The sequence below is a fragment of the Grampus griseus genome (assembly GCF_964374135.1).
Source record: "Grampus griseus genome assembly, chromosome: 9".
In the NCBI taxonomy this organism is placed as follows: Eukaryota; Metazoa; Chordata; class Mammalia; order Artiodactyla; family Delphinidae; genus Grampus; species Grampus griseus.
Genome location: NC_139003.1, coordinates 18178476 through 18250564, shown reverse-complemented (window position 1 = coordinate 18250564; position 72089 = coordinate 18178476). Strand labels below are relative to the sequence as shown.

Below are 72089 nucleotides of genomic sequence, written 5' to 3'. Positions count from 1 at the left end.
AAACTAGAAGCAAATTCTAGGTCTTTAGGATTGCTGGATGTGAAGTGAAGCATTTAAACTGTTAGAAGATTTATTAACAGTATGTTCATTATTTATTTATTTGGCTGTGTTGGGTCTTCGTTGCTGCGCGTGGGCTTTCGCTAGTTGCGGCAAGCGGGGGCTACTCTTTCATTGCGGTGCGTGGGCTTCTCATTGCGGTGGCTTCTCTTGCTGCAGAGCACGGGCTCTAGGGCACGTGGGCTTCAGTAGTTATGGCTCACGGGCTGTAGAGTGCAGGCTCAGTAGTTGTGGCGCACGGGCTTAGTTGCTACATGGCATGTGGAGTCTTCCCAGACCAGGGCTCGAACCCGTGTCTCCTGAATTGGCAGGCAGATTCTTTTTTTTTTTTTTTTTTTTTTGCGGTACGCGGGCCTCTCACTGCTGTGGCCTCTCCCGTTGCGGAGCACAGGCTCCAGACACGCAGGCTCAGCGGCCATGGCTCATGGGCCCAGCCGCTCCGTGGCATGTGGGATCTTCCCGGACCGGGGCACGAACCCGTGTCCCCTGCATCAGCAGGCGGACTCTCAACCACTGCGCCACCAGGGAAGCCCGGCAGGCAGATTCTTAATCACTGCGTCACCAGGGAAGTCCCAATATGTTCATTCTAATATTATTTTATTAGTTTGCTTGATATTAAACTAGCCTAGAATAGGTTTCTCCAGAACAGACCCTGAGACTAGGATTGAGGCTAGTTTATTTGGAAGATGATCTCCAGAAGCATTGGTAGGGGAGGGGACAGTGAGCCAGGGAAGGGAAGGTAGCCTGAGGAGGATGCATTCACAAGTATGTTACTACCATGGGGAACTGGGGCTCATTTCCATTGTGCAACCCTGGGAGGTGGTGGAGAGCACACCTGAGAATTGTCCCACCCCAAGGATGAGAAAGATGGAGAATTTAGCTACTAACTCCCATCTGTCATGGGAGCTGTTCCCAAGGATGTTAACTCCCTGGCACTTCCAGTCAGCCTGGCACCCAGCATGCTCCTGTGGTCAGAGAAGCTCTCAGGCTAAGGGATGCAGGTACTGGCAATAGAAAGCTATCAGTGTACAGGAATCAGTATCCTGTACAGTACAGGAATACTGAGTGCCAAGGGGATATGAGTGGTGCCAAAAGTATCTACTTCAGAGGCATAACTGATTATAAACACATTATTTAAGCTTCCTGTTAATGGGAGGAAACCAGAAGGCCAGAGCAACCAAGGGTGGCAAGATAAGGAAAGCATAAACTGTAATCTTTGTGATAGCAGCCCTACTTTCTTCCCACACAGATCATTGCATGCCTCTCCTCAACCCCCAGGCAGTCACTGAAGGTCAGGCTAAGAGAGGCTTGAGAAAATTTCTGCTTGTCTTCATAGAAGACATTGGAAACAGGTCAGAGGAGGAGCTTTACAGAGCACAGCCAGCAAGACAATGCAGTCCCTTTCTCGTCAATGGGAACTTGGTGCCTATATTCCAAGAAAATAATATTTCTTTCTCATGCTGTAAATTTTTTTATACATCTTTACTGGAGTATAATTGCTCTACTATGTTGTGTTAGTTTTTGCTGTACAACAAAGTGAATCAGCTATATGCATACATATATCCCCATATCCCCTCTCTCCTGAGCCTCCCTCCCACCCTCCCTATCACAAAGGATATATTGGGGTATATATCCCACTCCTCTAGGTCATCACAAAGCACCAAGCTGGAGGAATCAGGCTCCCTGACTTCAGACGATACTACAAAGCTCCAGTAATCAAGACAGTATGGTACTGGCACAAAAACAGAAATATAGATGAATGGAACAGGATAGAAAGCCCAGAGATAAACCCACACACATATGGTCACCTTATTTTTGATAAAGGAGGCAAGAATAAACAATGGAGAAAAGACAGCCTCTTCAATAAGTGGTGCTGGGAAAACTGGACAGCTACATGTAAAAGAATGAAATTAGAACACTCCCTAACACCATACACAAAAATAAACTCAAAATGGATTAAAGACCTAAATGTAAGGCCAGACACTATCAAACTCTTAGAGGAAAACATAGGCAGAACACTCTATGACGTAAATCACAGCAAAATCCTTTTTGACCCACCTCCTAGAGAAATGGAAATAAAAACAAAAATAAACAAATGGGACCCAATGAAACTTAAAAGCTTTTGCACAGCAAAAGAAAACATAAGAGGAAAAGACAACCATCAGAATGGGAGAAAATATATGCAAATGAAGCAACTGACATAGGATTAATCTCCAAATTTACAAGCAGCTCATGCAGCTCAATGTCAAAAAACCGAACAACCCAATCCAAAAATGGGCAGAAGACCTAAACAGACATTTCTCCAAAGAAGATACACAGATTGCCAACAAACACATGAAGGAATGCTCAACATCACTAACCGTTAGAGAAATGCAAATCAAAACTACAATCAGGTATCACCTCACACCAGTCAGAATGGCCATCATCAAAAAATCTACAAACTATAAATGCTGGAGAGGGTGTGGAGAAAAGGGAGCCCTCTTGCACTGTTGGTGGGAATGTAAATTGATACAGCCACTATGGAGAACAGTATGGAGCTTCCTTAAAAAACTAAAAATAGAACTACCATATGATCCAGCAATCCCACTACTGGGCATATACCCTGAGTAAACCATTATTCAAAAAGAATCATGTACCACAATGTTCACTGCACCTCTATTTACAATAGCCAGGACGTGGAAGCAACCTAAGTGTCCATCGACAGATAAATGGATAAAGAAGATGTGGCACATATATACAATGGAATATTACTCAGCCATAAAAAGAAACGAAATTGAGTTATTTGTAGTGAGGTGGATGGACCTAGAGTCTGTCATACAGAGTGAAGCAAGTCAGAAAGAGAAAAACAAATACCGTATGCTAATGCATATATAGGGAATCTAAAAAAAAAAATGGTTATGGAAGGGTAAGCTGTGACAAAGTGAGAGAGTGGCATGGATATATATACACTACCAAACATAAAATAGGTAGCTAGTGGGAAGCAGCCGCATAGCACAGGGAGATCAGATCGGTGCTTTGTGACCACCTAGAGGGGTGGGATAGGGAGGGTGGGTAGGAGGGAGGGAGATGCAACAGGGAAGAGATATGGGAACATATGTATATATATAACTGATTCACTTTGTTATAAAGCAGAAACTAACCATTGTAAGGCAATTATACTCCAATAAAGATGTAAAAAAAAATGGTTATGAAGAACTTAGGGGCAGGACAGGAATAAAGATGCAGATGTAGAGAATGGACTTGAGGACACAGGGAGGGGGAAGGGTAAGCTGGGACGAAGTGAGAGAGTAGCATTGACATATATACACTACCAAATGTAAAATAGATAGCTAGTGGGAAGCAGCCGCATAGCACAGGGAGATCAGCTCGGTGCTTTGTGACCACCTAGAGGGGTGGGATAGGGAGGGTGGGAGGAAGATGCAAGAGGGAGGAGATATGGGGATATGTGTATATGTATAGCTGATTCACTTTGTTATAAAGCAGAAACTAGCACACCATTGTAAAGCAATTATACTCCAATACAGATGTTTAAAAAATATGCTTAATATATCATCATTTTCTATTTTAAAACAGATTACTGCCAATGCCATGGTTGGTTCCTAAGAGTTTACATTAAATTTCCTTCATCTCAATGCAATGCATTTGTGTGTATATGTGTAAGTGTGTGAAGTCAGGGGTTTCCGTAGACTTAGAGTGAGTTACAGATTTCTGTTTTAGGAAAAAGTTTACAGATAAGGGAGCTGAAACCAGGAGAAATGAAGTGACTTGTCCAAGGTAACAAGGTGTAAGACCACCACTCAGGGGCTTCCCTGGTGGCGCAGTGGTTGAGAATCTGCCTGCCAATGCAGGGGACACGGGTTCGAGCCCTGGTCTGGGAGGATCCCACATGCCGCGGAGCAACTGGGCCCGTGAGCCACAACTACTGAGCCTACGCGTCTGGAGCCTGTGCTCCACAACAAGAGAGGCCGCGACAGTGAGAGGTCCATGCACCACGATGAAGAGTGGCCTCCGCTTGCCACAACTAGAGAAAGCCCTTGCACAGAAACGAAGACCCAATACAGCAAAAATTAATTAATTAATAAACTCCTACCCCCAACATCTTCTTAAAAAAAAAAAAAAAAAAGGCCACCACTCAGACCTGATTTCCTCAAATTGAAGTAGACTATTTGGCAATGTGCATGGATATGAAATGCTTTCCATTAGCTACATCCATACTGAATAACTCAAAATAACTTTATCTTGGCAATTCACTGAATACTACACAAATACACAACTGTTCAAAAGGTTCCCAGTGCACTAGTAGAAATATTTTGCCCCATGGAGATTCCAATACTTTAACAGGGTGATATCTTCAAAAGATTTTGAAAAATACTGCCAATTCACCACTTGCAGATGCTTGTGGATACAGTTATTAGAGTGCATATTGAACTGCTCAAGACCCTTTCTTCTCTTTATTTTCTCTTCTTACCCATATCTTTACTTGGGTGTCACCACATGCTCTTTACACTAGTTTTTTCAAGTGGTGGGTTATAATCCGTTTAGTGGGTCATGAAATCAACTTAAATGGGACACAATCAGCATTTTAAAAAATGAAATTAATTAGATTAGAAGATATCAGCGTATAACACAGCAAGCATTATTTTATGAAATTTTTGTTTCAGTCATATACGTATGTGTGTGCACTGGGTGGCAATTTTCTAACTGTGGATTACAGTCAAAAGCACTTGAAAGTCAATGGCTCTCAGAGGGTCTCATAAGGACTTTAAAATGCTTTAACTCTGATTACCCCTTTCTCAACTCACATGTTGTGTTGGGTACTATTTTTATAGTAACACAAATAATCATTTATCACAATATACAATGCCTGGATTTACCCACGTTTGCTAATTACATCTGTGAACTTTTTTTATTACAGTAAAACTCACATAAAATTCACAGTTTTAACCATTTCACAGTGTACAATTCAGTGGCATTTAGTACATTCACAATGATGTGCAACCATCATCACTATCTGGTTCCAGAACATTTTCACTACCCCAAAAGGAAAATCCACGCCAGTTAAGCAGTTACTCTCCATTCCTTCCTCTCCCCAGCCTCTGGCAACCAGTAACCTGCTGCCTATGGATTTGCCTACTCTGGACATTTCAAATGGAATCATACAGTATGTGACCTTTTGTGTCTGCCTTCTTTCACTTAGCATGTGTTTGATTCATCCATATTGCAGCAAGCATCAGTACTTAATTCATTTTTTGTGAATAATATTTTATTGTATGGATACACCAGATCTATTTATCCATCATCCATTGATGGACATTTGGGTTGTTTTTACCTTTTGACTATTATGAATAATGTTGCTATGAACATTTGTGTCCAATTATCTGTTTGAATAGCTGTCTTCAGTTTTGGGGGTTATATACCTAGGAGTGGAATTGCTGGGTCATATGGTAATTCTTCGTTTAACTTTTTGAAGAACTACCAAACATTTTTCCACAGTGGCTGCACCATTTAAAATTTCCACCAGTAATGTACAAGGGTTCCAATGTATCCACATCCTCACCAATACCTGTTTTCTTTTTAAATTTTTATTGGAGTCTAGTTGATTTACAACGTTGTGTTAGTTTCAGGTGTACAACAAAGTGAATCAGTTATATATATACATATATCCACCCTTTTTAAGATTCTTTTCCCATATAGGTCATTACAGAGTATTAAGTAGAGTTTCCTGTGATATACAGTAGGTCCTTATTAGTTATCTATTTTATATATAGTAGTGTGTGTATGTCAATCCCAATCTCCCAATTTAACCCTCCCCGCTTTCCCCCTGATAACCATAAGTTTGTTTTCTATATCTGTGATGTTTATTTATTTATTTTTGGCTGCTTTGGGTCTTTGTTGCTGCACGCGGGCTTCTTCTAGTTGCAGCTAGCGGGGGCTACTCTTCATTGTGGTGCACGGGCTTCTAATCGCGGTGCCTTCTCTTGTTGCAGAGCACAGACTCTAGGCGTGCAGACTTCAGCAGTTGCAGCACGCGGGCTCAGTAGTTGTGGCATGTGGGTCCTAGAGTGTGCGGGCTTCAGTAGTTGCAGTGCATGGGCTCAGTAGTTGCAGCACATGGGCTCACTAGTTGCAGCACACGGGCTCACTAGTTGCAGCACACGGGCTCACTAGTTGCAGCACACGGGCTCGAGGGCTCAGTAGCTGTGGCGCATGGGCTTAGTTGCTCCGCAGCATGTAGGATCTTCCTGGACCAGGGATCACACCTGTGCCTCCTGCATTGGCAGGTGGATTCTTAACCACTGTGCCACGAGGAGAGTCCCTGTGATATTTATTTTTATTTAAAAAATAATCATAGCCATTCTACTGGGCATGAAGTGGTATCTCATTGCAGTTTTGATTTGCATTTCCCTAATGACCAATGATGCTGAATATCTTTTCATGTGCTTGTAGGCCATTTGTACATCCTCTTTAGAAAAATATCTATTCAACTCATTTGCTCACTTTTTGATTGTCTTTTTGTTGTTGAGTTGTACAAGTTCTTTATAAATTCTGGATACTAGACACATCATTTATATAATTTGCAAATAATAGCTCCCACTCTGTGGTTGCCTTTTCACTTTCTTGATAATGTCCTTTGATGCACAAAAATTTTTAATTTTGATGAAGTCCAGTATATTTTCTCTTTTGTTGCTTGTGCGCTTGGTGTCATATCTAAGAAACCATTGCCAACTCCAAGATTATGAAGATTTACCCCTATGTTTTCTTCCAAAGGTGTTATGGTTTTAACTCTCACATTTAGGTCTTTGATCCATTTTGAGTTAATTTTTGTATGTGGTGTAAGATAAGGGTCCAACTTCATTCTTTTGCATGTGGGTATCCTGAACTTGATTTTAGAATCATTTTTCTTCTTTCTAAAGTGCATTCTTTTAAAAGTTCCTTTAGGGAAGGTTTCTTGGAGGTAAATTCAATCTATGTCAGTCTGTCTTTGTTTCCCTTGTCCTTGAAAAAAGGTTTTGCTAAGCCTACAAATCTAGGTTGATGGTTATTTTCTCTTCAGAACTTTGAAGCTATCATTCTCCTGTGTTGTGGATTCCATAGCTGCTATTGAGAAACCTGATATCTACTTGTTGTCCTTTGTAAATTATCTACCTTTCTCCTCTGCCTGTTTTTAAGATCTTCTCTGTCTTTGATATTCTTTGGTTTTACTAAAATATATCTGGGTATGACTTTCTTTTTATGTATCTATTCTGTCTTGGACTCTATCTGTGGATTCATGTCCTTTCATCAGTTTTGGGAAATTCTCAGCCTTTGTGTCTACAAATATTGCCTTTTTTTTTTCTGTTTTCTCCTTCTGGAACTCCAATTAGATGTGTTATATTTTCTCATTATATCTTCCATGTAGCTGACCTCTCTTTCAAATTTACTGCCTTGTCTCTATGCATTATAGTCTGAGCATTTCCTTCAGACTTAATTCTCTCTTCACCTGCATATATTCTGCTGTTTACTTCATCCACTGAGTTATTAATTTCAATAATTATATTTTATTTATAAAGGTTCTAATTTATTTTTTTGAAATATGCCTTTTTTTGAATTTTATTTTATTTATTTTTTTATACAGCAGGTTATTAGTTATCCATTTTATACATATTAGTGTACGTGTGTCAATCCCAATCTCCCAATTCAACCCACCACCATCCCCCCTGCCCCCCGCCACTTTCCCCCGTTGGTGTCCATACATTTGTTCTCTACATCTGTGTCTCTATTTCTCCACTTTGCAGAAATCCCAAGGCTTAATTTTCTAATCCCAGTGCTGGTATTGACATTTTTGCCTCAAGGCAATCCTAGCCTTTCCATTTGTTTAAACTGCTCATCATTCCAAATTTAGTTGTTTTCATTTTCCATTTTTGGCACATGGGGATACCACTTATTTCTTGTATGTCAGTGATGTATTAAAACTATGTTTGAAATTTATCCAGGTTCTAGTCATCTCGTAGTGGGAGAGTCATTCTGTCTAGTCCATCATAATCTTAGCTGTGAAAAGCATTAGAAAAATTTTAATCTATATCAGTTGAAGGTTGTAACTTTGGAAGAAAAAAGAAGTGAGAAACAAATAATAAGCCATGTAGATGTGCTGAATAACAGGATTTGGTTTCTTGGACCATGACTGTATCATGTGTCTTTTTCTAGAAAGAGAGACAGCAGAACAGATGAAGAAAAGTTAGTTATAAATGGGGCTAAAATGGCTTGAACCAAATTCACCCTAAAGAGCAAAAAAGAAAAATGTCATCTTATAACTGACTACTTAAAATAAGTCACATTTTCATGAGATGATATTCTTCTTGAGAATAAAGACTATATTTCTCCCATACTACTCAGGGCCCCAACATAGGATACGTACTTATGTACTCTGTGGGATCCAAGACTGCTATATTAAAAAGATCTTTAAAGGTTATGTAGTTTAACATCTTAAATTTACAGACAAATAACTTGGATAACACTTTTAAGCAATTTATCCTGAGGTCACACAGCTAGTATAGCAGATCGTGGGAGTAGACCCCAAATCTCCTGACTCCAGGCCACGCGTGTGTATTACACCACACTATATCATTGAATTGAGTCAATGTGAATTGTTCAAGTGTGTGGCACTGCATACCAAAAAGAAGGGGGAAAATCCTCTCTTTGAACTAGTTGTTTTTCTTCTTTTCCTTTTACAGAACTGATGACTTCATACATAACCTTGTTTGCTGAAAGAAGCACATATTTTCTATGAATATAAACACTCTATTGTATATTTTTAAAAAACAGTTTGCACCGTAAGGGCAAATTTTTAAAAAATTTTTTTGGTAATCGTTCAACTCCTAATCTCAGTGGTTAAGGATACTGCCCAGGAGTAAGCAAGAAATAGAACTTCAGTTAGAGATCAGGAAAGAGCTGATTTGTGCATAAGAATCAAGGTGTCTCAGACAGAGACATAAATAGCAAAGAGGTGAAGAGGGAAAGAAAGAGCTGTACATGTGTGAGGCGGTCAGGCTGGGACCTAAAATTCTAAAAGATGGATATGCTTAGCAGATTTGGGGGAAGTTCTGAAGAGGTGAAGACTCAGTGTACACTGTCTTTGTCTATTTTCTACCTCCCTTCATGGTGAGGCTGAGTAGAACTGAACTGGAGTTTCCTTAGTGATTCTTTAGTAAAAGGCTGCCACATGGTCGAGGGTTTGCTTGTAGCACTATGAACTCTCATTTGACCATTAGGTACTCACTTGTTTTACACAATACTAGGAATCCAAGAGAACATGTACAGGGCATCTTAATTTCCTTCCCCAGTAACAGAAATGAGCTATGGAGGCAGGGTAGGGAGGATGTATAGGATAGATGCAGCTGGGCTGAGTAGAGCAAGGACCCATGAAGGACAGGTGTATGTATATATAGGTGAGGAGAGCTAGAGATGTAAGTAACATAATGACAACTCTGGAAGTCCAAGAATAGACATAAGACTTTCCCACAGCTCACAGCCAGGATTAGTAACAGATCATCTAGAAAGAAACTACCCCTGTTTTACTACTTAAATAGTCCCATTGGGCCACTGATGGACATAGCAGGGAATGATAAAAGATGGGGCAGATACACATAGAGAGGGTGTGGTCAGAGTGGATATGGGGGGACTAGTCAGGAGGTAACTGCAGCCAAAGTGAAATGATACCATCTTGAATAACAAAAGGGTTGTAAGTACAGTCAAAAGGATATCTGAATGTTCTAAGAGAACACTACATAAAATTTTGGTGCCGTAAACTTGAAAGAAATGTCTGATTACATAGGAAACACAAATTACAAAAACTGACTTAAGAAGAAAAAGGAAACCTTAGTAGACTGGGTTGCACCAGGGGTGAGAGGTGGGATTGAAAGGGTAAAAAGTATGTAAAAATGTCTACCCTCTAAAAAGTTCCAAGCTAGAATGATTAATCAAAAGAATGCTATCAAACACTCAGGGGACTTCCCTAGTGGTCCAGTGGCTAAGACTCTGCACTCCCAATGCAGGGGGCCCGGGTTCTATCCCTGGTCGGGGAACTAGATCCCACATGCCTTAACTAAAAGATCCCATATTCCGCAACTAAGACCCGACACAGCCAAATAAATTAATTTTTTTTAAAAAAAGAAAAAACATTCAGAGTGCAGGTAATATCTATGATATTCACATTATTCCAAAGCATCAGAAAAGAAGGCATTTTCCCAATTCATCTTACAAGGTTAGAATAACCTCAGGACCAAAATCTTCCCAAGAATCATTCAAAACTGTAGAACAGCCTCTTAAAAATTATAAACTAAAAATTATAAATAAAATATATAACAACTGATTCTAATGGCATATTTGTAAACCACAGTGTGCCCAAATATGTTTTACTTCAGAAATTAAAAGATAAATACTAGAATATCTATAAAGTGATCAACCAATGAATTTTATTAATAGAATAGAAGATTAAAAAGAGCAGAAGGTCAGGAGCCAGTCATTATAGCAGAAATCAGAGGCTGAAGAAGCAGCCAGGGGGGTCCAGTCAAAACAGGTGAAAAGGGTTATTCCAAGCAAACAACAGGGACAGTGAGAAAACTAAAGTATACGGGTTGAGTCGGTAAATTAGACATTTGGTGATCTTTCCTGTTGTTTTTTCTTTTTCCCTTAGGGGTCCTTCAACTACAACAGGAAGATCCTTCCTAGCACAAATAATTCAAGCTGTTTAGTATTCCCCATGAGGCTCCCATTGGTGTGCTACCAGTACAGCTGGAATTAAAAAAAAAATAGTAATATCTAATAAAATCACAGATTTCTTTGTGAAGTTGGCTGGTGATGAGAAGTCACATTAGCCCAGAGATTATACCCATGAGATGTTAAGATCTCCAAGGAGAACTCAGTAGATCAACAGACATTTGGGTTAGATGTCGAGAGTGGGCTTTGGCTACAGGTGGCCCCGAGGAGGAAATCTGCCCTCGTCACTCACTCGGTGACCTTGAGTCATTTACTTCAACTCTTGAGTCTATATTCCCATCTGTAAAATGGAGATAACGTGACATATCTCTCAGGGTTGTTACGAGAATTAAATGAGATAATGAAAATGAATAAGTTAGAACAAAGTCTGGCCCGTAGTAAGGCACAGTAGCCCTTATCTTACATTGATTATTATTGTATTTGTTGAAACTGAGGCCAATCACCAACCCCTTCATCACACATGCTTTCTCCTCTGACCACCGGAGAGCACATCAACATTGCCCTTCCCAAGTGAGAAATGCCCTTAAGTTCTGCAGCCTGAGACCTCAGGAATGCTCTGGTTAAGCCACTCTTCGTGAATTTTGTCAGAAGAGCAAACCAACCTTCTTGAAAGGCATAAGCAAAGTGTCTGCTTTCCTCCTGATATGTTAGTTCAGCAAGGAGTGGGCAGGATATAAGTTAGTGATTGAATATAAAATTATATATAAATATCGAGATACACTAGGTTTCTGGCATTAGGAAGCAAGGTAATTTGAGGTATTAACTTTCTTTTCCTTTTATATTTTAGAATAGTACTTCTTTGAAGTACTATTCTATACATATTTTCATTTTTTCCTGAAAATAACACTGTGAAGTACACAGGACAAAGTACATTTTACCTGTTTAACTGGTGTGAAAATTGAGGCTCTGGAAAGTTTAGTGACTCATTCAAAGCCAAAGAGATATTTGGTGTCAGAATTTGAACTGCCACCCAGATCTTAAGACATCATGTACAGGAATGCTCTTTTGTTTCTTTCTTTCCCTCCCTCCATCCTTCCCTTTTTATTTCCTTCCCTCCCTTCTTTTCTTCCTTTCTTCTTTTCTCTTCTTTCCCTTCCCCCAGCTCCTCCCCCTTTTTCTTCATCATGCAATATTTCACATATATATATGTCTGATCTAAATAAAATGAATGCCCATTAACCCACCATTCAGCTTAAAAAATATACTACCAACACTTCTGAAGCCCCATGCATTCCACCCCCTACTGTAATCACTATCCTGGATTTTGTAGTTATCGTTACCTTTTCTTTCCAGTTTTATCATGTTATCACTTATGTTTCCCTACAAATATCGATATTGCTTTATTCTGCATATTGATGAACTTTCTGTAAATGGAATCATACTGTCTGTATTCTTTTTGGCTAATATGCATCTGAGATTCAATCCTGTTGATGTGTATAACTGTAGCTCATTTTCACTGCTTTAGAATATTCCATTGTATGAATATACTGCACTTTATTCATCTGTTCTCCTACTGATGGGCGTTTGGGTTGTTTTCAGTTATGTGTTATTCTAAACAAAACTGCATACAACTCCAGTTGCACATGTGCAAGAGTTCTTCCAGTGAAATTACTGACTCATGGAATGTACCTACCTACGTTTTAGTGGCTAATGCCAAATTGTTTTCCAAACTGATTGTACCAATTCCCATAAGCATATGAATTCCAATTAGTCCCCATTTTCATCAACCTGGAATTGTGAGAAATCTTAGCCCATTTCACACCTTGTGCTCAGATCTTGGATTCTAAACACCACTCTCTAATAAAAGGAACCAGAGTTCCTTGGGGAAATAGTTGATTCCAGGGCCAAGGCAGGTAATATATAAGATGAGACTAGAACATCTTTTGCCAGAAAGTAAGAACATGCTCCAAAAACAAAACAAAACACAGGGGCAAAGTAACTCCTAAGTGCCAGAGCTGGAACAATTTGAGCAGCAAAACATATAATTATAGTATTAGATTATAATCCATAAATAAATGAGTCCACACTGATAAAAATAATAAATGAAATAAATAAATGGTAGAGATGGGACAACTCTTCCTTACGGTAGAACTTGAATTAATAAATGTAAAAGGAAAGAGAAAAATATAAAATCACCATGAAATACCACAATAATAACTGTTGTAGCCAAATTGCATCAATAGATGATAAAACTAGTGGGTAAAAGTTTGAGGAGAAATAAAGTTTCATGACTTCAAAAGATCTCCCCCAACATACTTATTAATTACAAAGGGAAAGATGTAATTTTATGGTGGAGAAACTTGGCAGAAACCACGTTAACCAAGTGATCAGGGTTAATACCACCAATAATAAAATATATCAACATCATGAACCCTGTGATATGATGCAGTGAAGAGAACACAATATTTCATGGTATTCTCACCTAAACTGCAGAACTGAGTTCAATCATGAAAAAACATTAGGCAAACTCAAATTGAGAGACATTTGGCAAAATCATCTACACTCTTCAAGAATATCAAGGTCATGAAGGACAAGGAAAGACTGAGGAGCTATTGCAGACCTCAGGGCACCAAGGATAACTAACAACTAAATGCAATGTGAGATCCTAGATAAGATGCTGGAATAGAAAAGGGACATTAGTGGGAAATTAGTGGCAAAATTTGTATAACGTCTTCAGTTTAGCTAGTAGTACTGTACCAATGTTAATTTCCTGATTCTGACGATTGTAGTATGCTTATGTCAGATGTTAACATTAGGGGAAGCTGGGTGAAGGATACATGAAACTCTGTACTATTCCAGCAACTTTTCTATCAGTCTAAATTTAGTTCGACATAAATTTTTCACCAGTCCAAAGTTGTAAAATTGGTAACTAAGTATGGAAAGAAATAGGTGTCATAAAGGTAGGAAGTAGAATATCAGCTGTATGCATGATAAAGTTGTTGGATAATGTGGCTCAAGTATGAGGCAACAATAAGCTTCTTAATACCATCCCCAGACCTAGACAGACTGACTATCCACCCAGACAGGCAGCACTAGACCCTGAGGTCTATCGGGCAAAGGCAGTGGCTTTACAAATAAGATCATTCATGCACTTTCTCTCTGAAACAAGCCAATTGCAGGAATCTGTCCACATGTGTCTGTTTCTAAAGCCAGTGTTCTTAAGAAAAAAAAAAAAAAAAACAGTTTGAGATATAATTTATATACCATAAAAGTTACCCATTTTTAGCATATAATCCAAATGAGTTTCAGCGAGTTTAATACAATTGTGCAACTATCACCACATCCAGTTTTGGATTCTTGCTGGAAGTCTACTCATTTCTTAACATTGCTCAGACTTTACCTCTTCCATTATGTATCTATAATTCTCACATCCCTGCCAACTCTTCTCACCCCCAGCCCCTAGAACTCCCCCTCCCCCATCCAACCAAAACACCCTGTGAGTCCTCAATGATTGCACTTGCACATGTATTTGTTGGACCGTGATTCATAGTTCATGAGTTGGTTTTGCTCTTACTGGGCCATGCTCCTGGAGGATAAAGATCATGTTTCATGTATCTTAATATCTCTTGCTCCTGGCACAGCTTATGGTAGGCATTAATAATATTGTTAATTCTCTTCCTTCATTCAATGAATAATTGGTTACTTTTTGGATTGATTTGCTGGTTGGGACCAGACCTGTGCATTTCTGAAGGTTTTACTTATTTTCTCCTTCTTCCTTTTCCTTTTTTTGTCCTTCTTTGTCACCCATTTTAGAGAAGGTAGAGAAGCAACAAAGCATAAAGAAATATATGTGTTTAGGCAAAGAGGAATATATATATATATAAAGCAACAGTTACCAGTTTTGGATAAAAAATGAAATATTTACCATAATATTTTGTTAAAAGTTGGTCCGTTATTAATATTTTGCCTAATATAACTGACTTTGAATCTGAGAACATAGGTTTTTTCCTAATGGTCCTAAAAATAATTTTCAACAGTAGGGAAGTTTTAGCAAGCTATAGCTGCTTGGCCTTTATATAATTGCTTAAAGTTTCGAAGGTGAAGAAATGTAGGTCATTTGGCATTGCAGTTCTCTGCTCCAGCTGTCACTGAATAATCATGGATCACAACAACCAGAGTTTCAGCCCATCATCTCTCCAAGAACCATCAAGTGTTAGAGCCTCTGCCATTACTCGTAAGTCTAATAACAGTCTACAGAACACCACGTATGAGAATAGCCTTTCTTGCTAATTTTTATATCCTGTGGCTACTGACAGGAGACTTACCTGTTCCTCTTATCTGACCTCACAGAGAGATGATGGCAGAGACTAGTTAGGAGACTCAACTGGCATAAAGAGACCAACACTCCAGTGGCCGGAAGTCACTGATGGTTATCAAACTGGTAACAAATTCTGTACTCTCATTATTCTTCACTTGAAAACTCACTAATAAGTGAAGGCAGTCAAACTATTTTCTAAATTTATTTAATAAGGATTCTGTACGGATTTAAATGGGGAATATAAAGAACTTTGTCTCATTCAAGCTGGAGTAACAGTCTACAGGTAAAGTAGCTTCTCTCTTCTAGGTACAAAATAGTACCTAGAAGTAGCTAGAAATGACAGATCTCAAAGCTACCATAGAACATTCTGGAAAAAAATTCTGGGACCTCAGGTAGCCTCCAAAATGTTTATTATACATGGAAAAGATATTTTATATGACAGGGCTTAGTTTAGAAGCTGAAAATGATTTCATCTGTAAACAGATTATCTTTTGTCCGCTATTGTGATTTTTTTATACTATTTTAGATTTCTTTAATTTATTTTTCCTTGTGTATTTTTTAAATCCCTTAGGCTTCATGTTAGCTCACTAGCATTTGTGGCCTGGCACCTGTTTTGACTACGTAATCATGTGTCTTTCCCTACATAGTGCAGACCCTGAAGCCTTATCTGCTAGGACCAGCCTTCCGCTGCCCTAGGAGGGCCTCCCAGTTGCTTGCTATATCTGTTTTTCCCCAGAAGAAAACAAGAGAAAATTAACAAAGTTGATTTTACTCTCTACATAAGAAATTATATTGGGCCCTTAATCTATTGTTGAGACTATTGTTAAAGTTAAAATTTACTGAGCTCTTTCCATGTGTTAACTTATTTAAACAATATAGCTTTATGAGGTAGATAACCTTACCATGGCCCATTATACAACAGAAGAAATAAGGCAAGGGTGTTAAAAAAAAAAATTTGCCCAAGATCATATGGTTAGTACTGGACTGGAACCCAGGCGGACTGGCCCCAAAGCCCACACTCTTAACCCCTGCGCTACTGAATTTCCTTTGAACCTCCAAATCATGTTTTCCCCCTGCTGGACAACAACTAATCCCCAGGAACACATTTACATTAGAGATTCAGCCTGGGAATTAGGAAAATTGGGTTCTTATTCTGCGCTTTAACTACCTGGAAAGGAAGAGCATTCTAGGTAGGGAAAATGTTTGTGCCAAGGTCTAATGGCCATAGGGAAGAGGAAAGAAGGCCAATACCAGGGACAGTGGGAAGCTATTGCAGTGTTTCAAGCTGGGGGAAGGAGGGGGTTAGCTGTACCATGATCACAAAGATCACCCTGCCTGGCTAAAAGAGAGCAAAAGTGGATTCAGGAAGATTTGTTAGGAAGCTACTGAGAAAATCCATGGAAGAGGTGATGGTAGTCTGGGCTAGGGTACTGGTATAGTATGGGGGGTGGGGCAGGGAGGATGGAAAAAAGGTATCTTCTTGGGACTTCCCTGGTGGTCCAGTGGTTAAGAATCTGCCTTCCAGTGTAGGGGACACGGGTTCGATCCCTGGTTGGGGAACTAAGATCCCACATGCCTGGGACAACTAACTACTGAGACTTCACGCTCTGGAGCCCCCGTGCCACAACTAGAGAGAAGCCCGTGCGCCGCAACAAAGATCCCGTGTGCTGCAACTAAGACCCAGCACAGCCAAATAAATACTAAAAAAAAAAAAAAAGAGAGCGAGAAAAGGTATCTTCTTGATTGAAACTGATTCTGATTAGATTATATATAGAGCCTTTAACAAAACATTCCAGAAATTACACTTCCAAATATGTGTTACTGCCTTAAAAGTGTCATATTGGTAGGTTATACACCCATTTTAATGATGCTGCATGGCTCTAAACAATTTTGTAAAGCCTCTTTTAGAAATTCCTTTAGAACCAGGTTATAACCAAACCAGAAAAACAGACTTATTGCTCTCTATATAGTCATACTTTATAAATCCCCAAAGCTAAGGAACTATGTGTAACATTGTTAACTTTATGCAGGCTTTATGAGAAATTCCTTTTATGAGTTTGACCTTCCAAGGCATACAGTGAGGACACTTTGGTAAGAAAACTAGCAAATGTTAGGCAGGGGTGAACAAAAGCTAAGTTGTCTGATTCTTTATCAAAGAATGAGGATATATTCTTTTGGCAAAGAGGGAGCCAACTTGGGAAATCCAGAGGCAGAAGAAATCCTTGGACAGTCAGGAGGGAATTTTTTTTTTAAGGAAGCAGATAACCAATAAATCTTAGGAGACTGACAACAAATTTCTCACAGAAAAAAAAAAAAAAGAAGAATGAAGTTATAGCCATCCGTTTTTAGAAGTAGGAAGCATGGTGGGGAGAGTTCAAATTTCAGAACCAAGTCAAACTCGGACTCTCTAAGTAGCTGTGCAGGTTTGCACAGATTGTCTCTGTGCCTTACTTTCCTCACCTGTAAATTGGAGACACATATGCCAGCAGTTTTGTGAGGTTTTATTAATTGAGCCCTGATTTCCAACCCCTCCCTCAATTTCTTTCACCTCAATACCTTTTCTTCAGGTTGAAAAGCAGGAAACTCTGGGGGGAGCAGGGGTGAAGGGGCTACCCTACAGGAGCTTTCAGGCTTCCCTGGCTTTCTTAGCTCTGCAATTCCAGGCCACAGAGAAAAGAATGCCTGGCGACTTTATCAGCCTCTCTGCAGAGAAGGCCAGCAGCCAGTACCTTTGGTTCAACAGACATTCCCAGAGCACCCTGTCATTTAAGGAAAGCAGCAGCCCATTTACGTCCCTGAATCTTTCAAAGAAACTGAAACAACCTCAACGCCCAAGAGTAGGAAACTGGTTGAATTGTGAGACATAATACCCAAAGGCACAGTCACCTGATGGAATTTTAATCGAAGAAGAATATTAAATGACATGAGGAGATGTTCATAATGAATTAAGTAAATATTGCCATGAACCAGTATATATACTACAGATTCCTGTCCTTTTTGTTTTTTTTTTTTCCTTTCTCTTTCTTCCCTTTGCGGTACGAGGGCCTCATTGTTGTGGCCTCTCCCACTGCGGAGCACAGGCTCCAGACGTGCAGGCTCAGCGGCCATGGCTCACAGGCGCAGCCACTCCACAGCATGTGGGATCCTCCCGGACCAGGGCACAAACCCGTGTGTCCCCTGCACCGGCAGGCGGACTCTCAACCACTGCGCCACCAGGGAAGCCCGGATTCCTGTCTTTTTAAAATAGTTGATTTATAGGGAAAAAATAGAAGGAAATAAAAATTAACAATAAATTCTAAGTGGTAGGAATGTGGGTGTTTAAAATTTTTTCTTTTCTAAGCCTTATGCAATAAACATAATATTTTTAATATAAAGTATAATACATAAATCTGATATAGCATTTGAAAAACAACTCCACAAGGAGAAATTATGACAACTTCATTCACCCCTTGATGCTCCATGTTGTACAGTAGGGAAATTTCATATAGTTCAGACTTCCCAATACCAGAGGCTCCCAGCCCCGCAGTGCATCTGTACTCTCTTTGGCATTCACATCTTGACAGTCACCTCTCTGGGTGGCAGCAAGATAACTAAGGAAATTCCTGTCCTGTAATCTCTGCAGGAGGCCAGGTCTCCATGTGAGTAGAGAGCAGGGAAAGGGGAGGAAAGCACAAGGCCTAGACTTTCTTGAGTTCTTAAAACAAGAGTACGTGTAAGTAGTTAAAACACTTTACATTTATCATTACTGTAGTTAAGAATAACTACCATTTACTGAACACTTTCCTTGTGCCAGGTACATCCTGCATTATCTCATATAATTTTCACAATGGCCACTTAGATATTATCCCTATTTCACAGATAAAGACACAGGCTGAGGTCAGACAACGTGCCAAAGTTCCCAGTGCAAGGAAGTAGCAGACGTAAGGTGTTTCAGAGATTAAAAAACTATTTCAACATGGCCTCAGTTATTCTTTGCACTACTCTGTGAGATGAGCATTCTGTTTTAACTTGTAAAATGAAGGGACAGATGGCTTCAAAGTCTCTTCTAAGGTTCTACATGGCTGATCCCAAAGGGCATTTCCAGTTTTTGGTTTCAGTAGAGGGGTCGTGTACTGAATAGGTCAATAGGTGGGAGCCAAACACTTTGGGCCTGTTACACTAGATTACGGGGAGCATATTTTAATCTGACCCTGAAAGACGGTAGCGTGTGGTGGGAGGCTAGATACTAGCAGCAAACAACCAGATCATGACGATAAGATTGTCAAGGAGACAATCTGTAAAGGGGATATAGGATCAACTACTTTCTGGAGTTTGCTGGAGGGAAGGAGAGAGCCAAGGCAGAATAGCCTAGGTCTCTGGATGATGTTTTGATGCAAGGTGGACCAGCTCAACCCTACCTGCAAAGGCCCTGTGTAAATAGCTGTGAAATTTAGGCCCAGTATGTAGGCTTTCATAAAATTGTATTTTATTCAGGTCCTGAATAAGACAATCTGCTACTAATCCTTAAAGTACTATATGTGTTAACATTGACTTTTTGATACACTCACATAACAGAAAGAAAGACAACATGGCTATAATACTTTACTGCATTTTCATTTTTTATTTGGATGAAAGTGGGACTATACCAAAAGTTGTCTGAAGTAGTGAACTGAGACCCTGAGTTATTTTCATACTATCTATACTGTTTGCTACATCAGAAGTAAATTTTCATGACTGGTCTCAATGGAAATAAGTTTTCAAATTAGTAATCTTGATTTAAAAAAATATTGCTTTTGTGTGTGTGTGTTAGGGGGGAGCAAGAGGCAGCAGGAGAGGAAGCATTTTCCCCAGAATTATGAATTAGCAACCTTGGATCCTTGCCCAGGCTCTGCCCCCAACCAGCTAAGTAATTCTGAATAAACTTCTTAAATTTCAGATTCCTCACCTGTACAAGGAGATTCTAAAAGGCAGGTGATGTTTGATGTTGTTAATGTTCTATGTGACAAACCAGCATTCCACAGGTATACATAACAGTAAAACAAAATCCAGTGAGCCCTTAAGTCCAGAAAAGTATCGCTAAATGCTATAAGACTGACACTTGTCTTTATCCTGTCTTTATCCTCCAGAGTATGGATGGTGGGCACTCTAAGTAGGAAGCTTTGATGTTACACTAGCAGAAAAGGTTTCCCTTCACTTTGTCCTCACCTGGTACAGAGAAAAGGAAGAGGAAGTGGGTAAGAGTATAGGATTTGGAAGCTGCATTCTTGGGAGTCAAGACCAGAAGCTGCCTCCTCCAGTTGCTCTGACCTGACCTCTAGTTAATCCCATACAAGTTTAATTTGACTGTCCCTAGATGGTACCTATCACCTGCTGGGATCTGTCAGGCGTTGGATTTGTGCTCTCGCAGAAGTAAGGGTCTGTTCTTTGACATCCTAGGAGGAATTGTTATGCTCTAAGAAGAATAAAGGAAATACAGAACTAACTACCAATGCTTACATCTTAACGAATTCAATACATAATGTGTCACAGGGTTAAAAATGTGGAAATTAGCTTTTCAAATTTATGTTTAATTATTCTGAGGACCTGCTTGGCCATCACGTATCTACTGGACTTGTTATGAGGATGAAATAGGAAAAACTCAAAAGAGGATACTAAACACTAGGTAGGACAGCTTTTAGAAATCAAGAAGCAGAATTTCCCATGTGGTCAGGCAAACAAACCAATCCTTATTATTTTCACACCCACCCAAAGGTTCTGACACTTTATGCTTCAAAGGCTTGTGTGGTAGTTCAATCCTACTTGAAGAAGCTTACGAGGCCCTGTGCCCAGCTTCGAGTATTTTCATAGATTTCCCTTGTTCAGTAACTGTGGCCCCCCAATTTATCATTCTCATATCACTCCATCCTCTCTTCGTCTGTTCTATAAGGTTTTAGTGCCTTCCATGTTCACTGTTCTTCCCCCAACCAAAATAATCTCGGGGGATTGCCTAAGGGGAAATCCCTATAAAATTATCAACACTAGGAGAGAGTGAGGACGAGTTACTGCCCATAAATCGGGCACTTTAAAGGCTTTTGCTTTAATCACCGTTTAGGACTTAAAACCATGAGGAAAGCAGGCGCTTTCCTCCGCGAGGAGTGCCCACCTTCATCCGCCGGCTGCAGTTTCCCAAGAGTAAAGGAAGGCATCACCTCATCACTTCCAAGATTCCGTCGACCCTTCTCTACGTTGGCAGGTATTTCCTTCACGACGCCAAACACTTTCTAACACCTAGACCGCTTAAGAGCTCCTGAAGTTTTCCAATTGCCGTGGCGACGCTCCCGGCTTTGTTTTTCTACTTCCCTAGGCAGAAGCCCGCCCACTAGCGTCAAAGCTAGCTCCTCACTGGCCCGAAAGTGTGCTCGTCTCCTCAGCAAGCCATTCAGAGCCTTACTTTCTACGCCGGGGATTTGAAAAACGGAAAAGACCTCGACCTGTTCCTGGGAGTAGGGTGGGGCTCTAAATGAGTGACAGCTTGACCCTCCAATAGTCAGAGCCATAGGACCTGCCCCTTGTGGCTCCGGGGCTAGAAAAGAGAGTCGATGCCGGCAGTAGTGATGAGTCTTGGGAGGTATTGGCGGCTTGGCGGTTCCGAGGAGCGGCTGCTGCTGGTGGCCTTTTTGCAGGTGAGTGGTTTTAATATTGCTGTTGCGAACGTTTCCATTTCTCAATGATGTGGTGGTTTATTTTGGCGTGCGGGAGGGCCAGTTCCTTTCCTCCCCGGGTTCAGTCTTTGATGGGAGTCTGGCACTCGCGCGCGTCCACCCCTCAAGCTCCGACCCTCACTTATCCCCCAGGTCCCGCTCAGCTGTCCCTTTGTCAGAATAAGACTCTCTGGTCTGACAGCCGAAAGGAGGATTCCGCTTGGTAGAGGTACCTTGACGGCAAGAATAAACAGGAATTGAAGGGAGTGATGAACTCAACTCCCCTGGACGTCTGAGGCACGGGGTGACAGAGCCCCGTAAATAGTAGGGCTCCCACTGGGAGGGAGCTCGGTGTGTTTTCAGGGCTGTGCCACTATATTGAGGGCCATGGCAGACCTGGCCCTAAAAGTCTCAGTAGACAGAAAAAACTTGAATGTCATGAAAGGAGAAAGGTGAATATCAGCAATGGTTTATGGAGGGTTCTAGTCTGGAGCTAAATCACAGGTTCTTCGAACCACTACAAATGAAAAAATAAGTGTATTTCTTCTCCTTTCGAAGGGATGGGGGCCGTATTACTGGAGAAGGACAACAGAAATGTGTAATGGAAGTGAAGTTCACAGTTAACGTTTTAAGGATAATTGGTTGTTAGTTAACTTATTGTAACTCTCATTCCCCTACCACCTCCCTTCCAAATTATGGAGGCTTTATAGCTTGTGAGTGGTACCAGAATGTTAACTGACTGAATGCACACTTTTGGGGAAAAAAATCAAATGCTATCTTTCACCAGTAGCTATTAGGGTTTTCTATAATGAAAGCAGAACACATGTCATTTTGTCTTTTATTTTAAAACTGTCTTCCCTGAGGCCAGGGGACTAGGTTTGATCCATCTTTGTGTTCCTGTAGCACCTCACACACCACAGATGCTACTCAATTGTGGTGGGGTTGAGAGAAGCATAATTCAAACAAATGGTGTCGTGGAAGGAGCTCTGAGTTGGCAGTCAAGACACCTGGGTTTTAGTCTTGAAGCTATTTGTGTGATCTTAAATCATTCAGTTCTCTGTCTCTTAATTTTCGCATCTTTAAAAAGTGGATGTCGCATTGGATTATTTCCAAGGTCCATGCCTGTGTTCAAAGTCTGTTTTAAACTAAAGATCCTTAGGCGTTTTCTAACACAAGTACATCAACAAAATCTCATTGCAGTAAATTCCTAACCAGTCTGTTAGCAAATAAAAGTTCCCAGCTACAACAGTAGTACCTGTTCTTTTGTGTCCATATTTAAACCAAACCAAGTGGATCATTGTAGAAAATTTGGCTGCTGTCCAGAATGAACATTGTACAGAAGTATAATGTGGCAGAAAATGTCATCCTTTATTCCATCACTCAGAGGCAACCACTGTTGGTGTCCGGGTAGATCTTTCAGTCTCTCTTCCTCTTTTGCCTCCTATGGTTGGTTGAAATTAAGTGGCATGTTTCATTTTAAGTAATGACATCTAAATTCAGCCATGCCCTCATCTTTGTGTGTCTGGTGCCTAGAGCACAGAGGACACGCCAGTGTCTGAACTGTTAGGTCACTTGAACATCCTTGGAATGAAATCTGGTGTGAAGGGATATTTATATGGGGAAATAGGACTAAAAGTATCACTTAATAACAAAACTCTTTAACTGAAACTTGGCCACAAATATGGATAAAATATAGTTTATAAAATGTAAAATAAATGTTAGCCACTTCACTAAAGCATTTGGATTGTAGAATATTGCTTAGTATTTGGTATGCTTCTAGGACTGTATCTTACTGGCAACGCCTCTTTCCGGAAACACAACATTTGATTGCATTCCTACTTCACTGTCTAATTTAACCTTTTCTCCTTACTGCCACCCTCATTTTGCTTTATTCCCAGCTTTTACTTCTGCTCATACCATCAGCAAGCCAGGATCACTCTCAAGGGCCTGAGGTCTGTGTCAGTGTTCATGTGTTAGTCAAAGTCTGCTCCATTCAACCCAGAATACCTCACACTCTTTGGTAGACCACTCCACCATAATCTCATTTAGTCTTCTTCATAGCCCCTTGAGAATAGTAATTAGATAGGAAGGAGGTGTCATGAGTGGGTGTTGTGCACATGGGTGATGCCACGCAGGCTGGAACAGGCCACATGCCCCAGGCACACACATATGTCATTACACATGTGTGTCCCTTTCCTGTGAAGAGGGGTCTACCTGCTATGGTTTGTTACCTTTGTAACAAGTGGTTAATAGGTATAAAGTTGGAGAATGACAGGGTAATAGTGTCTGGAAAACACCTGTAAGTAATAGCGTTTGCTCCTGGTAAAGAGTTGTTCTTATAATGCAAACACAAATGGAACAGTTCCCATAAAGCTTTAGGAAAAGTAATAGATTATGGAACAATAGGTACTTTGGGATATAGTCATGTTTGAACTTTTCGTAATGAGCTGGGCTTGGGTAAGGCATATTTTAAGACCCTAAGGAAATGAGCTCCAGATTTCATTTCCACTGTTCCTTTTTAATCTATCAGAGACACGGTTAACCTCTCTTTTTCCTATCCTCACATCTAGCCAGCCTATCTTTATAGAGTTAGATTCCTAATGCAGCGGAGGTTAAGAGTTGTTCAAAGGTATGTAGTGAGGATTTGGACCAGGGAAAACATCCAAGTGGTCTAGGGTAGGATTTGAATATTTAATATTTAAGGGTAAGCTTTGGCTCAAAGCAACTCTGGCTCTGCATGCCTTATTTTATATTACTTCAACATTATATCATTGATCACATTTCTTACTCAATTTTGGAAACAGTAAACAAACTAAGTGTTTAGACTGGACTTTATCCTATAATTTTCCCCACCTGTTCATGAGTTGCCATACTAGAGTATTAGACATTATTATTTTTCAAACACCTGAGGAAAGGAGGAAGCACTGTCCTAGGAGCATTGGTTTGGGAGAGAGGACGAGACTCAGTTATGGTGGGTGAGGGAGAGGTACGTGAAATTATATGCTTTAATGAGGAGCAGGTGTAGGAGGCAGCAGCAAGATTTTTAGCTACATTTGTTGATACTACCTAGAGATTCTGGAAGTATTGTAGAAGTAACCTCAGTAAACGCAATGGCCTGATATGTACCAGTCTCCTACCTACCTACCCACCCTCTCCATCCCTACCTTGCCAAAAGGATGCTAATCTTGAAACATAACTCGACTTTACGGTGACATTTATGGAAAGGATATTTTTTACCCTGTCGCCAATTTAGGTGGGAAAAAATGCATATACGTATATATATTTCAAAAGGTCTTTGAAAATATGAGTCACCTGCAAATTGTGTTTTCTTCAAATCGCCTATTTGTTTCTTTTTTGCCAAGGCAATTCCATAGCACCCATTCCTGAGCAGGTATACATTCACCTGAAGTGTGAAGCATTTATAAAGATGTCTAATAAAAGTAATGCATGTCAAAATGACAGATTATATTTTTGAAGTTGGTTAACAAGATGAATAATTTTTTCCCTCTTCTATCTTGAACCCATTATTAAATTCGATGAAGCAAAATAAACTACTCAGACTGATTTAAATGTGCTCAGTACTATCTTCTGTGAGGGATAAAAACAGTTATGAATGGGATTCCATTATTCAAGGCACTTGCAGTTCTGGCTAAGAATGAAAGCAGGTGATTTAATAATGTTGGGATTATCCCATGACAGGATACTTAAAGGTTCAAAATGCTGATGTGATTAGTAGATCTGAATAATCCCAGCTAGGCCAGGGTTTGGCAAACTAAGGCCTTCTGACCCACTACCTGTTTTTGTACAGTCCACAAACTATGAATGGTTTTTAATGGTTGAAATAAATCAAAGTATAACAATATTTCATGTGCATGAAAATTATATGAGATTCTAATTTCTTTGTCCATACGTAAAAGACAAAAAAGTTCCAATATGTTTATTGGAACACAGCCTTATTTATTCATACATGCATTGTTTATGGCTGCTTTCAGCAGAATTGAGTAATTGTAACAAGACCACATAGCCCACAAAGCCTAAAAAATTTACTTTGGCCTTTTACAGAGAAAGTTGCCCCCACCTGAGCTAAGCTGGAGTGTCTTTCACATCATCGCCTTTACCCCTTTTCAAGAGCCATTATGCTTGTCCAGGTCTTCATTAAATGTTACCAGAATGGTTGCAAAAGCCTCACAAGTATTCACATCCCTGGTTTTCCCATCTCTCTTACTTGTAGGTGCTGCCTGATCCTCCTAAAATACACATTATTAACCCTTTAACGATGTCCCAATACTTACAGAAGAACCTGCGTTCTTTGGCACAAGGCCCTTTTTGGGGCCACTATTCAGTCTTATCTTTCTAGACTAGTCTCCTCCTACTTCCTTGTTATACCCTATACTTAGTTTAAGATGCTCATATAATTTTCCAGATGGGACCTTCAAGTGTGAAAGGGGCCCTATAATAAGTATGTTGGGAAAACAGGCCTAAAGCAAGACTGTTCTAGGCAAACCAGTTTGAATGGCTCACCATTTCTCCATAAACACCTATTCCCTTGCCCTCTACTCACTGTTCCCTTAGGCTGGAATTCCTTTTCTTTTTTCTATAAATCTGAATCTTAAACATCCTGGAATTCTTTTTCTTTTTTCTATAAATCTGAATCTTAAACATCTTTTCAAATTCAGCTTAAATAGTGCCATGTCCATGAAGCATTATTCAAGTAAAAAATCTCTCCTTGGGGCTTCCCTGGTGGCGCAGTGGTTGAAAGTCTGCCTGCTGATGCAGGGGACACAGGTTCGTGCCCTGGTCCAGGAAGATCCCACATGCCGTGGAGCAGCTGAGCCTGCGCGTCCGGAGCCTGTGCTCCGCAACGGGAGAGGCCACAACAGTGAGAGGCCCGCGTAAGCAAAAAAAAAAAAAAACTCTCCTTTTCCATCTCCCATATACATGAACTGCTTTCTCATGATGTGGGTTAATTTCTGCTTTAGTGATACACACACATATCCTTTCCCCCATTAGTCACTTGGAGACATCATTCATGTTGGATTCTGTATTCCTCACAGGCCTAGCATTATGCCATGTTCAAATGGAGTTTGTAACACGTTTGAAGAATGAGTTAATTGACCAAACTTGGTAGACTGATGAGTATTTGGGAATGTCAATGTATAAATCATCCATTTTAACGTAATTTAAGTAGTGAGAAAAGTTGGGTTTCCAAGGGCTGAGGACAGAGCCTTGGGTGCCAATATGGCGGTGGAGCAGAGCAGGTCAAGGCATATGTATAGGCTTTGGGGTCCAGCCTGCCTGAGATTGAAATCCAGCTCTGCCAGTTACAGTCTTTGTCATCTTGGGCAAGTTAACCTCACCTCTTAGGTTTCTGCATCTGTAAAACAGGAGTAATCATAGTAACTTCTCTGCAGAATGGTGGTTGAGGATTTAAATAGTCCCAAGCACATGGTGAGCACTCTGAGAAAGGTAGCGGCTATGGTGTCATATGCTGTCTTCATCGTCATAGTACTGTTGCTGAGGGGTAGAAAATGCAGATTCAGTAAGAAAGAGAAAAAAAAAACATCGTATATTAACGCATATATGTGGAATCTAGAAAAAGGTACAGATGAACTGGTTTGCAAGGCAGAAATAGAGACAGATGTAGAGAACAAACATATGGACACCAACTGGGGAAAGTGGTAGGGCGGGGGTGTAGTTGTTGTTGTTGGTGGGATGAACTGGGAGATTGGGATTGACATATATACACTAATATGTATAAAATAGACAACTAATAAGAGCCTGCTGGGGCTTCCCTGATGGCGCAGTGGTTGGGAATCCACCTGCCAATGCAGGAGACATGGGTTTGAGCCCTGGTCTGGGAAGATCCCACATGCCGCGGAGCAACCTAGGCCTGTGCACCACCACTACTGAGCCTGCGCCCTGGAGCCCGTGAGCCACAACTACTGAGGCCCGTGCACCTAGAGCCCGTGTTCCACAACAGGAGAAGCCATCGCAATGAGAAGCCTGCGCACCACAACAAAGAGTAGCCCCAGCTCGCCCCAACTAGAGAAAAGCCCATGTGCAGCAACGAAGACCCAATGCAGCCAAAAATAAATAAATAAATTTATTGGAAAAAAGAAAGACCTGCTGTATAAAAAATAAATAAATTAAAAAAAAACAAAGTATAGATTCAACACTGGGACATAACAATTGAAGAGCTGGGAGAAATGCAGCACCAAAATCTTGGAAGATTTTTTCTTCCCTTGATAGAAATAGTCAGCTTCAGAGGGGTCAAAGCCCTGTAAGTCCTGAGTGAAGATGGTCTTCACTTAGTAAGAAGTAACCAATCAGCAGTCTTTTGAGAGAGCATTTCAGTAGAGTGGGCAAGGTATAAGTTAGGTGTCAGAGGACTAAAAAAGTAATGGCCAGAGGAAGGGAAAAACAGCCAAGAGGAAGCGGCAGGAAGATGAGATGCAGCGTCATGTAAAAGATACGTTTGTTTACTAAATTTTTCTCTTTGAGCCACACCATACTTTAGAAAGGAAGGAACCCTGGGGTATGGTAATTCAGTGACCCGTGTGGCCCTTTGGGGGTATGAGGTAAATCATTGACTAAAATTAGTGCTTAATTCAAGTGCCAGTAACCCGTGCCAACGGATAAATGAGGACCCTTAAGAACCAACTCCAGCGTGGTGAGCTTTACCAAAAGCAACACAAAAAAACAAAGCTTGATTTTTAGAAAGGATAGTTTTTAATTCTTAGCCTGGCACCTTATTATAAGTTGGGGGTGACTATTGCCTGACTTGACCTTGTGATTTGAGGTTCTTCAGGCAGTCATACGCCGAGCCCTCCTTTATACTCACCTTGTTTGTGTGCATTTCATGAAATGTCTGCCTGGGTTGGGGAGACAAGCTGTGACTGGAGATTCTCCTGTGAAGGGAAGCCTAGTGAGCCTAGATGCTCACACCCAGACTCACAAATCTTCCGTGGTGAGGCAGAAAGAGTGCGGGTGTCAGAGGCACAGACCTGGATCGCAGTTCCAATTCCATTTAGTGGCTCTGTGTTTTTGGACAAGTCAATCAGTGTCTCTCTTTTCTCTGTGGAGATTATTATGGCCTTTCATGTTTAGTTGTCTAGTTGTTATACTAAACTGTAACAAAAGAAAAATATAATGGATGATTATTCTTGGCGCTGCCTTTGCCATCAAATACATTGGAATTCTTGAGTTAAAGCTTCCTAAAGTCTCGGGCCTGACTATTTTTGGTTTGGTAGTTACCACTAAAAATGTCAGGCCTTAGCCTTATTGGCACAAGCTAATTCTTTTTGCCTACCTTTGATTCAGTCAACACACCTACTAAGTACCTAGTATGTGTCAGGTGTCATGCTGGGTTCTAGAGACGGGACAGTGAGTCAGACCAACCCTGATGCGGCTTACAGTCTAACAGGGCACACAGATGTGGAACAAGTGATCTGTCACAAGTGACCCATCACAACGGTACCTAGTGTCCTAAAGCAGGGGGCTGTGGAGGCACCTCACCACTTCCCAGTGGGTGGGAAAGAAGGGCAGAGAAGTCTGCAGAGGCTTTAAAAACATTGTGCTCAGACCAGCCGCCTCAGCATCACCTGGAAGCTTGTTAGAAATACAGATTCTCAGGCCTGCCCCAGACCTACTCATTCAGGCTCTGGAAGTGGGGCCCAGCAGCCTGTTTGAACCAGTCCTCTTGGTGATTCTGATGCACATTAAAGTTTGAGGACGACTAGCCTAGAGGAAATAACATTTAAGCTAAGCGCTAAAGCTGCACCAGTCAATACAGTAGCCACTGGTCACGTGTGGCTATGGAGCCCTTGAAATGTGGTTAGTCCAAATGGAGATGTGCTTTAAGTATAAAATACACATCAGGTTTCAAAGACTTACTAAGAAAAAAGAAAGTAAAATACCTCATTGAGAATTTTATATAGATCATATGTTAGAATGATAATCTTTTGAACCCAAAGGGTTAAATAAAATGTATTATTAAAATTTCACCTATTTTTGCTGCTTAGTATGGCTTTTAGAAAATTTTAAATTACAAATTTAAAAAAGCCAATTATATGTGGCTTGCGTTACATTTTGAATGGACACAGCTGATCGAAAGGATAACTAGCAGGCCCCCAAAGCAGGGAGGGACTGAAGTGGGGGTGGAGGGGAGGGGGTGTTGGGTGAGGGTTCTGTGTAGGAGACAGTGTGTGCAGAGGTCCCGAGGCCAGAAAGAACATGGCATGTTCAAGGAAATAAAAGAAAACCAAAGTCTTGCAGGTCACATTAAGGATTTTGAGCTTTGTCCTAAGATCAACAGGAAGTAATCTGAGGGTTTTAAATAGGGTACTCAGTTTTCAGGAAGTTTGTAGCTAATACATGAGGGCAAGAGAGCTACAGCTGAATATTGCAAGGCTCAGAATCAAAGCTCCCCCCACCTGCCCAAAAGATGGTGGGGATGGAGGCATTTGGACAGGAAGTACTATTGAGAGGGAGGGAGCGGGACCCTGCTCGTCAGCAGCCCCTGCCCCAGGATACGAGGCACGAACACCCCTGCTGAAGAGAGAAGCAGACACCTGGGAATAGTTTGGTGTTCAGTTCATTTTCAACTTGGTGAAAGTTGAGAGCTAGAGGAAACATTCCAGAAGAGTCCAAAGTTGAGTAGGAGTTTGATTACAGAGCTGGGACTCTGCAGGGCACTGGCGAAGTTTTGGTGAAGAGAGGGTCAGGGACAAGGAAGCCTGGCACACGTGGGGATTAGAGGGTCTGTCCTTTGAAAGAGTGTGCTGGACAACCACAGAGGAAGGCTGGGGTTAGAGCCTGGAGGCTTGGGGTCTGACCAGCTCCAGGGGGCAGGAAGGTGGGGCTGGGGGGGGGGGTGGTCCTCATTCACCTGTGGCCTGGAGGAGGTTTCTCTTTAAGTCACAGTCACACACTAGCAGACTCAATCTACCCTCAGAAATGTCTTGTTTAGCTCACATTTTTTAAATGTATTCAAATTAGTTGCTAGTATTTGTATTAGATATCACATAAAATTCACATTTCCAGTTCTTTTGAGAATTGGAAGATTGAGGACCCCAGTGCCTCAGTCTCACAGAGAAATGGGCTGGAGCTAAGTAGCAGCTACTCCCTTCATTTTTCATTTGAGCTTCTAAGAGCTGAAATGATCACATTAAAAAAAAAGACATTTACCCTAAAAACAAAACAGAATCCACAGGTTCTGTCTGGTCTGAGTCTTGCATTCTCTCCAGTCTTTGTTTTCAGCAGCCCTGGCTTCTCCTTGTTTTCCAGAAAAGTTCTAGAATGGTACCCTTAGCTCAGCGAGACCAGATTATACAAATGCTTTGTCCATGCACACGAGTTGCTTCCATCAGAGAAGCGCATGTTCCCTGCAGTTCAGCACTTTTCCTACCACCTTGCAGCCCCGCAGCACTGCTCCTCACAGATCAGCCTGAAACTTTAAATGAAACTGACTACAGTGTTATGTTTGTTGACACTTGACATACCAGCTCCCACAATGATTAAATTGTAAAGAATGCAAACTATAAACCTCAGCAACTCCTTTGTGAATATTCAGTAGTTAATTAAATGGCAAAGATCAGTTGATAGCAAGGAGGAGAGAGGGAAGGGACTTTCTGTTGACCTGAGGTAGATGCTCCAGTTTGGTACCTTATCCTGTATTCGCCGTCTGTCCACCGGAGTAAAGCGCAGGTGTGTATTTATTTGTAGAGTCCTTGTGGCTGTAGCACTATTTCTCTGCTCCAATATATATATTTTGAGGGGAAGAAACAGAAATTGTTTTATTTCTTTAAGTAAGCAAATAGAGCAGATTAAAATACTGCAGAGCTTGGTGATAGTTGCCTCAGTGTTCATGATATTATTGCTACATTTTTTTTGTTGCCTCCATATAGTTTTTAATCAAAAGATGATGGAGAAGTGCCTCTGCCTATAATATTTGTCTATCACACCTTCTTCATTTGAAGGGAAAGTAGCTTCATCAGCCTAAGGAGCTTCTTGTTTGACAAGACACAGTAAGGGCTGAGGTAGAGAACAATTGATAACTTCTCTTTTCTCCATCCCCCTTCTCACCACCACCGAAAACAAAACAGTAAATGTTGCGTGGGCATGGATCCAGTTTTTGATGGGCCTGAAACTTCTAGTACTTAGTGGATTGGGGTGGGCCCTTTAAAAAAAAAAGCAATACAGAAGTGTCTTGCTGATTAAACACACACACACACACTCTCTCTCTCTCTCTCTCTCTCTCTCAACGATGTGAATTCATTATTTGGTCTCTCCCAGTGCCTTAGAAGGAGTTTGTTCAAGTGAGGGGCCCTGAAACTTGAGCTTCATTAGTTTCATGATTATTCCTCTTCCGGGCACTGGTAATCCCCTAGACAAACACTGCCCAGTTCTTTCATCCCATTCTCTGTTCTGCCACCCGATGCCCATCTGGGCTGAGAACAGAGACATTGCTTTCCCTCTGGAAAGTCTTAGCTCTGCAAGGTACCTTCACCTGAGTCCTTAGCCCAGCTTCTTCCAGTGACCTGATGCTTCCCCACTTCACATGCACTAAATAAAGCATCAAATTTTATTGATACCTGATGAGAAAGGGAAGTCATAAACCTAACCATTGTAGCCTTTCAGCCACTTGGAAATCACCTCAATCTGCTTCCTCCCTTGGGTCCTCTGTTGGCCCTCCACTGAAATTGGAAGCTTTGTTTTAAAGACATTTTTCCCCCTTGAGAATCTCTAGGAATTACTAAAGGAAGGAAGAAATTAGATCTAGATTCCAATTAACTTTGTCATTGACTGTTATATAACTGTGGGTGAATCACAGTTTAAGTGGGACAGAAAATCTCCAGTTAATGGAAGTTGCCAAGAATGGCAGAAGCCCAGGCCCTGATGTTCATATAATCTGTACTCTCCAGTGTGGAAAGTGCTGGGCTGGAGGTGGAAAGCGCTGGGCAAGTAAACTGAGCAGGGTTTGTCAGTGTAGATCTGTCCACTGCAAGGAGAGCGAGGCAGGCTGATGCAGCCAGCCCGAAGATTCTCCAGGGGACAGAGTGGGCCCAGCAGATCTTTGGGCCAGCAGCTTCACTTAGGAAGTTCAGAAACACTTTAGGGTTGCCTGTCCCTCTTTACTAGAGTCTTCGCCTGCTGAGATGTGGCTGGCATGTGTAGGACAGCTGAAGGGTTGGGAGAAGGAGAGGGGGGCCTCCTTATCAGTGTGCTTCCTCTCACTCCTACAGACCTGCTTCTGGTAATCTGTTTCTACAGGCAGCATCTCTCAGCTGCTTAATTTGATAGCTTGTTTTGCATCCAATTTATTCCTGCCAAAAACTCTATCTTGAGGCAGGTGAAAGATTATTTAGGTGAGTACCATATTGGGTGTTAATGTTGATTTAAATCATTTTAATGTTTAAATGTTGAACCTTAGATTTTCTTGTATGTGATGTAGCCTGTGGCATTGAAGAGCTAGTTGCCACCAATCAATGATTTACATACCAGATGAATGTGGTGGTTTATTGAATTAACATGTTTAATAACTTCAATAATAAGACGAGACTGGTAAATTATTTCTCCACCAGAGGGGGAAACAAAATGAGAAGGGTGCCTTCAGTCTCGAGTCAGCTTCTCAGACCTGGGAGTTCCCAACTACGAGTCATCCTTTTAGACACCTAAAACTCATTCTATTAAATCCTGTCTTCTGTAAGCAGAAACTGCCTTTTTATCTGGTGGAAATGTAGCATGCCAATAGAATGAAGTGTTCTGTTGTTTTATGTCATACAATTAACTTACTACCCAGCCATCAGAAAATTTGTCAAGTAACTAGGTTCCCTGTAATTATCTGTAGACTCTGCCTGTATGTGCCACAGTATGTATGAGTTGCCGGATGTCTGATGTCAGAACTGTTCAAGGAATCATTCCAGTGTGTTTTAGAAACTGGCTGTTGAAAAGTTGTGCTTCCACCCCCAGGTAGTTAGTTGAATGAAGAATATAACTTATACTTTTTGTTTCTTCTCTTTCTAGATGTATTGCTGTCACTGAACATTGGCCCATTGGAAAGCACTAGAGAAGCTCAGCCATCAGTATGTCCAAGTACAAACTGATTATGTTAAGACATGGAGAGGGTGCTTGGAATAAAGAGAACCGTTTTTGTAGCTGGGTGGATCAGAAACTTAACAGTGAAGGAATGGAAGAAGCTCGGAACTGTGGGAAGCAACTCAAAGCGCTAAACTTTGAGTTTGATCTTGTGTTCACATCCGTCCTGAACCGGTCCATCCACACAGCCTGGCTGATCCTGGAAGAGCTGGGGCAGGAGTGGGTTCCCGTGGAAAGCTCCTGGCGTCTCAATGAGCGTCACTATGGAGCCTTGATCGGTCTCAACAGGGAGCAAATGGCTTTGAATCACGGCGAGGAACAAGTGAGGCTGTGGAGAAGGAGCTACAGTGTGACCCCACCGCCCATAGAGGAGTCCCATCCTTACTACCACGAAATCTACAACGACCGGAGATATAAAGTGTGCGACACTCCTTTGGATCAGCTGCCACGATCCGAGAGCTTAAAGGATGTTCTGGAGAGACTCCTTCCTTATTGGAATGAAAGGATTGCTCCTGAAGTATTAAGTGGTAAAACCATTCTGATATCTGCTCATGGAAATAGCAGCCGGGCACTCCTGAAACATCTGGAAGGTACCATCTTTATGCTACTACTTACTGAAGGTTGCTACTGGGCCTTAATCTAGAAAGGAACTGGTTTCTAAGCTAATAATGCACAGTTTACGTAATAGACTTTCCTTCCCTATTACCTTTTGTCCTTTCAGTCTTTTCAGGATCCTTTTGTTCTATCAGTCAAAAATCCTGGGCCTTTTACATTCGTGTTATCTGAAGCAGTGATTCTCTAACGTCAGCAAGCATCAGAATCACCTGGTGGGAGGGAGCGCTGGGACCACCACTGGTTTCTGGCCGCACCCTTGGAGTTTCTCAGTCTGTAGGCCTGGGGTGTGGCCCAGTAATTTGCGTTTCTAAGGAATTTTCAGGTGGTGCTGATAATGATGCTTGGGCTTCTCCAAGTGCTTGAGAACCACTGATCTAAAAGATTCTGTGGCTTTTGTTGTAACAAGGTAAGAGGAGGCTAGGGAGGGAAGAAATTTTTGTAGAAATGGTATGCAAGGTAAGTTTTTTTCCTTTTGAGTCTTTCAAGTTAAGTAAAATCATATAGACTTCAGTTTTGCTCCCGTTCTTCCAACTTTAAACAATCATTGCTGTGTTTTCAGACCTAGGTTTCCTGAATAATTGTTTTGTTCCAGTCTTCTCTTTGTTCCAGACCAGGCTTAGTCATCGACTGGGAGAAAGTTCAGGAGAAGGAAAATAAAAAGATGGCTTATTGGAGATAATTAGTAGCCTTAATTTTATTTTAACTCCTTGATGTTATGTTCTAGAAAGTACTGTGTTGTTACCTTCCTCTTAAGTAACATGAACTAAATGAACTCCTCTGAGGACTTGAGCTCACCAGTTTTGGGCACCAGTGATTGCACAGTGACACCTTCAGGGGGTTTCTCCCTCCCCTCTCTCCCTTCACTAAATAATCCCGGACGGTTGTGCGTTTTGAGTGATCTGCTCTGTCTGGTGTTTTCCTGTCTATCGTCACTGTCAGCAGTCAGCCCACTGGCATTAGAATGCATTTCTCCAACATTCCCTTTTCATTCTGCTTTACTTTTCTATATGAGGCTGTGAAAAATGAAAAAGTTGACCTTGTACATGAAATAAGTGAAAATAGGTTATTGTTAACAAAATGAACTGATCTTTATAAGATTTTAATGTAAACCTTTTAGCATGTGTTTTTTTCCCCCTAGTTTTTATAACATGGCCAAGAGCCAAGTCATTACTCATATACCTGACCTCCATTCATTGTGCAGAGATCTAAAATCTACAGGCTTTATCGGCTATTTAAAACATCATTGGCCAGACATGGCACTTGATCTGTTTGTGTATGGGTATATATCTTATTTACTCAACTATATAAATGGTATTATTCTTCCTTGTTCAGAATAGTCATGTATTTGATTAAATATCTATATATAACTTCATCATTACTGGATTTATTATAGTACTTTATTGTTTGAAGAAGAGTTGAAGCTCCTCTTAGGACAACAACAAACTGAAATTCAGAATTTCAAAGTTTCTGCCAGAAGATGTATTCTCTGTCTCCATGCCAATTCCTTTTTTCCAGAGATGGGACTTAGATCTCTTTGTGGCCAGATTCCCTTCCCTTAAGAAAAGGCCATCATCTCCTTCAGGATCCTCTTTTCTTCCCCATCTCAGCTAGGAAATCCTCCTTTTAAAGACAGTTTCCTGCTGGTTAGTACCATTTACCCATCTTCAGGTTTAGAGCACTAAGATTATTCTGCAGCCCTGACCATAGCGTATTCTAGATACCCCCTTCCATTAGTGTGTTGGTAACTTAACCACTTGTTACTGTTATTTTTGAAAGAAATAGGAAGGTTTAACAAATGGTGGTGAAGAAGACTGCCACCATTGTAGGGATGCAGGGAAAACTACCTGTCGAGGGCAAGGTAACACATAGAAAAGCTGACTGTCTATATTTGAGGGAGGTTTTGAAACCATTAATAGTTTATTGAAAAACAATCAAATGGTATAGCTGCTTGGGAAAACAATCTGGCAGTTCCTTGACAGTGACACATAGAGGTACCATATGATCCAGCAGGTCCACTCCTAGGTACATACCTGTATTCATTTCCTAGTGCTACTGTAACAAAGTACCCAAAACTGGGTGGCTTAGAAAAACAGATAATTGTCTCACAGTTCTGGGAGCTGGAAGTCCTAAATCAAAGTATTGGCAGGGTCCTGCTCTCTCTAATGACACTAGGAGAGAATCCTTTCTTGCCTCTTGTAGTTTCTGGTGTTTGCTAGAAATCTTTTTTTTTTTTTTTTTTTTTTATGGCCACGCTGTGCAGCATGTGGGATCTTAATTCCCTGACTGGTGATTGAACCTGTGCCCCCTGCAGTAGAACCACTGGACCGTGCTTAACCACTGGACTGCGAGGGAAGTCCAGAAATCTGTAACGTTTCTTGGTTTGTAGATGCATCAGTGCAACCCTCCATCTTCACTTGGTGTTCTCCCTGTGTGTCTCTTCTTCTTGTCCAAATTTTCCTATTTATAAGGACACCAATAATATTGGACTAGGGCCTACCTCAAGGACCTCATTTTAACTTGATTACCTCTCTAAAGACCTGGTTCCAAGAAAGGTCACGTTCTGGGGTACTGGAGGTTAACTTCAGCATATCTTTTTGGGGGGAATGCAGTTCAACTCATAACAATACCTAAGAGAAGTGAAAACATATGTCCACACAAAAACTTGTACACAAACCTTCAAAGCAGTATTACTCATAACAGCCACAGCCACAGTGTGGAAGCAACCCAAATGCCCATCAACAAGTGATTAGATAAGTTAAATGCAGTATGTCCATACAATTAAATATTATTCTGCATTAAAAAAAAATGAAGTACTGACACGTGCTATAACATGGATGAATCTTGAAATCATGATTACATGAAAGAAGCCAGGACTTCACTGGTGGCACAGTGGTTAAGAATCTGCCTGCCAGTGCAGGGGACACAGGTTCGATCCCTGGTCCAGGAAGATCCCACATGCTGTGGAGCACCTAAGCCCGTGTGCCACAACTGCTGAGCCTGTGCTCTAGAGCCCGCGAGCCACAACTACTGAGCCCGTGAGCCACAACTGTTGAAGCCCGCATGCCCAGAGCCCGTGCTCCATAACAAGAGAAACCACCACAATGAGAAGCCCGCACACCGTAACAAAGAGTAGCCCCCGCTCGCCGCGACTAGAGGAAGCCCTGTGCACAGCAAAGAGGACGCAACGCAGCCAAAAATAAATAAATAAGTAAATTAATTTATTAAAAAAAGAAAAGAAAAGTCTGACCTGTTTAAAAAAAAGAAAGAAAGAAAGAAAGAAGCCAGTCACAAAGGATCACGTATTGTAGGATTATATTTGTATAAAATCTCCAGAATAGGCAAATCTATATAGACAGAAAATAGATGATTTGTTTCCTAGGACTGGTGTGGAGGGGAAGAGGGTGGATTGAAGAGTGACTGCTAATATGTGCAGGGTTTCTTACTGGGGTGGCGAAAATGTTCTAAAGTTGACTGTGGCGATGGTTGTACAACTCTGAACATGCTAAAAGCCATTGTATACGTTAAGTGGGTGAATTGTATGGTATGTGAATTATCTCATTAAAGCTGCAAAACAATTTAACCAATGAGATTTAAAGATGAAAGGATTTGACATTGGCCTAGAAAGCAATAGTTTAGGGCAAATACGTGGAAGTGGCAGATAACAAAGGAGATATGCATGGATGTGGAGTATAGAATAAAGAAAAGAATTAAAACACAGCTTTGACCAGAAATGTGTTTACAGGGATTACTGAGAAATAAGCAAGCATTTATCCTCAGGCTTCATTTAACTTTTCTTCTGAAGGTCTTTTTTTTTTTTTAATTTGGATGTACAGAACTAAATTAACTTTCAGAGATTAATGAAATAGAAGTGACCTTAAATTATAACTCCTATCCCTATCACTATAAATAGGCTACGCGGTACGCGGGCCTCTCACTGTTGTGGCCTCTCCCATTGTGGAGCACAGGCTCTGGACGTGCAGGCTCAGTGGCCATGGCTCACGGGCCCAGCCACTCCGTGGCATGTGGGATCCTCCCGGACAAGGGCACGAACCCGTGTCCCCTGCATTGGCAGGTGGACTCTCAACCACTGCGCCACCACGGAAGCCCCTAGAAAATGTTTTTACTTAGGGGATAATTGATTTAAAGCAGTGGTGTTTATGCTGGAAGAGGTAAATTGTACCAAGAGTAGGAAGTATGTGTAGAGAAGGGTGTGAGGCTGGCAGATGCCTGAAGGAGAGGAGAAGGGAGGTGAATGGGAGGGAGACAGGGAATAGAAATGGTAGGGCTGGTGGCCAGGGAGGATGGCAGACATTCAGGGAAAAAAACTGGCAGAAAAGTCAGAATATACCACTAGGCACAAGCGAATAGCTGGGGAAGCAAATGAAGTGGAGTGAGGATTGCGGTTTGTCCATAGGAAGACATAAGAGTAGTTTGTAGTCTCAGCTCAGCCATCCTGGGGAGGAGAACAACTTTGTTCCCTTTTGGCCTATAGTACCCCCTGGTGGTACTGTTGTTAAGATTCATCAAATTCTTTGATGTTGCTAAGATTCCCTGTACTAACTTCCATGCCTCACATGGAAGAATTACTGCATGTGCCTGAAATAGACTGGACTAGATTTTAGGATCACATCATACATTAGTTGTCATCTTTTGTTTTAGGGGTCCTCTAAAGGCCAATCTCCACTAATAGAATTCTCTTGCAGTGTGTACTGAAAAATTAGATCCAACTATTCTATGTCACAGCTCTAAGAATTAAGCATAAGTCACTTTCCCAAAGATCAGAAGAAATAGTGTATGTTATTTCTCCCATCATTTCTGTTAATTTAGTGAGATTTCAGCCCTTTTAAAATTTATTGTAGATGTATATGCTCACTGGAATAAGAATACTAGCATCTGTCCTCTTTTCTTGCATGTCTAACTTTTTTTAATGTTTATTTTTTATTTATTTATTTTTCTTATTAGTCATCAATTGTATACACATTAGTGTATACATGTCAATCCCAATCTCCCAATTCAGCTGACTACCACCACCACCACCACCACCACCGCTTTCCCCCCTTGGTGTCCATACATTTGTTCTCTACATCTGTGTCTCTATTTCTGCCCTGCAAACCGGTTCATCTGTACCATTTTTCTGGGTTCCACCTATATGCGTTAATATACGATATTTGTTTTTCTCTTTCTGACTTACTTCACTCTGTATGACACTTTCTAGATCCATCCACGTCTCTACAAATGACCCAGTTTCGTTCCTTTTTATGGCTGAGTAATATTCCATTGTATATATGTACCACATCCTCTTTATCCATTTGTCTGTCGATGGGCATTTAAGTTGCTTCCATGACTTGGCTATTGTAAACAGTGCTGCAATGAACATTGGGGTGAATGTGTCTTTTTGAATTATGGTTTTCTCTGGGTATAAGCCCAGTAGGTGGATTGCTGGGTCATATGGTAATTCTATCTTTAGTTCTTTAAGGAACTGCCATACTGTTCTCCATAGTGGCTGTATCAATTTACATTCCCACCAACAGTGCAAGAGGGTTCCCTTTTCTCCACACCCTCTCCAGCATTTGTTGTTTGTAGATTTTCTGATGATGCCCATTCTAACTGGTGTGAGATGATACCTCATTGTAGTTTTGATTTGCATTTCTCTAATACTTAGTGATGTTGAGCAGCTTTTCATGTGCTTCTTGGCCATCTGTATGTCTTCTTTGGAGAAATGTCTATTTAGGTCTTCTGACCATTTTTGGATTGGGTTGTTTGTTTTTTTAATATTGAGCTGCATGAGCTGTTTATATATTTTGGAGATTAATCCTTAGTCCGATGATTCATTTGCAAATATATTCTCCCATTCTGAGGGTTGTCTTTTCGTCTTGTTTATGGTTTCCTTTGCTGTACAAAAGCTTTTAAGTTTCATTAGGTCCCATTTGTTTATTTTTGTTTTTATTTCCGTTACTCTAGGAGGTGGATCAAAAAAGATCTTGCTGTGATTTATGTCAAAGAGTGTTCTTCCTATATTTTCCTCTAAGAGTTTTCTAGTGTCCGGTCGTACATTTATTTGAGATATTTCTTGTTTCTTGAGGTAGGCTTGTATAGCTGTAAACTTCCTTCTTAGAACTGCTTTTGCTACATCCCATAGGTTTTGGATCGTCGTGTTTTCATTGTCATTTGTCTCTAGGTATTTTTTGATTTCCTCTTTGATTTCAGTGATCTCTTGGTTACTTAGTAATGTATTGTTTAGCCTCCATGTGTTTGTGTATTTTACGTTTTTTTCCCTGTAATTGATTTCTAATCTCATAGCATTGTGGTCAGAAAAGATGCTTGATATGATTTCAATTTTCTTAAATTTACTGAGGCTTGATTTGTGACCCAAGATGTGATCTATCCTGGAGAATGTTCCGTGCACACTTGAGAAGAAAGTGTAATCTGCTGTTTTTGGATGGAATGTCCTATAAATATCAGTTAAATATATCTGGTCTATTGTGTCATTTAAAGCTTCTGTTTCCTTATTTATTTTCATTTTGGATGATCTGTCCCTTGGTGTAAGTGAGGTGTTAAAGTCCCCCACTATTATTGTGTTACTGTCAATTTCCTCTTTTACAGCTGTTAGCAGTTGCCTTATGTATTGAGGTGCACCTATGTTGGGTGCATATATATTTATAATTGTTATATCTTCTTGGATTGATCCCTTGATCATTATGTAGTGTCCTTCCTTGTCTCTTGTAACATTCTTTATTTTAAAATCTATTTTATCTGATATGAGTATTGCTACTCCAGCTTTCTTTTTGTTGTTGTTGTTCTTGTTGTTGTTGTTGTTGTTGTTTTGCTTTTTTGCAGTACGCGGGCCTCTCACTGTTCTGGCTTCTCCCGTTGCGGAGCACAGGCTCTGGACGCGCAGGCTCAGCGGCCATGGCTCATAGGCCCAGCCGCTCCGCGGCATGTGGGATCTTCCCGGACCGGGGCACGAAGCCGTGTCCCCTGCATCGGCAGGCGGACTCTCAACCACTACGCCACCAGGGAAGCCCTCCAGCTTTCTTTTGATTTCCTTTTGCATGGAATATTTTTTTCCATTCCCTCACTTTCAGTCTGTGTGTGTCCCTAGGTCTGAAGTGGGTCTCTTGTAGACAGCATATATATGGGTCTTGTTTTTGCATCCATTCAGCAAGCCTGTGTCTTTTGGTTGGAGGATTTAATCCATTCATATTTAAGGTAATCATCGATATGTATGTTCCTATGACCATTTTCTTAATTGTTTTGGGTTTGTTTTTGTAGGTCCTTTTCTTCTCTTGTGTTTCCCACTTAGAGAAGTTCCTTTAGCATTTGTTGTAGAGCTGGTTTGGTGGTGCCGAATTCTCTTAGCTTTGCTTGTCTGTAAAGCTTTTGATTTCTCCATCGAATCTGAATGAGATCCTTGCTGGTAGAATAATCTTGGTTGTAGGTTCGTCCCTTTCATCACTTTAAGTGTATCATGCCACTCCCTTCTGGCTTGTAGAGTTTCTGCTGAGAAATCAGCTGTTAACCTTATGGGAGTTCCCTTGTATGTTATTTGTTGTTTTTCCCTTGCTGCTTTCAGTAATTTTTCTTTGTCTTTAATTTTTGCCAATTCGATTACTATGTGTCTCGGCGTGTTTCTCCTTGGGTTTATCCTGTATGGGACTCGCTGTGCTTCCTCGACTTAGGTTGCTATTTCCTTTCCCATGTTAGGGAATTTTTCTAGTATAATCTCTTCAAATATTTTCTTGGGTCCTTTCTCTCTCTCTTCTCCTTCTGGGACCCCTATAATGCGAATGTTGTTGCATTTAATGTTGTCCCAGAGGTCTCTTAGGCTGTCTTCATTTCTTTTCATTCTTTTTTCTTTAGTCTGTTCCGCAGCAGTGAATTCCACTGTTCTGTCTTCCAGGTCACTTATCCATTCTTCTGCCTCAGTTATTCTACTATTGATTCCTTCTAGTGTTTTTTCATTTCAGTTATTGTATTGTTCATCTCTGTTTGTTCTTTAATTCTTCTAGATCTTTGTTAAACATTCCTTGCATCTTCTCGATCTTTGCCTCCATTCTTTTTCCAAGGTCCTGGATCATCTTCACTATCGTTATTCTGAATTCTTTTTCTGGAAGATTGCCTATCTCCATTTCATTTAGTTGTTTCTCTGGGGTTTTATATTGTTCCTTCATCTGGAATATAGCCCTCTGCCTTTTCATCTTGTTTATCTCTCTGTGAATGTGGTTTTTGTTCCACAGGCTGCAGGATTTTAGTTCTTCTTGCTTCTGCTCGCATGTCTAACTTTCAAGAGTTCATGTATGAAGGCTTCCTGTGGTACTTGACAAATTCTTAACCTAAAAGAAAACATCCTATTGAATTTGGATACTGACTTTCCAAGACTCCAAATATTAAGTGAATCTCCCTTACTTTAAGGGGAAAATATAGATTTTTGTTTTATAGGAAAGATTACTGGCTAATTTATTTGTGTGTATGTGTTTATGGTGTTAAAAAATGTCATAAAATGTAACATTTTAATTGTCAATTTATTTTTATAGTGAATTTATATGACTACACACCCCCCTATTTTCTGGTTAATACCTGTTATCCGTTGCAATTATTAACAGCATCTCCTTTCACTTTCAAAAGTGCCCAGCTTGGAGAATTATATGGTCACGTTATAAGAAAGTTAGCTTTCATCTGTATTAAGAATGAATCTTTGAAATGGGTGTGACCAGATTGCATATTCCCTATAAATATGAAAGTTGCTAAATTCTTTGCATTGATTACAAAAGTAAAAATGCATGTCGTTGTAGACTGATCTGATTCCTAGTCATGTTTTCTAGGTATGTTTATGTAAGATTCTCCCATATAAACAGGATCTTTCAAGGAAGTGGGAATTTTTCCCCATATTGTCCTTAAAATGCTTGATAGACTTCAAGCATCTTACCTTCTGCTAGGGAGGAGTGTGGTAACTGATAGAATCAATGACAGCATACTGTCCTATCATAAAAATACTTTATTGTAACTTTGAAGGAAGAATGATGACCCAGTCACATAGCTAATTAAGAAATTGGTCTACCCTGAAGTCTCCAAGTGCCTTAAGATCTTTGACTAAGAGTATACTAGTGTTACTAATTTACTCTAGATTGTATGTACCTCAGCAGTGGAGAGTGTTGTTAGTTCCTTAGATGTTATTTTGTTTCTCAAATATTTGGTGCTATGATTTTACCCTATAGTCAGTCAAGTCCTGCCTGACACTTCTTCCATTTGTGGGAAAGAAGACAGATGCTGTTGAAGGAAAATGAAACCCAGACAGACCTCAGATGGCTTAGCCATGATCACGATAAGTATTTGGAGTCATGAACTCCGCCTAAACCCAGTTCACTGAGTCTCCACACACAATTACCGCCTGGGCTGTTTTGTTTTAAATTTTTTCTAAAAAGTAGCCCTTCTGTTGATCTATTCTGTTCGGAATAGTACGTTGTGAGAAGCTGAGTCAAGAGTATCTTTGGCAAGTAAACCATAAAAAGGTAGTTTCATGCAACTAATTGAGTCTTACATTATTATTGCTTTTACCTTAACATTGTGGTCTGTGAATGACACTTCCTAGTATAGCTATACCAGGTGGCCCTTTTTTGAGTGCGCACTGTGTGCTAAATGCAGTTCTAGGCATTTTGCATATGTATCTTGTTTCTTGTAGGAACTAGAACAAGTCTCTGAACTCACTGGAAAGCTATGGTTCAATATTTTGACTTTGTTCAATACTTTGTTTTACTCTGCTATTTAATGTAGCTAAGTCATGCTTTTTAAATTTCATTTGAGCAATTGTTGACTGTTTGCATTTTATTTTGTTTGTTTTGTTTTTTAGATTCCACATATAAGTGAGATCGTACGGTATTTGCCTTTCTCTGATTTCACTTAGCATAATGCCCTCTAGATCCATCCATGTTGTCACAAATGGCAAGCTTTCTTTTTTTTAATGGCTGAGTAATATTGTATATATGCACCACATCTTCTTTATCCATTCATCAATGAACACTTAGGTTGCTTCCATATCTTGGCTATTATAAATAATGCTACAGTGAACAGCGGTGTGTGTGTATCTTTTTGAAAAAAATTTTTCTTTTCTTGGCCGCAACCATATGGCTTGTGGGACCTTAGTTCCCTGACCAGGGACCGAACCCGGGCCCTTGACAGTGAAAGTGCAGAGTCCTAACCAGTGGACCACCAGGGAATTACATGTATCTTTTTGAATTAGTGTTTTTGTTTTCTTTGGATAAATATCCAGAAGTGAAATTGCTAGATAATATGGTAGTTCTATTTTTAATTTTTTGAAGAACCTCCATACTGCTTTCTATAATGGCTACACCAATTTACAATCCTACCAGCATTGCACAGGGTTCCCTTTTCTGCACATTCTTGCCAACAGTTGTTATTTGTTGTCTTTTTGATGATAGCCATTCTGACAGGTGTGGGGTGATATATCACTGTGGTTTTAATTTGCATTTCCCTGATGATTAGTACTGTTGAGCATCTTTTTTATGTGTCTGTTGGCCATCTGTATTTCCTCTTTGGAAAATGTCTATTCAGGTCCTCTGCACGTTTTTTAATCAGGTTGTTTGGTTTTTTGATGTTGAGGTATATTAGTTCCTTGTATATTTTGGATATGAACCCCTTATCGGATATATCATTTGCAAATATGTTCTCCTATCCAGAATGCTGCCTTTTGGTTTGTTGATAGCTTCCTTGTCTGTGCCAAAGCTTTTTAGTTTGGTGTAGTCTCATGGAATGCTTTACTTTTAACTTGATAGTAGTTCTTAATCCCTTCAGAATAAAGAAGACTTAAAACAGACATAAGAAATATTATATAGTGAGAAAATTCCTGCTTAAGGGACTGCTTTACTGATTTGTGGCAGCATAAACAATTGCCTAACAAGTCCGGATTACAGCAGGGCCCACCTCTTGCCAAGCACCACCACGAACACTCCTAACCCAGGCGTAGTGTCTAACAACACCCTGTTCCTTAGCACTCCAGACAGGTGTGTGTTTCTTTCTCTGCGGTTGGCGTAGTCACTTCGTATTTGTTTCCTGCCGGCCCACATTGAAGGAGAAGCCAGGTACTGAACTGAAGCACTGGATGTAGTCTGCATCTTGCCAGCAGAAGTGGATTGTTTAGTCTGGGTTCAAGAAAGGACTAGGCAGGGCTTCCCTGGTGGCGCAGTGGTTGAGAGTCCACCTGCCAATGCAGGGGACACGGGTTTGTGCCCCGGTCCAGGAGGATCCCACATGCCGCGGAGAGGCTGGGCCCGTGAGCCATGGCCCCTGAGCCTGCGCGTCTGGAGCCTGTGCTCCGCAATGGGAGAGGCCACAACAGTGAGAGGCCCGCATACTGCAAAAAAAAAAGAAAGGACTAGGCAGTTTCAAGTTTGGAGTAAGAGTGGCATGCAAGACAGACTTGACCCCTGAAGAACTGTGTGTAGCTGCACATGTAACAAGGCAAAGAAGTGACAAGGTGAAATTAGAGACTCGAGGAGAGGTCAGCTGGGACTTGCTGTGGGGATGGGGACTGACCAGTCAGTCACCTTTGGTATTCTGTAGTGGGATATTTTCAGAAGTAGCAGTCAGGCCTGTCTTCTGTGAAGCAAATGCTTATCTAGTGGTGTGGCTAAGCTTTCTCTTATTATAAGTATAATTGATTTATAGAAACCTTCATTTTTAAAAGTTGTAGGCCACTTAACTATAAAATTAGATGTAGAATGGATTCTTCTCTCTACCTTATTCTAAATTAGAGGCCGTTATACTGTCATCATGTTACATGATTCAAATAACCCATTTCCAGTTGTTCCCCAGCCAATCTTTAAGTTGTACATGGATACCATTCAAATCTAAAAGAATTATAATTAAAAATAGGTAAGCCATATATGAAATTCAGAATCTCTTCTGTCAGCTCTTATTTTGGCAATAGAAGAATACAGTACTCTTATCACAGATCACCTATCAGTGGGGTTTGGATTGTGACTAACTCAATTGGGAAAGGGAAGCGGGGCATGGGTGGAACCTCACAGCTGAATGATTTGATCGGAGCTGTTTTCCTCTCTCTCTGTCATCCTCAAAAATAAGCATTATGGAATTGGGGTTTCCTCTTGTCCTGTAACAGATGTCTCCCTGAACATCTTTCCTCCTGTTTCCTGATATTCAAAGATTTTGAGCACACAGTTTGGAGAACACCAAAGAAAATATATAGAAGACAAATTTAATTTGACTTTTTTTCTTAATAAGGTAATAAAGGAAACACAGTCTTTAACCAAAGCTTCAACAGTAAAGGACTAGATTTAATTTGAAAGCTCAGAGAGTTCAGATTCATTCATTTCAGCTATGTGCCAAGGGTCCATTAAATCAGGTACTGTACTATTCTTGGTACAGGGATACAGCACCTAGAATTGGACATACAAAGTCCTTACTTTTGAGGAGCATACATCTCCCTTTTGATTTCCTTCTGAAACTTAGCTGGTACTGTACCTCCGAGAAAGTCCTCAGAGTGCTTTCACATATAGGCTTTAGGCATTAGTGTTTCTAGTTAACATTTTATTCCTAATAGCCTTTATTTGTAAGAAGTAGATTCATATAATACATATAGTTGTGATATTGGATCATAAAGCTAAATCATTTCTGGATCCTAGCAGCAACACATGATAGAATTCCTTACAGTAGAACAAACATTTACTAAAGTCTTGCAGCATATAAGGCACTGTTTTGAGAGCATGGGTGACACAAGGATGTATAAAACATGGTCCCTTATAATCCCGGTGGGAGAAGTGAGCATTTGCTCAGCCACTTCTAACAGAAGGCGAGTGGGAGTGCTGTATATATGTGCAGTGATCTTAATTACTGTCTGTGGTTCCTGTTCCTGCTACAGTGACTCAGGGGAGTCGTCAAAGGTACAGATTTGACTTTCTGAAGTTAGTCCTGTATGCAGAAAATGAAGTTGTTTGAATTTCTTCCTATTTTGGCTTTGAGCTACTCCTTTGACTTACCACCAAATTTTCATTATTTCTTATTTAAAATATCCCAATCATTTAAATGGATAGCAGTTAACTCCCAGACGCTCCTACATGAAGATTCAAGAATTAAAGACAATGGTTGGGGGTTGGAGAAGGGGCAGTGATAGAGATGGGTCGATGCAGGATTAGCTGTTTCCCTTCAGAACGTTCTTGGATGCTGTATCAAACAATCTAAGCCATTATCAGAGGATGTGATATCTGGCCATGCGTTTTAACTTTCAAATGATGTTCCAGTTAATGAATTTGTAATACGATATTACATAATATAGTATCGATTCAGGTTGGTTTAATCCAATGCAGATGCATTTTTCTAGCCTTAGGAGTTCTGCTTGCTTAACTCTCTTAGGACAAAGAATGTGGCTTATGCCAAAACTGAGTAATGAGTAATGGCTTCATTGTGGTTTTTCCTCATTTGCTATTTTAAAAAGCCAGTCGCTTAAGTCTCATTGACTGATTATTAACCAGTCTAAGTATTTTAAATATTTGGAAGTAATTAGTCTGCTGTGTGAATGGCTTGAGTAGTCATTAAAGTGGAATGTCAACTTTATTTATTGGAAACATTTCTATTTTTGTTGAGCCCTCCTTTCTTTATAAGTGAAACATTATAGTTCTCGTGGCCTTTGTTAGTTGGCTCTTCCATTTGGTCCCACACAAAAGTGGGTTTTTATCTAAGCCTTAGGCATGAGCTTGAGAGTGGTGCTCTTAAAGAAAGGGCTTGTTAGATCTGGTTGGATCTGAGGCCATGGTCAGATGAGTTCCATGTGTGCCCCTCTTCCCCTGCCAAAGACCCAGAACTTTTTTCTGAGGTCACAGACTGCAAACCCTCAACCTGGCCCATCATGATCCCAGTGTGTTAGGTATTTCAAGGGGATCAGACAAATCTGTTGATCCCTTTACTAGTTTTGAAAACATGAGAACACTTGGTGCTGGTGTCCAGTTAGCACCCAGCCCTTCACAAGTGCAGAGCATGAACACAAACATTCTCCTCTCTCCTTATGCTGTGGTGGACACAGCCATAGACGAGTCAGACGACCAGAGTTGAAGTCCTGGAATTTGGGAATTTAAAAAAAAGGTCTAATTTTACTACCTTAACAGTCTGGTGACTCGAAGAGTTTTATTTAACTTCTCTGGATCTGTTTAGTAGTTTTTTAAACAGCTTTCTTGAGGTATAATTCACATGACGTACAGTTCACCCATTTAAAGTGTTCAGTTCAGTGGCTTTTCACAGAGCTGTATTTTCACAGAGTTGTATATTCACAGAGTTACCCATCTATCACCACAGTCAATTTCAGAACATTTTCATTACCCTCAAAAGAAACTCCATACCTAGCTATTACTGCCCAGTCCTCCCATTCCCTCTGGCCCTAAGCAACCCCAGATCTATTTATGTCACTATAGATTTGCCTATTCTGGACATTTCATAGAAATGGACTCATACAATATGTACTCTGTGACTGGCTGCTTTCACTTAGCATAATGTTTTCAAGGGTTGTCAATGTTTAGCATGCATCAGCACTTCTTTCCTTTTTATTGCCAAATAATATTCCATTGCATGGATCTGCCACATTTAATTTACCCACTCATCAGTTGATGGACATTTAGACTGTTTCCATCTTCTATTATGAATAATGCTGCTGTGAGGGTTCGTGTACGGGTTTTTGTGTGGACATGTGTTTTCATTTCTCTTGGGTATATATATATATACCTAGGAGTGAAATTGCAGGGTCCCATGGTAATTCTGTGCTTACCTGTTTGAGGAATTGCCAGACTTGTTATCCAAAGATTCCACAGGATTTTATACTCTTAATTTTACAGTGTATTAGGATTTCAGTTTCTCTATATCCTTAGCGGTCACCTGGCTCTAAACCACGTGCTGTTGCATTCCTCTCTGGCTATCTCCAGGGGATATGGGTGGCAGCTACTATGCAGCCAGCTGACAGATCTGACCCGGGAGGGTCCGAGGGCTTTTAGAATCCCAGGCAGTCATCTCCCAGCTAAACAGCTTGCTGTCTGGTCTGAATTTATCTGTTCTTGCCAGCTTTAGTTTGGGATGGTAATCTTGTGTAGGGTTGCAGTGTGGGGATGGGGGCTTGGCAGGGCAAAGGAGTGTTTTAGTAGCCTACCCTTTAAATCTTCTACCTAGAAGAGAATTCGTAGTACAGAAAGAAGAAGCACTTGTTGGGCTATACTTTCTCATGTATGTTCTCTTGTAAGTCCATTCCTCCTGCCCCACAGGGTTTGTAATAGTGGTAGAGAAGAGTGTGTGTTTCTTTTTTTAATTAGACAGAGGCAGTGGAGGCCCAGAGAGGTTACTTACCTAAAGTTATATATTATACTTGTTAGTATTTGGAAGGGGACTAGCAAAGGAGGAGATGGGATGTGTACTTAGAATAGACCCTGACTTCCAAGTTATGATCCTTTCCATTGTTTCATAGCTGTTTGAGTATACAGCTTGTGCATAAGAGTGCATAAGGCAGCTCTTCTGAACCTAGAAATGAGATTCTAATAAAGAACCACCCCAGCGGCTGAGGTCCAGCGCTATGATTCTGTGACTGGTGCTCATAGTTATGACCAAAGTTAAAATGACACAGTGCGTTGATAACTAACTGCTACTAACTTATTCTGCCATTCTCACCTTCCAAGATGGACCCTTGCACTCCCCTCAGAACTTGCTCTGCCCTGGGTCCTTTCTATTAATAAAGAACAGAAGTATATGGTTAGAATTTAGAAGTCTATATAATAAAATTGTGTTTTTAAAGTAGATAATTTGAATACTTTCAGTCACCTTTTAATTGGCTTAACTCCATCTTTTTAGGTCTCCTCTCTTCTCTTTGCCCATTTTGAACTCAGAGGAACTTGAAAGACATTGTGCACTAGTTACATACACCTGCGTTTCAGTCTAGGCTTTGCTATTTACTGCCTGTGTGACCTTGAGTTGTTTGCTTAACCTCTGTGTGTCAGAAATTGTTACATGGAAAAATAATGGTGCATATCTTCCTAGGATTGCAACGGTGATTAAATAAGTTAATACACATAAAGTGCTTAGAAGAGTACCTGGCATGCGGAATGTACTCAGTACATGTTAGCTGTTTATTGTTTTTTAAAAACACTCATAATAATAGAAACCTTATCACGACCACTGCTGCTACCATCCTTGCTACAACTCCAGCTCTTCTGGTCAAAATTGAACAACCTATGATTCAGGTTATCTATTTATTAAAAAAAATTTTGTGGGAGCGCACTGTACGGCATGTGGGATCTTAGCTCCCCGACCAGGGATTGAACCTGGGCCCTTGGCAGTGAGAGCGCGGAGTCCTAACCCCTGGACCACCAGGGAATTCCCTGATTCAGGCTATTTAAAAAAGAACTGAGGGAATTGCCTGGTGGTCCAGTGGCTAGGACTCCACGCTTTCACTGCCTCGGGCGTGGGTTCAATCCCTGGTCAGGGAACTAAGATCCCGCAGGACGCGCAGCATGCCGAAAATAAGTAAGTAAGTAAGTAAATAAATAAATAAATAAGTAAAATTTTAAAAAAATAAAAAAAGAATTGAAGGTGATTTGTCCATTACACATACCTTTCTCTCCTAGCAGTTGGGCTGTTAAGGGACAGCAGGAGAACGAGACCTGTTTACAAGGCATGTCGATCAACCTTCTTTTGATTCCTCTTGATTGTATTTCCTGAGCACCTAGGGGAGAGTTCCTCCTTGACTGGGTCTAGCCCAGGGCATCCCATGCTCACTCAGTGTTGGAAAACCAGCCACTTTCTAATCAGTTGAACTAGATTTTGAGGTTAATTTTAGCCAGCCTGGGGACAACATATAAAAGGAAAAAAACCGGAAAACCCCCTAGTTCACTTTCAGATTTTTCAAGATTGATTTCTGCGGAAAACCAGTAACACACATGTGAGCATGGAGAGAATAATTTTCATTTCTTTAAGATTTAGATAGGAAACAACCAGGAACAGTTTGCCCCAAAAGGTATTTACTGTCCCAAGATTTAATGTAATTTGAATTTCTGTCTTAGCTTTTTTTTTAAAAAAAAAAAACTTCTGAGGGACTTCCTTGGTGGTGCAGTGTATAAGACTCTGCGCTCCCAATGCAGGGGGCCCAGGGTTTGATCCCTGTTCAGGGGACTAGATCCCACATGCTGGAACTAAGAGTTCGCATGCCGCAACTAAGGAGCCCGCCTGCCGCAACTAAGACCTGGCACAACCAAATAAATAAGTAAGTAAATAAATAAAACTTCTGGGACGCCCTTGGCTTCCAGCAACTATAGCTGGAATCCCTCACAGTACCTGGTGTGGTTCCAAACATGCAGTTAATATGGGACTAAGTGAATGTGTAGTTAATTAAGTAAACACAGCTTCCTCCTGGGTTGTCTTTAACGCCTTGCTCCTCCCTGTCTTAATCTCCAGGTATCTCAGATGAAGACATTATCAACATTACTCTTCCTACTGGAGTCCCCATTCTCCTGGAACTGGATGAGAACCTGCATGCCGTTGGACCTCACCAGTTCCTGGGCAACCAAGAGGCTATCCAAGCAGCCATTAAGAAAGTAGAGGATCAAGGAAAAGTGAAACGTGCTGACAAATAAAATCTTTCCCACGTGCTGGCTAGGGATAGCTGCAGAAGGAGTGGTATGCGGTGTGTTATGGGTGCTGAGCTCACTTTTTTTTTTTTTCTCCCCCGCTGATTTTTCCTGATTTTTCCAGATCTAGGCTGTGGGGTAGAGTTTGTATAAGTAACTAGGTAACTTATGTTGGCCCAGATAAAGGCTTTAGGATGCCTGAGTGCTAATGTCATAAGCCTTATGCGTTAGCCCCTGCCGGCCCCGTTTGAATTAGTCACTAAGTTAGTCACCAGTGGGGCTTAATCAATGTCATAAGTTTCCAAGATGGGGGAGCAACAAGTGGAGGTCAAGTTCAAGGTATTCCTCATTCAATAAATCAGTATAGAGTGACCACTGACAGGCACTACTTACTCCAATAAGTAGTTCACAGTTATATTTACTGAGACTTTCTAGGATGATAATAAAGGGCATTAGATAACACACTATACTTAAGTATTTATTACTAGTCTTTTCCTCTAGGGAGAGGGATGCTTTGATAGGTTAAGACCAGAGGCCCATTAAATGGGAGAGTCATGGATGGATTCCTCCAAGACAGCCAACAACAAACACCAAGGCCCTTTGCCTCATGACATTTGGTGGAATTCCTCTCTGGCTGCTAGAATTAGCAGCATATAGACAGCTATAGCTGTTCGTGTTCTCTTTTTGTTTTATTTTTGTTTTTTAAACTTTAATTTTGGGGTCTTTAAAATTAATTTAAAAATAAGTTCTGTGACTGAAAATGGTACCATCCCAAGAATTTCCATGTGATTCATAAATATTAAGTATAGGCTGCTGAATTATTCTCTGCTCTTATCTTCCTATAACACAAAGAGTTGTACTTATTTCAACACGTAGACATGCCTAATTCTCTAAAAATTGAAGGTCAGGTCGGGGGAAGGTAGAATATAGTGGGTGTAATTTTATTCACTTGAACAGGGGAAATGGTATATTCGTACTTGTCATGTACATTTGTTCTTTATCTGCGGAGGGCAAAACATTATGGTACGTAGTCTGTAGTATTCAGGGTAGGCCACAGACAGAATTGACTGCTTATCAATCTTAATGATATAGGATGTTTTTAGATGCTGGAGATAGGTAAGTGATCATTTCTTTAAGCTACTGCCTTATTTCAGAGCAAGTGACATATATTTCAGTGATAAAGTCATGTAAACAATTTACAACTATAAAAGCTGTTACAGATATCACCAGTTTTTCATGGTTTTCCATTGGTGGATTGGTTTATTTGTATCCATTTTATAGTAATACTGTCATTAGAAGGAAACTAATTCTAAAACCCTTGCTACTGCTTGCTTGGTCTCTACTGATCCTTAAATCAAGACTTAGAGCATCAGCTGAAAAGAAGAAATTAACCTAGTTTGCTCACAGCTGGCTGCATCTGTGATGCATAAGGACATGGAACGTGGATGCTTGACGTTCCTGACCAACTACTGGCTTTTCTGCCGTAGTCCTTCTTTTCACAGTTCTGTTGCCTAACCACATAATACTGTTTATAATTCAGAGATCAGGGCCAAGAATACAACTACCAGATCTTCCTAGAATTCCAAACCTATGGCTAAGCTTCAACTCAGACCATTTTTGAACAGCTTCATCTCTGGAATTGGCATCTGAATTTTCCAGCCCAAGAAGTGACCATGTCTTAACACAGCTTAAGAGCCTAGAGTTGGATTCTTCCCTTGTCCTGCATCTAGATATCCACCTCCAGTGGACACCTGGCAGCATGATGTGCTCCTGCACGCAGAGCTGTGCTCACACCCAGTCACTTTGGAATCTTACAGACTTCCTAAGAGAGGGATAATTTTTGCTGACACTTTCTGGTACAATTTGGTTTTTGAGATCTTGGCTGAAATAAATGAAGAGATATTTATGAAAAATTGCTGTAAAATTATTTTTAACAACTCCAGCACTTCAACCTTGAGACCACCTAGTGAATCTGTTTTCTTTGCATGGCTTACAAGGGATCCAGAATTTTTTTTTTTTTTTTTTGCGGTACGCGGGCCTCTCACTGTTGTGGCCTCTCCCGTTGCGGAGCACAGGCTCTGGACGCGCAGGCTCAGTGGCCATGGCTCATGGGCCCAGCCGCTCCGCGGCATGTGGGATCTTCCCGGACTGGGGCACGAACCCACGTCCCCCGCATCGGCAGCATCGGCAGGCAGACTCTCAAACACTTCGCCACCAGGAAAGCCCGGATCCAGAATTTTTGATGTAGGTATCTTGAAATCTGCCTAACCTGCATCCTCATCTTGGCATCCTTCTGTACCACGTCAAGCTGGGACCAAAAAAATGGGAATTTTTTTAAATTTAAAAAATGATAGACAGCTTATCCAGAAATTTGGTCCTTGGAGAGGGCAGCCCATCCTGCTGCCAGGTTGGGCTTGCCCTGAAGCCAGTTAGACATGTCTCTTTTGCCCAGGCTGTAATGATTGTTTCATGCAGGTCCAGTGTGGTAAGATAAGAGCCATAACAAGATGCTACTCCTAGAGTTTTAATTTTTAAATATCTCAGATGAGTAGTGCATCCCAGTACACTCAGACTTTGTTTTTCTGAAAGAACAGAAATTCTGCCTCAGAAAATGGAAGTTCTTGCATCATCCAGTACTAATTTGAGCACTGAATTAACAAAGCATCCTCGGTTAGAGTACATAATGTCGTGTATGTTTCCTTGATAAGATGTATGAGGCAAATTTCTTAACATGATCTGGCTATTTCCAAGCTCAACCAGATTCTTTTGCTCCAGATTTGCAGACTATTTCTCATCTTGGGTCATGACCACTTTTATTAAAATGCAGTCCCTCCATGTGCACATTAATGGCAGTGGTTATTTGTCTTCTGGCCTGGGAAGCCTGCCCAGGCTCTATAGTTTTTGTGAAAATGCTTTTTTTTGGTCAGTGTGTGAGCTGGTTAACCCAACTGCCCCATCGGACAGCAGTTGGGCAACTTGGTGGCCAGAAGCAGAAGTCCTCCTGATCATGATGACAGTCTCAGGAAAGAGAAGCCAGAGGTCATGTACATTTCCCCCCATTCCTACTATGTAGTTATAGTTTTTTATTTTTCTAGCTCCTTTGTGTTTATGACAGAATGAGGTAGGGGAACCAGCTTTACTAGACAGAAGATTCATCCTTCCCAGCGTCATTTTTAATTTATTTTTATGCTTTTACATAAAGTGGCAAGCCTCTTTTCAAAGTTCAGCTTTCCTCTTACCTGGAAAGTCTTTCATACGTTCAGATTGCCTCAACATTGCAGGCCCTGATCGTTTCTCCTGTTTTTGTCTTCTGCATGGTTGGATTTTGCAAGTTTGGGGCTCACTTACGTAACACTGTTCGTTGTATTAAATCATGCCTGGCCTCTCAAAAGATCTGGCTGTGACAGATGCCGTGTTATGCTGTAGCCTGATGGTTTCCACATCGGTCTGTGAGGGGACTTTGATCCCAAGGGGAATATGAAGCATCCGTTCTATAAGAATATTTTAATCATACAATCTCCCTCTAGTGACAAAGCTATTTGCCAAAATGATAGGCAGAATTTAAGTCAATCTTTTTCCACAATTGGTGAAGTTTTATTTATTGGAGGATAATCTAGCTATGTAGACTAACCTTTAAAACATGGAACTTAAGTCCAAAAAAAATGAAAGTTCCTTAGACAAGTTTTTAAAGATAAGCTAGATTGTCATCAATACTTCCTATTTTCACATAATAGAGCCACATCTTATTTGCCATTTATTTGAGTTGGGGCTAGCCATTTAAGCTTATGCTTACTCTGATTTGACAGGAATATATATTTTTAAATCTTTTTATTATAAAAAAATTTAAATATCCCCGAAAGCTGAGAGTATAAATAACACAAAGAACACTCACCCATCAGCCACTATCACCTCATTAACCATTATGTGTATCTTCTCACACTGTCCACTGGATTGCTTTGAAACAAATGCCAAACGTCAAACAGGATAAATTTTGAAAAGGAAAACCTCAAATAGTCTCAACCAATTAAAGCAGAAGCCACTGTAATCTGTTCTAAATTTGTCCTCTTTGGTCGGTCTCAAGAAACAACCATTGCTAAGTTGTCTAATTCGAGTCCTATATATAGGTGCATTATCTCTTGTTGCTATTTAAAGAGCTGTTAGTCTGTTCTGTGCGACTTCTGCGGGATAATTTGGGATGACATGGTACTGCTGATGTTAAATTCAAGTGTTTAAAGATGAAAATGTTCCTGAGACTGTTTTTAGGATGTAATTCTGAATCTCATAGATTTAAAAAATTGAGCAAATTTGTTGATGTCATTGTAAATTAGGTTACTCACAATGGGAGAAGGGAGATAGAAAGTGGAGGAAGATAAAGAAGACCCCCGTGTTACTAGTTTTGAGCTGGAGATACCTGTAGGAATGTGTGTGCATTTTCCTCTCTCTTTCTTCGCAACGTCACCCCACCTTTCCCCCACCCCCCAACCCCAGCTCTGGCTCTGTGCTCTGAAAGGGCCTAGAAGCCATAACCTAGTAATAGCACATGTAGTTCCCTTGATCTTGTTTTCTAAATACTGTTCCACAGACCCAGGCATGTTTGGGAAAATCGTTGATTCCAGGTTGGAGGCAGATAAAGTACAAGGTGAGTTGAGAACATCTTGAGTCAGAAAAGAAAAAAATGCCCAAAGACTGGTGGGACACAAAAATTGGCTTCAATTGCCAAATCTGGGGCCGTTTTAGATGAAAGAAAAGAATAACAAGAATGGATTATAGAACATTTGTCTCAGTCTGTTCAGGCTGTTGTGACAAAACACCACAGACTGGGTGGCTTAAATAACAAACATTTCTCACAGTTCTGGAGGCTGGGAAGTCCAAGATCCAGGCACTGGCAGATTTAATGTCTGATAAGAACCCTCTTTCTGGTGCTCAGAAAGACGCCTTCTCGCTGTGTCCTCACATGGTAGAGAGGGAGGGGGCTCTGGCCTCTTCCTCTTAGAAGGACACTGTTCTCATCATGAAGGATCCACCCTCACGACCTCATCTAAATCTGCTCACCTCCCAAAGGCCCCACCTCCAAATACCATCACACCGGGGATTAGGGTTTTAACATTTGAACCTTAATTCGATATTTTAATTAAAAGTTATAAAGGATATTTTGGGGGCCTGAAAAATTTAAGGGTGAGGTGTCATTATGTCTGCAGCTCACATTAAAATGTTTGAGCCAACACAATTGCTCCTATATATTTAAAGAGACGCAGAAAGCAAATATAGTAAATGTTATAATTGATGAGGAAAGAGTTAATAATGTACTATTCTTCCAGCTTTTCTGTAGGTTTGACATTTTCCAAAATAAACCCCCCCCAAATAAATAAAGTGACAGGAGAAAAAAAAATTGGCAAGGAAGCAACTAAAACAACCTTGTATTAAGTACAGTCACTAAAACATGTTTCGCTATATGTAGTGACTGGATAAAGGTGCCTGGTTTCTATACTTTTTATTCTTGAAATCTCAGTTTTTGTTAGTAAAGGAAAAACTTCTTTGTATTGTCAAGAAACAAGTTGTACACTCATTTTTTTCTACTAGGTTTAGTGCTACAGTTATGTATCAGACAATTAGCTTCTCTGCTAATACAAGTCAAAAATAGGATTATGATTGCCATCACCTTGTAGCTGAACAAATAGAATTTCTCCTGATACAAAACCTTCTACTTTAATATTTTAGTACCTTAGGATGGCATCCCTTCTTAATGCCACCGTTTGGCTCCTAAACTCTACTTAATCTCTGGGCCTCCGTTTCCTTCGATTTTAGCTCCTTGCAGTGTGGCCACCTCCCGTGTCCCTTGTGTCACTCAGCTCAGTGTCATCGCCCAGCTTGAATCCATGTGACCTCAAAGCAGCCATGATTTCTACTGCTGCTCCATGCTTCCTTCTACTAAGACTGCTGAGGGTCAATAGCCTGTAATGAATGCTTCTCATTGCCCAAAGCAGAAGTCAAATAGGTTCTGTTGGCACTAAAGATTGGCCTTTTATTTATGTTGTGGTTGACCACTTAAGCCTGAAGTCTATTCTTACTTTAAAAACAGCATTCACGAAAATGATCCTGTTTTCATGAAGGAAACTCTACCTTTTCAAGACGGCTTCATTTAATTCTCTGCAAAGCCAAGTTCTTAAAAACGTCAGCATAGACCAGAATGTGACATAAGCTTGTCTCCAAACAGCCAGTGCCTCATTTCCAGTTGCAAAAAACAGATGCCATTTGACAGCAACTGCAGCTGAAGGAGCTATTTTTTTCTTCTTTTTATAAATTTATTTATTTATTTTGGCTGTGTTGGGTCTTCGTTGCTGTGCGCAGGCTTTCTCTAGCTGCGGCGAGCGGGGGCTACACTTCTTTGCGGTATGCAGGCTTCTCATTGCGGTGGCTTTTCTTGTTGCAGAGCACGGTCTCTAGGCGTGCGGGCTTCAGTAGTTGTGGGCCATGGGCTCTAGAGCGCAGGCTCAGTAGTTGTGGCGCACGGGCTTAGTTGCTCCGCAGCATGTGGCATCTTCCTGGACCAGGGCTCAAACCCATGTCCCCTGCATTGGCAGACGGATTCTTAACCACTGCACCACCAGGGAAGTCCAGAAGGAGCTATTTTGCTGCAGAGAGTTTACTCAAGAATTTCTCATGAATTCACTCTAGCCACACAGATACTGAAAAGGGCACATCCACCAACCACACTGTCCTGCATCCACTTGAGAGGAATCTTCATTTGATGTAATGCTGACCTAGGTGGGGATTAAGACAGAGCTGGAGTTTGTATCAGTCAAATTAATTGCATAAAAATCTACTCCTTTAGTGAGAAGACGCTTTGGAGTAGTTAAACCTGGACGTTGGAGCAGAAAGGGCCAAGACCATCACATAGTTACACACCCATGATTGAGACCAAATCCATTCTGACACTTATTCTATAGAACATTCACTAGAGTTCTCCTGGCAGCCACTAGCCATCGGTATAGTAAAATACTAGTCAGTATTTCTGTTTCTGAAGCGCCCCAGGATTCTGAATTGGATTGCAGGGAACATTATTTGTAGCTGGAATTCCAGGTACTCTCCTAAGAGTCTTGGTGTTTTATCTTTATTTTTAATCTTTATTTCTGCACTTAGACACTGGGGGTCAGTATTTATTCATAAATGCCTCTGAGTTTGACTGCAAACCTAGCTCTTGCTATTTACAAAAGGTAATGTCTAAAGGGTCCTGGAATTGATTGTGGGATTTCCTTCTCTGATTATGTAACTACAGAGCTCAGCCTAGGTAAACATAAAATGTAAATATAAACATCGTGGATCCCCATGGGATTGTAACCTGGGAAAGATGCAGACAGTTTTCAATCTAAAATACAAACTAATACCAAGTCCATGTTGGTTTCTGGAGACTTGTCTGGCAACGTTGTTCCTACGGATGCACTCAGATGTTTGGCAGGATTTGGCCGTCATCCTTGACCTTCCTTCTTCTGATTACTTATTGAGTCCTGCTGGTTCTCCTCATACCTTTCAAATTCATCTCCTCTCTGTCCCCATTGCTCAGGCCTTGAGTCACATCCTCATCTTTTCTCTCTTTAAACATTTCAACAGTCTTCTAGACGATCTTCCTGCCTCCGCTTTTGCTCTTCTTCAATCCTCTCCAAGATTTGTCAGGGTGACTTTTCACGAGATCTACCACACAGAACTTCACGCAGACTTTCAGAGACATGATCATTTTTTAAGGCTCTGCTTTGGCATTCATCTCCCCTCCATTGCCTGCCCCACTTTGCCTTCTTTTTATTTCCTGCCTAACATCTGCTTATCCCTCAGAGCTGTTAGCCTCCCATGGATGCCTGTGATTTACCTGTGCTGGATCTCACCTGTTCCTTTGTCTTTTCACTGGCAGAAGAATTGAATGAATTCAAGTTCTCTGCCTCATGAAGCTGGGTACCAGACAAGGTCATGCAAACTTACTCTTCAGAATCCCCCAGGGACTTCCCTGGTGGTCCAGTGGTGAAGAATCTGCCTTCCAATGCAGGGGATGTGGGTTTGATCCCTGGTAGAGGAACTAATATCCCACATGCCGCAGGGCAACTAAGCCTGCGTGCCGCAACTACTGAGCCTGTGCGCTCTGGAGCCCATGCACTACAACTAGAAAGAAGCCTGCCAGCGCGCTCTGGAGCCTGCACGCCACAATGAAGATCCCACGTGCCGCAACTAAGACCCAGCACAACTAAATAAATAAATAAATACTTTAAAAAAATTTCAAAAAAGAATCCCCCAAATTTATCTCACTTGAGCATTAAACTGTCCATTTATTGTAGATTTATTTTAAAATATTTCTTGTCTAGAGATATTTGGTCTTAATCTGTACTGTGCTTTGTGGCTGTCTTCCCACTGTGAATCCATGGAAGCAAAGATGGAAACCCTGCTGCTAGTGGATAGGAAGGCAAGTGAGGCTGAGTAGTCCTTCATCTCAGAGCATTTCTCCATAGGCAGCTGCTATAATGGTGTGGAAACAGGTTATTTAATGAGTTGTGTTCTTGCCTTTTATTCAAATTATAGAGTTAAATGTAGCAATATAAATATTTTGAAAATAACTACAGAAAACTCCTTAATCCTACAATCCTGAAAACTATTTCATTTTTTTCTTATATGCATTTTCATATAGATATAGTCTTAATTTATATTTGATTTTGTATGCTTTTCTTCATCATAAGCATTTCTCCATGCTTCATGGGCTTCAAACAGTCTTACTATATGGATAAATACCATTCCATTATTTGGATAGAATTTAAATGTCCCAAAGGGAAACAATGAGATGCTTTCAATGTTCTCCTATAATAACTAATTCTGTTCATATAACTTCTCTCCAGGCCCTTCCTGAGTGTTTATGAGGCCCGATACTATTTGTCCAAATATTTTAAAATATCAATCAAGCTAACATTTTATGTACCTTTACAAATATATCTGCATAACAAAAATCTTGAATGAGGTGTGTATGTGTGTGTATGTACACATGCATGTGTGTGTGCACATGCATGCATGTGTGGGTGCTGAGGCAGAAAAAGGTGTTTAAGAAACAGATAACAGATAATATCAGGATAGCTGGAGAATAGTTATGAGCAATGAAGCATCATGATATAGGATTGGAGAAGTAGACAGAAGCCAGACAGGGCCATGGTGGGATGTATGGAAGATATAGAAGGTCTTCTAAACAGAAGAGTGGTCCAGTGGCCCAAGCTCTCGCTGCCACTGAAGAGCTTCAGCTACATGAACACACTTTCTCCCCAAGGCAACATTTACATTCCACTATTGAGAAATATGATCCCTATAAGAATCATAAATCCTATATTATTTAAAGAGAGATTAAGGCTCCCAAATGTATGAATCATTGACATAACTGAAGGGAGAAAGGGACAGCAACATAATAATAATAGGAGACTTTAATCCCTCCTTTCAGCTATGGATAGAACAGCCAGACAGAAGATCAATAAGGAAACAGAGGGCTTGAACAATACAGTTAGACCAATTAGACTTAACAGACACATACAGAACACTCCACCCCAAACAGCAGAATACGTTCTCAAGTGCACATGAAACATTCTCCATGATAGACCACACGTTAATCCACAAAACAAGTCTTAACAAATTTAAGAAGTTGAAATCATGTAAAATATCTTCTTTGACCATATGGAATGGAACTAGAAATCAATAGCAGGAAGAAAACAGGAAAATCCACTAAAACGTGGAAATAAATAATTGATTCAAACAACCAGCAAGTCAAAGAAGAAATCACAAGGGAATTTAGAAGCTATCTGGAGATAAAATGAGAACACAACATACCAAAATGTATGGAATACAGTGAAAGCAGTAATAAGAGGAAAGTTTTAGTGGCAAATGCTTACATTAAAAAGAAGAAGTCTCAAATCAACAACCTAATTTTACACCTCAAGGAACTAGAAAAGAACAAACTAAACCAAAAGTTAGTAGAAAGAAGGGAATAAAAAAGATCAGAGCAGAGATAAATTGAGAATAGAAAACAATAGAAAAAATTAAAATCAAGAGCTTTTTGAAAAATTTTTATTGGAGTATAGTTGATTTAAAATGTTGTGTTAGTTTCTGCCATACAGCAAAGTGAATCAGTTATACATACACATATATCCACTCTTTTTACGATTCTTTTCCCATATAGGTCACTGAAGAGTATTGAGAAGAGTTCCCTGTGCTATACAGTAAGTCCTTATTAGTTATCTACTTTATATATATATGGTAGAATGTATATGTCAATCCCAGCCTCCCAATTTATCCCTCCCCCGCTTGCCCCACAGTAATCATAAGTTTGTTTTCTACATCTGTGACTCTATTTCTGTTTTGTAAATAAGTTCATTTGTACCATTTTTAGATTCCACTTATAAGCACTATCATATGATATTTGTCTTTCTCTGTCTGACTTCACTCAGTATGACAATCTCTAGGTCCATCCATGTTGATGTAAATGACATTATTTTGTTCGTTTTTTATGGCTGAGTAATATTCCATTATATATATGTACCACATCTTCTTTATCCACTCATCTGTTGATGGACATTTAGGTTGCTTCCATGTCCTGGCTATTGTAAATAGTGCTGCAATGAATATTAGGGTGCATGTATCCTTTCAAATTAGGTGGAATAACTAAGAAAAAAATGAGACTCAAATAACTAAAATTGGAAATGAAATGGGGGACATTGCAACTCAGAATGTCTCAGAAATAAAAAGGATTATAACAGAGTACTATGAACAATTATTTGCCAACAAATTGAATAACCTGGAAGAAAAAGATATATTTCTAGAAACATACAACTTACCAACACAGAATCATAAGAAATTTAAAAATCTGAAGAGATATATAACTAGTAAGGAGATTAAATCAATAATCAAAAGCCTCCCAACAAAGAAAAGTCCAGGACCAGATGCCTTCACTGGAGAACTCTACCAGACATTTAAAGAAGAATTAATACCAATTCTTCTTAAACTCTTCCAAAGAATTTCAAATGAGGGAACACTCCAAATTCATTCTATGAGGGCAGCATTACTCTGATATCAAAAAAGAAATAAAAGCCACCCAAATTGGAAAGGAAGAAGTAAAATTATCTCTGTTCACAGATGACATGATCTTATATGTGGAAAACCCTAAAGATTCCACAAAAAAATGGTTAAAATTAAGAAATTATTTCAACAAAGTTGCACGATACAAAATCAACACATAAAAATCACTTGTGTTTCTATACACTAATAATGACCAATCTGAAAAAGAAATTAAAACAATCTCTGTTTACTGTAACATCAAAAACAGTAAAATACTTGGGAATAAATGTAACTAAAGAGAAGAAAGACTTGTGTACTGAATACTACAAAATATTGCTAAAAGAAATTAAAGAAGATACAAATAAATGGAAAGTTATCAGTGCTCATGGATGGGAAGACTTAATGTTGTGAAAATGTTCATACTACCAAAAGAGATCTATAGGTTCAGTGCAATCTCTATCAAAATCCCAATGGCACTCTTTGCAGAAGTAGGGGAAAAAAATCTTAAAGCTGAATCTCATAGGACCCTCAATAGCTAAAACAATCTTGAAAAAGAAGAGCAAATTTGGAGGCCTCGCACTTTCTGATTTCAAAACATACTACAAAGCAACAGTAATCAAGACCATTGGGACTGGCAAAGAGACAGATGTTGAGACCAATGGAACAGAATAGAGAGTCAAGAAATAAGCCTTTACACATATGGCCAAATGATTTTTGATAGTGGTGCCAAGACTACACAGTGGGGAAAAACAGTCTCTTCTCAAATGGCACTGGGAAAACTGGATATCCACATGCAAAATAATGAAGTCGGACACTTACACCATTTATAAAAATTCACTCAAAAATGGATTAAATGCCTAACCATAAGACGTAAAACTATAAAGCTGGCCAAAGAATAAGGTTGTCCAACGAAGCTATTTTCATCCTTTTACAAACAAATATGGTGCCACATAAGTTCATCGGGACACTGAGTGGAGCTAGTGAGCTTAGATTTTTCAAACAAAATTGAAGTGTTTGCTTTTCTAAATGGGAGAAAATGGAGTTTGCTTTCCTTCTTTTCTCAAACCATCTTCGATTTTTGGGGAGTCCAGAGCTGGTGTATGAACGCCTAATTGTATTATATGAATGCATACCTAGGAGTAGGTAAACTAAACATTTTATTTGCAAAAAAATAAAATATTGTGCCTTCTTCAGCATAGGGTATTTAAAGCCATAGAGCCCCAGCCTTAGAAAACTATCAGTGTCAGGATCCTTAGTTAGTTAGAAACAGTAGAAACCACTCCAGCTAGTCTAAACAAAAAAGGAATTTATTAAAAGAGATCAGATGCCTCACAGACTCTTTGGGAAGGCCAGAGAGTTAAGCTTGGAAGGCCACTCAGCTGAGAATAATACACAAAGCACAGTGTGGGATGGCTCCAGCAAGGACTCCAATGCCCCTGCCACTTGGATTCAAATACTGCAGCTCCCACCAATGATGTTGGAATAGTATAGAGATTCCTTAAAAATTTAAAAATAAAATTACCATCAATTCTGCTGTTGTAGTGTGAGAGCAGCCATATACTATATGAAAATGAATGGGTGTGGCCGTGTTCCAGTAAAACTTTATTTACAATAAAAGGCAGTGGGCCTCATTTGATTCACAAACCAGAGTTTGCCAATCTCCACTCTAGAGCAACATCATTGGTGGTCTTATTAGGGTGTGAATGTTCATAGATATTAACACCATTTTTAAAAGGTGAGAAACTTGCATGTCTTCACTGGGTGCTGGAAATTCTGCTGCTGTTATCCCAATTGGCAGTGGTCTGGTAGATGGCAAAAATGGCCATACATTCTTCTCCTCCCTTATCCACCCATCCATGCTTCCTTACCATGGAACTTTGAATGCCCTGTCACATAATTCTGGGCTCAGCCAATGGGATGTCAGGAAATGTGACATAAGCAGAGACTTGAAAAACATGTGCACAATGGAGCTTGTCTTCTCTTAAAACCCTGAGGCTGCCCATGAAGAAGTCCAAACTGACCTCCTGGATGATGAGATACACATGGCCCAGTCACTCCTGTTACCCAGACCTACAGCTTGACAAACAGCAACCCTGTGATTGAACCCATCCTAGATTGCCCATCCACTAGCCAATTTGCCAGCTCAGCATGAACACATGAGTGAGCCCAGCAATGATCAACTAAGCTGACCCAGACTACACAGTCCGGCCAATCCACAAAGTCATAAGCTAAATAAATGGTTATTATTGTAAGCCACTGTGTTTTAGGGTACCAGCAGCAAAAGCTATGTGCTATGCATTTTTTTCACTTACCTTATCTCACTTTACTCTGCTCACAGTAACCCAGTAAGGCAGGAGGGGCAGGTATGTAATCCCCATACTGCAAGGGGAGGAAATTGAGCTCCACAGAAGCTTAATGACCTGCCAAATATCAAACTGCTAATAAATAAAAATCTGGGTCTAGAATGGAAGTTACCTTGACCCCCTAGTCAGAATGTACATATTGACTATATTGTTTTGTTTGGAGTAAAGCAAAAGAGAAATTATGGCTTCAGCTCAGCCAGTAGTTCTGCTAATATAGTCTTATCTCCTCCAAATACCATCTAAATTCTTAAAATTCAAAGGATGGTCCCTCTGTCAAAATCTGTTCTATCATTTACAAACAATTATCAAAGTATCCAGACTTGGGTAGAGATACTTTCAGGTGATTGTAGGGAATAAGCAGACAAACATCTCCTATGAAAAGCATAATTTGGAGGAAATCAGTATCTCAATCTCTACAGGTCTCTGCTATGGTTTCTCACTTGCTGTTAACTCTTACAGATGTCAGTGTAGGTAAACGTGCTCAGCACATTATAAGCAAAGATCCTAGGATGGAATCTTGGCTCAGTGCTAATACCAAGGCAAGTTCTTGGTCCTCAAGAAGCCTACTCTCTGTTAAGGAGCTTAACTCAAGTTTGTCATTAGCTATGGTTCTAGGTGGAATACACATAATGTCATTAGCTATGGTTCTAGGAGGAATATGCATAATGTTGTGTTAGCTATGGTTCTAGGAGGAATATGCATAATGTCATGTTAGCTATGGTTCTGGGAGGAATATGCATAATGTCATGTTAGCTATGGTTCTAGGAGGAATATGCATAATGTCATGTTAGCTATGGTTCTGGGAGGAATATGCATAATGTCGTGTTAGCTGTGGTTCTAGGAGGAATATGTATAATGTCATGTTAGCTGTGGTTCTAGGAGGAATATGCATAAAGTCGTGTTAGCTATGGTTCTGGGAGGAATATGCATAATGTCATTAGCTATGGTTCTAGGAGGAATATGCATAAAGTCATGAAGCAGCAACAATAAAATGCTGTTGGTGCTCATTTGCGGGTTCACAAAATGTTCATGAGGGTGATATCATTGACACTGAGCTTTAAGGATCACAACAGAAGGACGGGAAGCCAGAGGGGTGAATAAATTTCACAGGACTTGGAGACTGATTAGAAGGGATCTGAGTAAATGGGAAGACCCAGACACACTAAGGCAGGTTTTAAACAGGAGTGACCAGAAACACCTTAAGTAATAAGGAACTGATTCATAAGTGCACCAGTCTAGGATTTGCTAATGATAAGAAGTCAATGAAATAGGTGTTAGTTTGCAGTCTAAAGAAGAAGCAAAGGACTGGTTTAGGGAAACAGACAATCAGTTATTTTGAATACGTTGGGCTTAAGGTGTCAATAGATTATCTACATAGGCATGTCCTGTGACCAGTTAAAAACACAGCCCTGGACCACAAGAGAGAAGCCAAGGGGCTCAGCTTGGCTCAGCTGTGGTTCCTACGTTATGGAGTTTTGTGAGAGTTAGATAGGATAACATATCTAAATGTCTAGCATAGTGCTTAGCTGCAGAAGAAAGTTTAAATTATCATTCAGTCCCTAGAATAAACAACTTCCTTACCTGAATTCCCTCTTCTCCCTTGATGACGGGGGAGCCTAACTTTGGGTGTCTCCTTGGATCTGCCAAGACCACCTGAAAGGCCTTTACTAAGCACCCACCACCAAGAATGGTTTGTGAACTTCACAACTAAGGGTGCTTGTGAAGGTCTTGGCAAGCGTTTCCTGTGAAGGGCTAGCTGGTAAATGCGGCCATCCTTGTGGGCCGTATGAACTCCCTCAAAACTACTAAATTCTGCTGTCGTAGTGTAAGAGCAGCCATGGACTATTTGAAAATGAAAGGGTGTGGCCGTGTTCCAATAACTTCTTTTTACAAAAACAGGCAGTGGGCCTGATTTGGTTCACTGGTCAGAGCTGGCCAATCCCCACTTTGGAGCAATGTCTTTGGTGGCCTTATTAGGATGTGAATGTCCATAGATATTAATACCGTTTTTTAAAGATGAGAGACTTGCATATTTAGTGCACTCTAGTTTGAGGGGACTATCCCATACTCAGGCCCTGTTATTTAATGATTGCACCAGGAGGGAACACCTTATTATACCGCTTTTGAGTGCGTGGACTATCTTGTTGAAGAGCAAGCATCATCTCCTCCCACCAGCACCATGCCTAGCACATGACACGAGTGGCAGAGGCCACTAGGTACCCACCTAAGACACAATCTCTCCTTGTATAATAAAACACTGCAGGTAGGGTCATAGCCAGCCAGCCAGAAACTACTTTTCCCAGCCTCCCTTGCAGCTCGAGTGGCCATGTTTCTAAGTTCTCACCAATGGAGTGTGAGCTAAAATGAAGAGTTCAGCTTCCCACCCTCACATCCTTAAAAGGAAATTGCTGCCCTGGACTTACTTTCTCTCCTCCCTTCCTTCAAGCTGGCACAAAAACATCCAGAGTCCTGGCTCTGACCATGTAAGTGAGGACAGTGCTAGAGACCAGGGCTTCTCAAACCAAAGTGCATAAGCGTCATCTGGATAGCTACCCACCAGCAGAAGAATGAAGTTAGACCTTTACCTAATACTGTGTATAAAAATTAATTCAAAATGGGGGCTTCACTGGTGGCGCAGTGGTTGAGAGTCTGCCTGCCGATGCAGGGGACGCGGGTTCGTGCCCCGGTCCGGGAAGATCCCACATGCCGCGGAGCGGCTGGGCCCGTGAGCCATGGCCACTGGGCCTGCGCGTCCGGAGCCTGTGCTCCGCAATGGGAGAGGCCACAACAGTGAGAGGCCGGCGTACCGCAAAAAAAAATAAAATTAATTCAAAATGGATCAAAGACCTAAACATAAGACCTAAAACTATGAAACTCTTAGAAGAAAGCTTCATGACATTGAATTTGGCAATGATTTCTTCACATGACACCAAAGGCACAGTCAACAACAGAAAAAATAGACAAATTAGACTTCATGAAAATTAAACATTTTTGTGTATCAAAACACAGTATCAGCAGAGTAAAAAGACAACCCACAGAGTGTGAAATAGTATTTACAAATCACCTATCTGATAAGGGATTAATATCCAGAATATATAGAGAACTCCTAAAACTCAACATAAAAAAACAACTCAATTCAAAAATAGACAAAGGACTTGAACAGACATTTCTCCAAAGATATACAAATGGCCAATAAGCACATGAAAAGATTCTCAACATCACTAATCATTAGGGAAATGCAAATCAAAGCTACAATGATATGCCATCTCACCCCCTTTAGGATGGCTACCATCAAAAACAAAAGCAAAACAGAAAACTACAAGTGTTAGTGAGGATGTAGGGAAACTGGAACCCTTGTACACTGTTGATGGGAATTTTACATTCAGCAGCTGTAGAAAATGTTTAGGGATACAGCAGCCATGGAAAACAGTATGGTGGTTTCTAAAAATTAAAAATAGGATACAATTTGACAGCAATTCTACTTCTAAGTATATATCCCAAATAACTGAAAGAAAGCTCTTGAGATATTTGTACATTCATGTTCACAGAAGAATTATTTAAAATAGCTAAAACATGGAAGCAACCCAAGTGTTCAGAAGAATGGATAAGCAAAATATGATATATACATGCAATGCAGTATTCAGCCTTAAAGAGGAAGGAAATTCTGACATATGCTACAACATGGATAAACTTTGAAGATATTATGCTAAGTGACATAAGCTAATCACAAAAAGACAAGTGCTGTATGATTCCACTTATGTAAGATATTTAGAGTAGTCAATATCATAGAGACAGAAAGTAGAATGGTGCTTGCCAGGGGCTGGGGAAATGGGAAGTTATTGTTTAATGAGTACAGTTTCAATTTTGCAAGATAAAAAGAATTCTGGAGGTGGCTGATGGTAATGGTAGTACCACATTATGAATGTATTTAATACCACTGAGTTATACACTTAAAAATGGCTAGAATCGTAAATCTATGTGTAATTTACCACAATAAAAAAAATTGAAAGGAAAAAAGAAGAATTACCTAGAGAGTTTGGTAAAACACAGATTCCTGGGTGCAGCCACCAGAAATACTGGTTCAATAGCTCTGAACTGCGGCCTAAGAACTGAACTTTCTAACAAGCTCTCAGGTGATGCTGATGCTGCCCATCCCTGGACCGTAGTTTTTTTTTTAATATAAATTTATTTACTTTTATTTTTGGCTGCGTTGGATCTTTGTTGCTGAGCGAAGGCTTTCTCTAGTTGCGGTGAGCGGGGGCTACTCTTTGTTGCAGTGTGCAGGCTTCTCATTGCAGTGACTTGTCTTGTTGTGGAGCACGGGCTCTAGGCACACGGGCTCCGGTAGTTGTGTCACGCGGGCTTCAGTAGTTGTGGTGCACGGGCTTAGTTGCGCCGCGGCATGTGGGATCTTCCCGGACCATGTGCCTGAATTGGCAGGCAGATTCTTAACCACTGCGCCACCAGGGGAGCTCTGGACCATACTTTGAATAGCACTGCGCTAGGGGAAAAGAGGTTAGCAATAGTTAAGGATTTATGTAACAGGGACGAGAGAGAGAGAGAGAGAGAGAGAGAGAGAGAGAGAGAGAGAGAGAGAGAGAGAGACTGACTTAAGCCAGTGTCAGTGTAGTGTGTGCCTCTCTGTCATAATAGCTTAGCTTCTTTCCTCATTCAGTTGGTACTCAATTGTTTGTTGGATGATTGAATAAGTGAACCATTGTGCTTATGGGAGCAAAACACACAGATTGGTCTGGAGTGCTTGGTTCTTCTGCGTCTACTTTCCTCTATTCCTATGTGTTAGTCCGAGGCGGATCCTAGTTACTGAAAGGACTAAAGTCAATAGCTGGGCTCTGGGCAAGGGCAGCGGTGCTGCTCTGCACGGAGCAACTCCCGCTGCTCCCCAGCGCCAGCGCTCAGCTCCCAGAGCTGCTGATACTGCTGCACACACAGGTCCTCTGTGCAGGGCCAGACGGCTGAGCTCCCCTACACCTCTAGCCGCAGTTCACTCTTTACCAACCGTTCCCATATAGAGTTAAAGGACGAATTATCTCGCAGGGAATGCTGGGTGCACAGGCTTGCTGAGAGAGCTGGATTCCAAGTTCAGGAGACAAGAGACTGATGAGCAACATTAGACCAGGGAGGTGCTGCCTTGGTGGGAAAGAATGCTGGTCGTGACCACTTCCTTCTCTTTATTCTGCATTGAAGTTAAATGCTGGCCTTGCCTAAATCTCACGCTGAGACCTGGACCTCAGTAACTCCAAAACACACACCCTTTTCAGAAATTTGTAATTTCATCATTTCTTGACCAAATGACTCCAACCACAGAAAGGCACACATTTTCCATTGGGATTTATTCTGCTGCTCCCTTTTGGTGGGTATATTCTTTCCTGCTTGCTTTTAAAACCCCATTCATTATATGAAGTATAGGTTTTTTGAAACTGATTTTAAAGTAAACTGGTTATTAAATATCTATATCTTGTCTTTCTGTCTTTCTCACTCCACTTTATGGATTTGAGAACCAAGACACAGAACAGTCTATGCTTTAGAAAAGCTAAGTTCACTTTTTATTTGGCCCATGGACCACGATCTGAGCTTTGAAGTCTAAAGATCTAGGATTACCCACCCTCAGTATAGCCAGACCCTGATGCAAAAAGCCAGGAACCTCATTCCGCAAGTACGGGCAATCCAAGACTTCCAGTTTCTGGTTGCAATTGAAGGCCAGTAAATTCAGAGAACAGGATGGAACTGTTTCTTGTACAGGCAAAACAATTTGTAATCATTAAGAAGTATGAAGCTAATGAAAAGCAATTAATCCAATGGCAAACATTGCCATAAATTTTATTTCCAAAGCGATACATAATACAGGCATGATTCTTGATTTCAGATAAAGAAAAAAAAGGTGGAGCTATTATTAAATACAAAGTAAAACAACATGAAAAAAATGCCAGAAGATAGAAAGAATGCAAGCAGGAGCCCTGGGGCTGAGGGAGGGGAAAGCTCAGTAAAGGCGGGATGTGTGAGGAAGACGAGAGGGGAAAGAGGACACTGCTGTGGGGCTGTACCAAGGGGAGTCAGTCTCCAGGCTGGTGATGCTGAGCTGCAAGGGACAGAGCCTGTCCTCCCCGAGGACGCCTGAGCAGGGGCTGCTGTGGGCTCCCGAGGAGCCACTCAGCCTCCCCACCCCACCGTCCCCTTCCACAGGGAGTCACGTGGGGCCCTCCCCTTATGGAGCAAGAAATAAAGAATGACTCCTCGTTTCCTGGAACAGGGGAGTTGTCAGAGGCAGGGGAAGGTTCAGATTTTTGGTGGAGTTGGACAAGGGGAGGGGAATAGGGCACCCCAGCTACCTATGTCTCTCTCCCCACCAGGCAGAATTCTGGCAAATATGCATGTGAGGGCTTCTGAGGTAGCCTGTGGTTGAAAAAATCAGCAAGGGATGCTCCAAGTTCTACGCAGATCCAGAGGACTAGGTAGGGATTTCTGCCTTTGAAAGATCAAAATAGCATTTGCTCTTCTAAGTCACCTTAAGGGTACCTTGAATGAGTACCTAATATGATCGCAAGATCTTCCCAACCACTAAGAAAAAGTATCT

The 72089-nt window shown here is 40.7% G+C and overlaps 1 protein-coding gene across 1 annotated transcript; it reads left to right on the top strand.

The window, feature by feature from the left end:
• The first annotated feature begins 21610 nt into the window (after positions 1-21610).
• BPGM (bisphosphoglycerate mutase) lies at positions 21611-53620 on the top strand. Its single transcript, XM_082661861.1, has 3 exons — positions 21611-21711; positions 33754-34415; positions 51895-53620. The coding sequence occupies exons 2-3, from the start codon at positions 33815-33817 to the stop codon at positions 52071-52073; spliced, it is 780 nt and encodes a 259-aa protein (XP_082517987.1). The 5' UTR covers positions 21611-21711; positions 33754-33814; the 3' UTR covers positions 52074-53620.
• The last annotated feature ends 18469 nt before the right edge of the window (positions 53621-72089 follow it).

Bases quoted from the DNA above. Each gene is read 5' to 3' on its own strand.
- BPGM (XM_082661861.1), top strand. From the start codon at position 33,815: ATGTCCAAGTACAAACTGATTATGTTAAGACATGGAGAGGGTGCTTGG. The intron at 34,416-51,894 runs GTACCATCTTTA...CTTAATCTCCAG, and splicing joins ACTCCTGAAACATCTGGAAG to GTATCTCAGATGAAGACATT.